We start from the raw sequence: 61,810 nt of genomic DNA, 5'->3' as shown, positions 1-61,810 counted from the left end.
GGGGGGGGACGGGGGGACCACGTGCAGCGTCTGCAGGGCAAGCGGCCACTTTTGCAAGGGGGGGAGGACACGCCCCGGCTTCGTTCCTGCACTGGCGTCACCTCCCCCGGGAATGGTGGGCCGTGCCAGCCAGAGTGCTGTGGAGCAAAAGCCAGGGATGCCGCGCTAAGACCCTCACGAGCCACCATTCCCGGGGCCTCGCCCACGTGGTCCTTCCAAGCCAGTGTCCAGCTGGGCTTTACTAACACTGCTGCCCTTTACTAACACTGCTGCCCCCACACTCTGGCGGTGCTCAATTAAACTTCTTTTTAAACTTTCTCGGGGGATGGGGGGAGATGGGACCATCCACCTTTCAAAGTCCAGCACAGACAGAATATCCACCTTCCTTTCTGTGCCCTAATCCCATCTACCCAACTCCTCCCTTGTGGCCTTCTGCGCTCATCGGAAATACAGCCAAGCACATATATAGACCGAGGGCATACCCGTCTGCTTGATTTAGGGGGGGAGCTCTTCTTGGAAAGGTAGGTAGTACCTTGTTTTTGTCCAGGAAGGACCCGTGGCTAAAAGCTGGGTATCCATGGCAAGACATATGGAGCAGAGATCCACGAGTGGCTCTTAGCCACAAGGTAGAGATGGAACACTCTGTCTGGGGCAGTGATGCTCTGTCTTCTTGGTGCTTGGGGGGCCACAGTGGGAGGGCTTCTGGCAATGTGTTTTGGCCACTGTGTGACACAGAGTGCTGGACTGGGTGGGCCACTGGCCTGATCCAACATGGCTTCTCTTATGTCCTTATATGGAGCAGAGCTCCATGAGTGGCTCTTAGCCACAAGGTAGAGATGGAACACTCTGGGGCAGTGATGCTCTGTCTTCTTGGTGCTTGGGGGGCCACAGTGGGAGGGCTTCTGGAGTTCTGGCCCCGCTGCTGGACCTCCTGACGGCCCCTGGGCTTTGGCCACTGTGTGACACAGAGTGTGGGACTGGATGGGCCAGTGGCCTGATCCAACATGACTTCTGATCTTATGCTGAAGCCCCCCCCCCCAGACCTCCATCCATGGTCAACTAGGTGACCAAGCAGATGAGTGGCAAAGACCAGAGTGCTGGAGCCTGTGGGGGAACACAGTACTCAACGCTGAAAGCAGGCTCTCACTTCTGGAAAAATCTTATATCCCAGTTTTTATAAAGGGGGGGGGGGAAAGGAAGACAAACACAGCTACCCATCTGGATCTATCTCCATGGAAGACAAATCCAGGTGCGTCTGAGTCCTTAGGAACTTCTTGGGAGAACTCACAGCTGACCAAACCCTGGACTGTGATTAGGCAGGCTGACCTCATCTTTCTTGTTTTGGTGACCTTCCTGTTCAAAATGAAGCTGGAGTCCAGTGGCCCCTTGCAGACAAACAACACTTATTTCTAGGTGCCGGATTCAAGTCCAGCCGTGCCTTAGAGACCAGCTAGATTTTCTGTGTGTAAGTTTATACCCCGAATATTTTGTTGGACTCCCAAGCTGCTCCTGGACTCAAGCCTCACTGTGCTTCTGCAGACCGGCACGGCTATCCTCCGAAACGATTTCTAAATGAGCTCCCGCGCCTGACGTTCACTTTTGATCTCCGCAGACCTGAAGAAATGAGCGTGACTCACGGAAGCTCATAAACACTGTTAGTTGTTTGGGCAACCCCTTGACTCCGGCTCTGTTTCGCTGCAACAGACTAACACTTCTACTCTTTTGCAACCTTCCTGTTCAGACTTTCAAGACCGTGAGCAAGGGACTCAGCCGAATCAGAATTCTTCCATTGGCGACACCCCAGGCCGGGAGGAGCCTCAGAGGAAAGTGACCGGCAGAGATTCTCTTTTCGGAAAGAGAAACTGATCTTTTGTGCTGCCTTGGAGTAGGAGCCCAACTCGATCACACTGCTGCTACCCTTAAAACTTGGCAGTGTGTGTGTGTGTGGGGGGGGGTCACTCTTGGCACTTGAATGTGTGTCTCTTCCCTGCCCGTTCCACCGCTTTTACACACGGCTGGGGCTTTTCTACACGCCTTTGGGAATGGGTCCCGATTTCCGCATCTCGAGAAACCTCAGTCAAAAAAGCATAAAGCCAATTTCAAGTCCTTTTATTTTACAGGACTCTCAGTAGTGCCATTTTATTGGCCCCTCAGTGGCTAGTGACCTTGGTAAGTGAAGGGGGGGGGGCATCATCGACAGAGGCAGCAAACCTCTGAAGCCCAGTCTGCCAGGAGGCAGCACCAGGGGAAGGCCTTGACCTCTACGGCCTGCGTGTTTGGCCCTCCAGGGCAGCTAGTCAGCTGCTGTGTGAACCAGATGGATGCGACACTGCAGCAACCAGCACCGCCTCTTTCTCCCTCCCCAATACCAGCAGAATAACCGGAGAGCAGCAGAACATCAGAAGAGCCCTGCTGGATCAGACCAGTGAGGGGCCATCCAGTCCAGCATCCTGTCTCACACCGAGGCCAGCCAGTTCCACTGGAGGGCCAACTACAGGGCAGGGAGGCCGAGGCCTCCCCCTGAGAAGAACCTCAGAAGAGCCCTGCTGGATCAGACCAGTGAGGGGCCATCCAGTCCAGCATCCTGTCTCACACCGAGGCCAGCCAGTTCCACTGGAGGGCCAACTACAGGGCAGGGAGGCCGAGGCCTCCCCCTGAGAAGAACCTCAGAAGAGCCCTGCTGGATCAGACCAGTGAGGGGCCATCCAGTCCAGCATCCTGTCTCACACCGAGGCCAGCCAGTTCCACTGGAGGGCCAACTACAGGGCAGGGAGGCCGAGGCCTCCCCCTGAGAAGAACCTCAGAAGAGCCCTGCTGGATCAGACCAGTGAGGGGCCATCCAGTCCAGCATCCTGTCTCACACCGAGGCCAGCCAGTTCCACTGGAGGGCCAACTACAGGGCAGGGAGGCCGAGGCCTTCCCCTGATGTTGCCTCCTGGCTCTGGGATTCAGAGGATTAGTGCCTCTGAATGTGGAGGTTCCCCTCAGTCACCAGGGCTAGCGGCCACTGATAGACCTATCCTCCATGAATCTATCTAATCCCCCCTTTAAAGTATTCCTGATGCCATCACTACATCCTCTGACAGCAACTTCCACATCTTAAACACTCTCTGTGTAAAGTGGCATTTCCTTTTTTCCGTCCTGATCCTACAGCCCATTAGCTTCATTCCCGGAGCCTGTCCTCTGCCTCGGCTTTGTGTGGGGCAGGAGACTGGGACATGCCTGTTCCTGCTTCAGCACCCCGATCCCAAAAGGCTGGTTGGAAGCGAAACCGATTGTGGTAGGCCTGGGACAGCAGTCGCCGTCTGGGCGTCCTTGTCCCCCAGTTGATCCCTCCTGACAGAAATGATGGGGGTCGTTCAGCATCCTCCCAGCCAGGGGATCTGGCAGTCAGCCATTTAGGGAGGGGCCAGGGGACCCTTCCCCTAAAAAAATCATTCTCTTGTTGGCAGGGTAAAACTGGTTTCTAGCCAAGGCCTCAGGGGCCTGTATGCTTCCTGCTTCAGAAAAAGCCGCTCCGTGGGCACATGCTTTACACCCCACGGCACAAAAAGACGCTTCTTCTACTCGGCGTCTTCTCTCTTTTGGGACTGAAAAGGCCCCTGTTGTACAAATCACACTATGCCCCTCCAGGTGCAGTGCCCATCTGAACACTTAAGAGGAGGGCAGGGGGCTGTTCCTGTTGGCAGTGGAGGAGACGACTCGCAAGAATGGGTTGAAATTAAGGGCGGGGAGGTGCCGGCTGGATATCAGGGAAAACGTTTTGTACAGTCGGAGTTGTGCCACAGTGGAGTTGGCTGCCTGGGGAGGTGGTGAGCTCCCCCTCCCTGACAGTCTTGAAGCAGCGGCTGGACCGACACTGGTCAGGGCTGCTCTAGGCTGATCCTGCACTGAGCAGGGGGTCAGACTAGATGGCCTCTGTGGCTCCTTCCAACGCTGTGATTCTAGGATTCGGACACCTAAGGGGCTAAGATCTTTGTGAGCAACAGTAGAATCCAGTATCTTACATGAACCTGACTTCTACTGACTCAGACCCTTGGTCCATCACGGTCAGTATTGTCTACTCTGACTGGCAGCAACTCTCCAAGGTCTCCGGCGGAGGTCTTTCTCACCACCTACTGCCTGCTCCTTTTTAACTGGACATATGGGGGATTGAACCTGGGGCCTTCTGCATGCCAGGCAGATGCTCTACCACTGAGCCACAGTCCCTCTTTACAGCTCTCCAGGGTCTCAGGCAGAGGTCTTTCCCATCACCTCCTGCCTGCTCCTTTTAACTGGAGATGCTGGGGATTGAACCTGGGGCCTTCTGCATGCCAGGCAGAGGCTCTTCCACTGAGCCACAGTCCCTCTTTACAGCTCTCCAGGGTCTCGGGCGGAGGTCTTTCCCTTCACCTCCTGCCTGGTCCTTTTAACTGGAGATGCCGGGGATTGAACCTGGGGCCTTCTGCATGCCAGGCAGAGGCTCTTCCACTGAGCCACAGGCCCTCTTTACAGCTCTCCAGGGTCTCGGGCTGAGGTCTTTCCCATCACCTCCTGCCTGGTCCTTTTAACTGGAGGTGCCAGGGATTGAACCTTGGACCTTCTGCATGCCAAGCAGAGGCTCTTCCACTGAGCCACAGTCCCTCTTTACAGCTCTCCAGGGTCTCAGGCAGAGGTCTTTCCTATCACATCCTGCCTGCTCCTTTTAAATTGAGATGCTGGGGATTGAACCTGGGGCCTTCTGCATGCCAAGCAGAGGCTCTTCCACTGAGCCACAGGCCCTCTTTACAGCTCTCCAGGGTCTCAGGCAAAGGTCTTTCCTATCACATCCTGCTTGCTCTTTTCAACTGGAGATGCCGGGGATTGAACCTGGGGCCTTCCACATGGCAGGCAGATGCTCTTCCACTGAGCCACAGCCCCTTCCCACCTTAAAGACCAACCAGGTTTCCAGGATATCAGCTACTGAGAGTCAAAGCTCCCTTTGCTTACACACCGGCCATCTAACCAGTCTTGGGAGTACTACTGGACATCCATCTTGCTCTTGTAGAGCAGGCCGACACAGCCACGGCCACCCACCTGATGCTACCTCCTGGCAAGTCCCACTTCGGCATCACTGGCTGAGGTACCCTGGAAGGAACAAGAGAGCTTCCTGGAGGGTGGGGCCTACTGACAGCAGCAGCTAAACGGAACCTCCCAGAGCAGAGGCACGGTACCTCTGAGTACCTGGTTACTGGAGATAAACGGGAAGGCCCTCAGTCTCCCGGAGACATCTGGATGCCCGTGGCCATGGACATGAGGCAAAGCCTTGACCTGCTGACTTGGGAGAACAATTCTCAGGAGAGCAGGCAAAGCGTTGCGGCTTCCGGGAGCTCCCAGCTCAGATCTCACCTTGGCCGTGGCCTCTCCAAGGGGCCTGGGGCAAGCTCATCTCTCTCGGGCCCGTTTGCGACGGGAGGGTAAGGACACTGGCCGACCTCACGGGGCTCTCGCAAACACTGGGGCCGCAACCAAGTTGCCCGCAGGCGTGAAAGGGGCCTTGGCTCCCCGCAAATACCAAGACGCGGCTCTCCTCGTGGCGCCCTCGTGCCGAGCTCCCCACTAGCAGGAAACTTACGGGGGTCCCTGTCTGGCGGGATGCGGATCTTACCGCCATCGACTCTGATCGCAAAAGCTGGTTTTTCTCTCCCCCCCCTCCCGCCACGCCAGCTCCAGAAAGCCTAGCTAGGCCGGCTGCGAGAAAACTCTGCACCGAATCGCGTGCGCGCTCCCCCGGTCTTGGCCTCGGCGTGACGATGATAAATATTGTCCGGTGGCTATGCGAGTCCTGCGTGTCCCAGCTCTATGATCCAGCAAAGTCCAACTGGTCGGGCACCCCCCACCCAAAAACAAAACACCCCCAAATCAAAACGAAACGAGAAACCCCGCCGGGAGTTGCAGGTTACCCTGCGAGCTTGCTGGTTACGAGCGAGGATTTGCGCTGCGGGAGGTCTTGCGGCGTCGGGATGTGGTCGCCGGTCACCAGGTTATTCTCCGCTCCTGGCGTTGGCAGCTGCTTGTTCTTGATCTTGGCTTTGGCCATGTTGTAGTCTCCGGAGTCAAAGTACTTTTGCTGGGAGGGGGAGAAGAAGATTTTTAGACCGAGTGAAAAAGCAGGCAACCGGCAGATGCTGGCCGTGTATATGTTTTTTGGCCATCAAGTTGCAGCCAACTTAGAGCAACCTAATAGGGTTTGGTGTCGTGGTTAAGTGCGCGGACTCTAATCTGGGAGAACCAGCTTTGATTCCCCACTCCTCCACTTGCACCTGGCCGGATGACCTTGGGCAAGCCATAGTTCTGATAAGAGCTGTTCTTGAAAAAGAGCAGTTTCTGTCAGAGCTCTCTCAGCCCCACCTGCCTCACAGGGTGTCTGTTGTCTAATCTGGGAGAACCGGGTTTGATTCCCCACTCCTCCACTTGCACCTGGCCGGATGACCTTGGGCAAGCTGTAGTTCTGATAAGAGCTGTTCTTGAAAAAGAGCAGTTTCTGTCAGAGCTCTCTCAGCCCCACCTGCCTCACAGGGTGTCTGTTGTGGGGAGGGGAAGGGAAAGGAGATCGTAAGCCACTCTGAGACTCCTTTGGGTAGTGAAGGGCGGGGTGTAAATCCAATCTCTTCTTCTTCTTTTTCTTTCAAGGAAACAGATGTTCAGAGGTGGGTTTGCCACTGCCTGCCTCTGTGTAGAAGAAGAAGAAGAGATTGGATTTATACCCCGCCCTTCACTACCCAAAGGAGTCTCAGAGCGGCTTACAAACTCCTTTCCCTTCCCCTCCCCACAACAGACACCCTGTGAGGTGGGTGGGGCTGAGAGAACGCTGACACAAACTGCTCTTTTTCAAGGACAGCTGTGCCAGAGCTTGTGACTGACCCAAGGTCACATCAGCAGGTGCAGGTGGAGGAGTGGGGAATCAAACCCGGTTCTCCCAGATTAGAGTCCGCCCACTTAACCATTACACCAAACTGGTGTAGCGACCCTGGAAATCCTTGGTGATCATCCATCCAAGTACTAACCGGGTCTGGGGAAACAACCACCAAGGAACAAACGGGGGGGGGGGGGAGGAGTAGAAGAGGAGGAGGAGGAGATAAGAAGAAAAAGAAGAAGGAGGAGGAAGAGGAGATTGGATTTATACCCCGCCCTTCACTCAGAGCGGCTTACAAACTCCTTCCCCTCCCCACAACAGATACCTGTGAGGTAGGTGGGGCTGAGAGCGCTCTTGACAGAAACTGCTCTTTTTCAAGGACAGCTCTGACAGAACTATGGCTTGCCCAAGGTCATCCAGAAGCTGCAAGTGGAAGAGTGGGGAATCAAACCCAGTTCTCCCAGATGTTCAGATGTCCACTACACCAAAAGATGTTCAGAGGTGGTTGTGCCATTGCCTGTCTGTGCGTAGCAAGCCTGGGCCTCTTTGGTGGTCTCCCACCCAAGTCCTAACCAGGGCCGACTCCGCTCATCATTAACGGGCTTCCTTGGGGGCCACACATCGGAGTGCCGGCCGGGGCTGTCCCTGCTGAGCTTCCGACGTCTAAGAGGATCGGGCCGGGCTGGGCCGCCCAGGTCAGGGCAGAGACAAACAGAGGTGGCTTTGCCCCCGTATGCCTCTGTGTAGCGACCCGGGACCTCCTGGGTGGTCTCCCATCCAAAGGCAGACCAGAGCCCACCTTGCTTATTTATTTATTTATTATTTAGATTCTTATCCCGCCCTCCCCGTAGGCTCAGGGCGGCTTACACGGCATATCGCCGGTATAATACAACAATAAAAACATTAAAAATATTAAATAACATCAAATATTAAAACAACATACATTCAAAGCAGTATCTGGTGTTCACCTCCTAAGAACAAGATGGCGATCTCCTAAAAGTCTCAGTCTCTTTCCGAAGTGCCCACATCTTGGTGACCCTGTCCACAAGGCTTGGGGCGTAGATGGTACCAGATGGCGGCTCCTATTCGAACGCCTGGTGGAAGAGCTCCGTCTTGCAGGCTCTGCGGAACTGTGCTAGGTCCCGCAGAGCCCTGATCTCCTCTGGGAGCTCGTTCCACCAGATAGGAGCCGCCACCGAGAACGCCCTGTTCCTGGTCGTAGTGAGTTTGATAACCCAGGCTCCCGAGACCCGATGAGATCAGGCTCGCCTGGGCTATTCAGATCAGGGTGCTGGCCAAATGCAGCCAAAGGAAAAGCCATCCGTTGGCACACCAAACAAACTAAGAGACCCCCCCCCCCCAATCCTTCCTGCTTATCCTGGATTGTTATAGTCAGTAGAAAGGAGAAGGGAATATTGAGGCAATCGGCAACTATGCAAAAGCGTTTGGAGACCTTCCAGCAGTTGCCTAGCAACTATCCATAGGATATCCCCATTCCCCCCCCCCCTCAACATATGCTTTAGGAACAAGCCTCTTTATCAGCACAGTCAGGTGTGACTTGACTGACGGCTGTCACCATCACCAGGGGCTGCTGCGGAAGCCTCTAGCGCAGGGATGGCCAAACTTGCTTAACGTAAGAGCCACACAGAATAAACGTCAGATGATTGAGAGCCACAAGACGTAAACAAATATTACAGATTTTTAATTGAAAAATATGCAAATTTGCTTTTTATTAGCATTAAATGAGACTGTCAAAAATAACAACAAAAGGGGTAAAAACAGATATCGATAATGATATTTATTTGTCCAATGCTATTTGTTTGCTAATGGTATTTATTTTTAAGAGAGAAAGAAAAGGAGAGGTGGAAAGAAAGAGAGAGAAAAACAAAGGAAGAAAATGGGGGAAGAAAGAGTGAAAGGAAGGAAGGGAGAGAGAGAGAGAGAGAAAGGTGGAAAGAAAGCAAACAGATGGGGGAGGGAGGGAGAAGAGGAGAAAAGAAGGAGAGGTGGAAAGAAAAAATGAAAGCGGTGGAAAGAAAGAGAGAGAAAAACAGAAAGAAAATACAGGGGGAAGAAAGAGTGAAAGGAAGGAAGGGGGAGAGAGAGAAAAAAAAAGAGAAAGAAAGGTGGAAAGAAAACAAATAGATGGGGAGGAGAGAAGGAAAGAGAAGGAGAGGTGGAAAGAAAAAATGAAAGAGGTGGAAAGAAAGAGAGAGAAAAACAAAAAGAAAATACGGGGGAAGAAAGTGAAAGGAAGGAAGGGAGGGAGAAAGAAAGAAAGGTGGAAAGAAAGCAAATAGATGGCGAAGGAAAGAGAAGGAGAGGTGGGAAGAAGGAATGAAAGAGGTGGAAAGAAAGAGAGAAAAACAAAGAAAATACAGAGGGAAGAAAGTGTGAAAGGAAGGAAGGGAGAGAGAGAGAGAGAAAGAAAGGTGGAAAGAAAGCAAATAGATGGGGAGGAGAGGAGGAAAGTGAAGGAGAGGTGGAAAGAAAGAATGAAAGAAGTAGAAAGAAAGAAAAAGAAAGAAAATTGAGGGGGAAGAAAGAGTGAAAGAAAGGAAGGGAGAGATAGAGAGAGAAAGAACAGTGGAAAGAAAGCAAATAGATGGGGGGAGGAGAGGAGGAAAAAGAAGGAGAGGTGGAAAGAAAAAGAGAAAAACAAAGAGAAAGAGAAAGAAAGGTGGAAAGAAAGCAAATAGATGGGGGAGGGAGGGAGAAGTGGAAAGAAAGTAACTTCAGCTAGCTTGGCTGAGAGAAGGAATTTAAAGAGACAAATGTCTTCTCCAAGCTGGCCAGCCCAGGGTGTGTGTGTGTGCTCTGAGAATGCACTTAAAGTTTTTTTCTTTCTCTGCTCTCCCCCCCTCCACACACACACCTCAAAAGCCTACCCAGGGAGGGGAACACTGGCTAGAGAAGGGAAGACCAATTGGGGAGGCACGCCTCCCCTTCCTTCCTCAGCTGCCCTGCCAAGAGCCGCACAATATGTGTGGAAGAGCCGCATGTGGCTCCTGAGCCACACTTTGGCCACCCCTGCTCTAGAGAAAGGGTGACACAGTTCTGGCTTCTCATGGAGAACAGGGGTTTTTCATACCCCACTTGTTTCTTCCTTTTAAGAGCCTCAAAGTGTCAGCTAGCTGCCATTTCTCTGGGACACGTCCCGTCCTTATTCCTGCCCGTCCTCCCTTCCCTCCTCTTGTTATTCTCTTCTGGTATGCTTCTGTAACTGCCAAGTTTCTCCTGCAGGTGGATGTCGGAGTGTTATGTCTTGTTGCCTGGGCTTAATTAGATTTCCCGTGTGAACTCAACTTGTGTTTATGAAATTGGCTGTTGTGATTCTCAGGCTGCTTCGCGCCTTTTCTAATCAGCTCCCTTACGAGGGAAATGTACCCATTGGGTTAACCAAGTTTGAAGTTCCTATATTACTTTGCCCCTGTGTATTGTCGTCATTCTGAACAATCTCTGTATGTTCATGACTAACCATGCTTTGGAAATAAATCTTACTTCTTTGGAACGTGGGTTTGTTCTCCTGACTTGGGATCTGACACAAAGCGGCTTACAATGGCATGCCCTTCCCCTTCCCACGACAGGCACCTTGTGCGGTAGGTGGGGCTGAGAGAGTTCTGAGAGAACTGTGACCGGCCCAAGGTCACCCAGCAGGTTTAATGCAGAGGAGGAGGGGGGCCTCAGACATATATCGCCGGGGGGGAGGGGGGCAGAACTGGACACGTACCCCTTTCTGGAGCCTCTTCATTAAGAAGTCTGACCCTCCGGGCTTCTGAAGTCCTAGGCTGGGGTACTTGGCCTTCAGCTTTGCCTCTTCAGCTCGCTCGGGGATGACCGCTTCCTTCTCTTGCGTATCCTGAAAGGAAGAGGAAATTTAAGGACGGAAGTCACAATACAAGAACTTGCGGGCACTCCATGAAATTGCTGAGCAGTCTGGTTGGAACGGATAAAAGGAAGTCCTTCTTCACCCAAAGAGTGATTAACACATGGAATTCACTGCCACAGGATGTGGCGGCGGCTCAAGAGAGAATTAGATAAGCATATGGAGCAGAAGTCCATCAGTGGCTCTTAGCCACAAGGTATAGATAGGAACTCTCGGTCTGGGGCAAGTGATGCTCTGTATTCTTGGTGCTTGGGGGGGCAACAGTGGGAGGGCTTCTAGTCTCCTGGCCCCACTGCCGGACCTCCTGATGGCACCTGGTATTTTTGGCCACTGGGTGACACAGAGTGTTGGACTGGATGGGCCTTTGGCCTCATCCGACATTGGCGTCTCTTATGTTCTTATGACTGAGCCCTGTAACAATCCCACTGCTGACACCACGTGACAGACTTCGACCCCTAAACAGAGACAAGCGGAATGAGGACAAGCGGAAAACGTGCCTTTCCACGGCAGAGGAACTCAACAAAGTGCTCTGAAATGAATACATTTTACAAACACTTTTTTTTTTTGCATTTGTGCGAGCGTGTGTGTGTGTGTGCGTGCGTGCCCATGCTTGGAAGCAGGGGTCATTTCCTGCAGGAGCACACAGGAGCAGAGCTCCGGCAGTAAAGAGCCCAGGGGGCGGGAACATGCAACAAGCCCCACCCCCTGCTCCGAGCAGCCCTCAGTCAGAGCAAGAAGCAGCCAGGTAAGTTGCAGAGCACCCCCCCGGTCCCCCGGTCCAAAACAGTCCAGTGGCACCTTTAAGACCAAGTTTTATTCAGGTACAAGCTCTCCCTCCTCTGCGAGGACAGAGCTGCACGTCCCCCCCCCCCAATAGCTAGCAATCCAAAACAGTCCAGTGGCACCTTTAAGACCAAGTTTTATTCAAGTACAAGGCCTCCCTCCTCTGCAAGGACAGATCTGCGCCTGTGCCCCCCCCCCCCCGCAATAGCTAGCAATCCAAAACAGTCCAGTGGAGCCTGAGCGGTGGGCGTTGCCTTCTGACACACTTCCAGTGATGTCAGGGTGTGTGGCATATGCAAATAAGTTATGCTAATGAGCTCCTGTACCTCTTTTCCTACAAAATGACCCCTGCTTGGAAGTCATGGCGACCTCTGGCGACTCCTACTGGGGCCTGGAGGACGTTAAGAGATGTGGCTTGATAGCCTGCCCTCTCGGTCCTGGCATTCTTTGGAATACCAAAGAACTCCCCCCCCCCAGGCGGTCGTTTCTACGTATGCCCGCTTAGGAGAAATCTGCTCTGTCCCATTCGGCCAAGGGGGTACCAAGCAGTCCCAGTGCACTCAGGGGAAAGCAGATTCGGCTCTTAGTGGCCACTGCATGTTTTCCATTAACTGACGAGCCATTACAGACTTGTGAGCCGGAAAAGGCCTTTGTTCAAGCAGAAGGGCCGTTGCCAACGTCCCAGCCTATTTTTGGATGGGCAGACGGCATCGCCACGGAGCTCTCCTCCGCTGACGAGCCCAGAGTGTTCTACGGCCTTCGCTGCCAGCCGGCTGGAATTGTAGCTGGAGGGGGAAGAGGCTGCCCTTTAAAAATCTATTTGCATCAGCCTGGGGACTCTGGGACGGAACAAGCTAAAATCCCAAGCAGTGTTCCCTCTAAGCTGAGTTAGTGTGAGCTAGCTCACAGTTTTTAGCCTCCGACTCACACATTTTTGTCTTTGTTCAGGAAGGATGGAGCTCCAGAGCAAACTCATTTATGCAGTAGCCAAATCGATTGCTCACAGCTTCAATGCCAGTTGCTCACAAAGTAGAATCTTTGCTCACAAGACTCCACAGCTTAGAGGGAACATTGAATTCCCAAGGAGATCCAGCCACTGGGCAGGCAGAGCTGAACAGAGAAATCACACCCACAGCAGCTCTGGGAACAACTCGGTAGCCGTGTTGACTCAAGGAGGTGACAGGCAAACACGGTATTATAAACGGGGACAGGGGGTGTCACAGGGATTCGTGTTATTTGTAGATGGATGAGAAGTCCTTCTGTTTGGGATCAAGCGATCCAGTTCTACAGAAGGACCGTTTGCAGAACGTAGCTGTGTTGGTGTGCAGGAGAAGAACCAGACGAGTCCAGGAGCACCTTAGGGACCAAAAAGATCATTGGGGGTCTGAGCTTCTGAGAGCCGAAGCTCTCTCCGTCAGATACGAGAGCACTGTTTCCAAAAGGAGAGCAGAGTGATTTCTGATGCCAAATGACACTAGCGGGCAAATGACCATAGAAGGTGTGATTTAATTAGGTGTGATATGCAGAGAGGCAGTAGGCATGGAGAAATCAACATTGGGAACGAGACAGGAAACCTAGGTCTCGATTCAGTCCAGGGGGATGCATTGTCTTGAGCTTCGTCATCAGTTGCAATGCAGCACTCTCTCTTTATTTATTTATTTATTTCACTTTTACCCCGCCCTCCCCACCAGGCAGGCTCAGGGCGGCTTCCAAAACTGACAAGCAGTATACATACACAATAAAATATAAACACAAGGCATCAGTAAAAACACAACCAATCAATATAAAACATTCATTAGATGGCGATAAAACTAAAGTGCAGTTTAAGGACACATTCAGCGGTACCCCGTTAGGTCGTATTGGATCAGAGAGACATCTCTCCTATCGGAACACCTGCCTAAAAAGTTCTAGAAAGTTCTGTATTCACGGCCTTGCGGAACTTTCTGACGAAGCGAGCTGTGACTCAAGAAAGCTCATCCCCTGCCACAAATTTTGTTTGTCTTTACGGTGCTCCTGGACTCTTACTCTTCTCTACTGCTACAGACAGACTAACACAGCTGCCCATATTGATCTATCTCCAAAAGGAGGACATTGTGGTATGGACTGCAGGCCAGGGAGAGATTTGGAGAGGCAAGAAGGAGCTGGGCTCCCTTGAATAAGGGTAGAGACCTGGCTCTGGAAGGAAGCCAAAAGATATTGAGTCCAGCTACACCAGGGAGAAAGATCTATGCAGCTGTTTATTCCCATCGATTTGTTAGAAGAATGGGGGGGGGGTTTGCTTTGGAATCCCCACTTTCAGATGGTGCTGCATGCTCAGAGAGCCATGTACTGAACCAAAGTGACCAGAGTCCAGTCCAGCAACATCCCTGGGAAGGGGATCCCTCCCTTCACACTTGGCACCACACACATTTCCCCATGATAGAAAGCAACGGAACCCAGCCCTGGGACGCTGCTCTGAGCCCCAGGAGAGAAACGGACTCTAAAGACAGCGGCTCCACGAAGGGGCCACCAACTATAGTCTGCAGAAGCCTCACACCACTCACCCGCCCACCATGCCCCTTCCTGCCATCATGGAGAGCTGGACCTGCATCCAGAACCAGCAGAACCGAGTTCAAATCCCACCCTCTGCCCGAAGGGTGCTGCGACCCAGCTCACTCTGTAGTTTCAAAGCAGGGACCACGAGGGCCCTTGTGGTCAAACAGTGACCCACAGTGCCAACAGTCAGCTGGAGTTTATCGAATCATAGTTGGAAGGGACCTCCAGGGTCATCTAGTCCAACCCCCTGTACAATGCAGGAAATTCACAAATATCTCCCCCCAACGCCCCCAGTGACCCCTGCTCTCATGCCCAGAAGGCCAAACCTCCCCCCCCCCCAAAAAAAAAACAACAAACCACCCCAACCTCCAGGATCCCTGAGAGCCAGTTTGGTGTAGTGGTTAAGTGTGCGGACTCTAATCTGGGAAAACCGGGTTTGATTCCCCCCACTCCTCCACATGCAGCTGCTGGTGTGACCTTGGGTCAGTCACAAGTTCTCTCAGAGCTGTTCTCTCACGAGCAGTTCTCAAAAGAGCTTTCAGCCCCACCGACCACACAGGGTGTCTGTTGTGGGGAGGGGAAGGGAGATTGTAAGCCACTCCCAAGACTCATTCGGGTAGTGGAGGGCGGGGTATAAATCCAATTTCTTCTTTTTCTTCAACTAGGTGAAGTTCAACCCGCATGTACCTCCTCCACCTTCTTGGTCTACACAAAGATACCCCTGCCCACTGGCTCCTTTCCTCTCACACGAAGCTGCCTCCTACTGAATCAGACCCTCGGTCCCTTAAGGTCAGGATTGTCTACTCAGACTGGCAGCTGCTCTCCAGGGTCTCAGGCAGAGGCCTTTCCCACCACCTACTGCCTGGTCCTTTAACTGGAGATGCCAGGGATTGAACCTGGGACCTTCTGCATGCAAAGCAGAGGCTCTACCGCTGAGCCACAGCCCCTCTTTATAGCTCTCCAGGGTCTCAGGCGGAGGCCTTTCCCACCACCTACTGCCTGGTCCTTTAACTGGAGATGCCAGGGATTGAACCTGGGACCTTCTGCATGCAAAGCAGAGGCTCTACCGCTGAGCCACAGCCCCTCTTTATAGCTCTCCAGGGTCTCAGGCGGAGGCCTTTCCCACCACCTACTGCCTGGTCCTTTAACTGGAGATGCCAGGGATTGAACCTGGGACCTTCTGCATGCAAAGCAGAGGCTCTACCGCTGAGCCACAGCCCCTCTTTATAGCTCTCCAGGGTCTCAGGCGGAGGCCTTTCCCACCACCTACTGCCTGGTCCTTTAACTGGAGATGCCAGGGATTGAACCTGGGACCTTCTGCATGCAAAGCAGAGGCTCTACCGCTGAGCCACAGCCCCTCTTTATAGCTCTCCAGGGTCTCAGGCGGAGGCCTTTCCCACCACCTACTGCCTGGTCCTTTAACTGGAGATGCCAGGGATTGAACCTGGGACCTTCTGCATGCAAAGCAGAGGCTCTTCCACTGAGCCACGGCCCCTCTTCCTGGCATCTATTTCAGTCCGGCCTTTTCTCCCAGTTTTTCAGAATCTTTGATACCAGCCCAAGTCCTCTGACTCATTCAGCCCTCCTTCCCTTGCATATGGCTTCTAAGCCCCAGCGTCTGCCAGGTCTCTGCTTTTCCATGACCCTTCAGCCCCCCCCCGTCATCTTCCCACCCTTCTGCAGCCCTTTCCTCCTCCCGTCAAAACCCCTCTCCCTTTCCCCACAGAGCTAGAGTGGTTGCCAGCATTCTATTGCTGATGCATTCCCTCGGCAGCCCCCCCCCCAACATCACAGCAGCGCCGCCGGTGACGTGGGGCTCTGGAGTTGTATTTTTAGCCTCTTGATATTATATCACCAAAGAAAGCTGGTGGTTTATGAACATTCTGCCGCTTGCGCCCGTGAATCAGATCTCTGCCTTTGCACTCACAATCTTTCGTCTGGCCTCTTCTGAGAGCTGCTGAAAGGCCAGGAGCCGGAGACACATTGCATCTCTGAAGGAGAAAATCTGCTCAAGGCGTCTGATCGCCAAGCCCCACGATGCAAGCGGGCATCATTGGGGGGGTAGGGAGAAGTAGATGACTCAGAGAAAAACTATAAGACAATCGGCTGGGGGATGAAACCTTTGGTGCAGCGGTGACGGGGGATGACGGAGAGGCTTTTCCATGCAGCGGTCCTGTCTACACAAGCCTCCGTCTGGGAGGGTGCTGGGGGAGGAGGCCTCAAGGCGACTGTTGGTTTGGAGCCTTCAGGCTTGCAGATAACTCTTTTTAAAAAAAAGAAAACAGTGAAGGGAAAGGGCCCGCAGCCCAGCTTCGATAGCCAGTGGGGGGAAGAAGGGAGATGGCAGAGATGTTCTCTAGGGCTGCATTTGAGCCCACTGGCACTTCAGAGACCAAGACTATCTTCGGGGCATGAGCTTCCAAGAGTCGAAGCTTCCTTCAACAGATGCTACTTCTTTTGGCCATCGAGTCACAAATGACTTATGGCAACCTTGTAGGGTTTCCCACCGCCTGCCTCTGCATGGAGACCCTGGCTTTCCTTCCAGGGTAGCTTCCGAGATCTGATGAGATCGGGCTAGCCTGGGCCATCCAGGTCAAGGCAAAAGACATACAGAGGTGGTTTGGGGGGAGGAGGAGATTGGATTTATGCCCCACCCTTCACTTGGAGTTTCAGAGCGGCTCACAAACTCCTTTCCCTTCCCCTCCCCGCAACAGACACCCTGTGAGGTCGGTGGGGCTGAGAGAGTTCTGACAGAAACTGATCTTTTTCAAGGACAGCTCTTATCAGAACTACGGCTTGCCCAAGGTCATCCAGCAGGTGCAAGTGGAGGAGTGGGGAATCAAACCCGCTTCTCCCAGATTAGAGTCCGCGCACTTAACCACTACTGAATCCGATCCTTGGTCCACAGAAGAAGAGATTGGATTTATACCCTGCCGTTCACTACCCAAAGGTGTCTCAGAGCGGCTTACAAACTCTTTTCCCTTCCCTTCCCCTCCCCACAACAGACACCCTGTGAAGAAGAAGAAGAAGAAGAAGAGGAGATTGGATTTATACCCTGCTATTCACTTGGAGTCTCAGAGCGGCTCACAAACTCCCTTCCCTTCCCCTCCCCACAACAGACACCTGGTGAGGTGGGTGGGGCTGAGAGAGCTCTGACAGAAACGGCTCTTTTTTCAAGAACAGCTCTTATCAGAACTACGGCTTGCCCAAGGTCATCCAGCAGGTGCAAGTGGAAGAGTGGGGAATCAAACCTGGTTCTCCCAGATTAGAGTCCGCGCACTTAACCACGACACCAAAAGTCATTATCGTCTTCTCAGACAGGCAGCAGCTCTCCAGGATCTTTCTTATCACCTACTGCTTGGTCTTTTTAACTGGAGATGCTGAGGATTGAACCTGGGACCTTCTGCATCCCAAGCAGAGGCTCTGCCCCTGAGCTACAAAGTCCCTCCACTACTGTCTATGCATCAAACACTGGCAGCCCTGTGTTCCCCTTTGGGATCTTGACTCCAAGTCTAAATATTCAGAAGGTCTAAGGAACTGTAATTTAGAATACATGAAAGCCAAGGGACCGTTGGTTGTAAGAACATGAGAACATAAGAGAAGCCAATGTTGGACCAGGCCAATGACCCATCCAGTCCAACACTCTGTCACACAGTGGCCAAAAATACCAGGTGCCATCAGGAGGTCCAGCAGTGGGACCAAGACACTAGAAGCCCTCCCACTGTTGCCCCATCCCAGGCACCAAGAATACAGAGCATCACTTGCCCCAGACTGAGAGTTTCTATCTATACCTTGTGGCTGAGAGCCACTGATGGACCTCTGCTCCATATAATTCCCTCTTGTAGCCGCCGCCACCTCCTGTGGCAGTGAATTCCACGTGTGAATCACTCTTTGGGTGAAGAAGGATTTGCTTTGATCCGTTCTAACCCGACTGCTCAGCCATTTCATGGAGTGCCCACGAGTCCTTGTCTTGTGAGAAAGGAAGGAAGGTACTTCTTTCTCTACCTGCTCTATCTGCAATCGACTGGGCCTAACACCACCACTGAAGACCCTGCCAATAGCATGGGCAGGATTGGGGAAAGAATGGCACTGGCAGGTTCCCTGCACAGAGCTGAGTATATGGTTCCCGGGCGCCAACGTCAAGTTTTAAGGAGCCCGGGAAACAAAGTACCTGGAAGTCGTCCAACCCTGGAAAGGGGGCAAGAATTGCCTCTGAAAACCAGTGACTCCCATGCCAATGCCGACTTCCCCAATGCAGCCTGAACAAAATGGCTCAGAAGAATCCTTCCTCTGATAAAATCCTGCTGCAGTCAGCTTGGTAATGCACAACCTTGACCTCGCCCTGGCAAAGTAAATGATTCACTGCCTGGCGAAGCTGAGGAACAGAGTTCAACCCATGCCCCCGCCAAATGCCCCGGTTGTGCTCACTTCCTGAAATTCAGCCAGCTTTGCCCAGCCCTTTGCCGTGCCCTTCTGAGCCTGGCAAGGGAGACCCACTTTATGCAGCTTATTTACGGCAATGGGCAACCCGAGCTTGATGAGGCCCATCAGCTGCTGCCGCGCCCTGCTCCGTCGGTCATGGGGCCCGGGATGGAGGAAACCCGGCAAGCCAGCTATGGACAGAAGCTGTACCGCTGCTGGAAAGGAGACAGGAAAGTCCGTGCTTCTGGTGTGGAAGCAGGTCTGGTGTGGAAGCAAAGGACGAACCACGTCACCACCACGGCTTCATCAGCACAGCCTTGAGCAAGTTAAGAACATCAGAAGAGCCCTGCGGGATCAGAACAATAGTCCATCTAGTCTGGCATCCTGGCCCACCCAGTCACCAACCCGTTCCTCTGGAGGGCCAAGAACAGGGCACACAGGCCGAGGCCTTCCCCTGAGGAGAACATCAGAAGAGCCCTGCGGGATCAGAACAATAGTCCATCTAGTCTGGCATCCTGGCCCACCCAGTCACCAACCCGTTCCTCTGGAGGGCCAACAACAGGGCAGAGAGGCCGAGGCCTTCATAAATACACAGAATCATAGAATGTTAGAGTTGGAAGGGACCTTGCCGGTCATCTAGTCCAACCTCCTGCACTTTGCAGGAGCATAGCTGAAAGAGAGCCCCACAAACCTACAATATACCCGAAAGATAGTCGTCCAGCCTCTGCTTGAAAACGTCCAGCGAAGGAGCATCCGCCACCTCTCGAGGCAGTCTGTTCCACTGCTCAACCACTCTTACAATTAGGAAGTTTCTCCTGATCTTTAGCCGGTAACGGCTGCCTTGTAATTTCCACCCATTAGATCTAGTCTTGCAATCCGGAGCAAGAGAGAATAGATCTGCTCCATCTTCTACATGACAGCCCTTCAGATACTTGAAGACTGCAATCCTGTCCCCTCTAAGCCTTCTCTTTCCCAGGCTAAACAGACCCAACTCTTTCAGCCTTTCCTCGTAAGACATGGATTCCAACCCTCTCACCAACCTGGTTGCCCTCTTCTGAACACGCTCGAGCTTGTCAACATCCTTCCTAAACTGCGGTGCCCAAAACTGGACACAGGACTCCGGGTGAGGCCTGACCATAGCAGAACAGAGTGGAACGACCACCTTCCTTGATCTGGACACATAAGAAGAGCCCTGCTGGATCAGACCCAGTAGTCCCTCCAGTTCAGCATCCTGTCTAACCCAGTAGCCGACCCATTCCTCTGAAAGGCCAACAACAGGGCAGAGAAGCTGAGGCCTTCCCCTGATGCTGCCTCCTGACTCTAAGATTCAGAGACTGACTGCCTCTGAATGTGGAGGTTCCCCTCTTTCATCATGGCTAGTAGCCATTGATAGATTTATCTTCCATGAAGCCCAAATTTTTGCAGAAAGGGGAAGAGGAGAAAAGACAGGCTGGTAGCTTGGGGTCCACCCTCCTCTCCCTTTCTCACAAGACAAGAACTCGTGGGAACTCCATGAAATTGCTGAACAGCAGCCAAATCGCTCACTCACAACTTGAATGCCAGTAGCTCACGAAGTAGAATTCTTGCTCACAAGACTCCACAGCTCAGAGGGAGCATTGATAGCTACCCTCTGAAATTATCCCCCCACCATTCAACACAAAAGAAGAAGAAGAGGAAGAGACTGGATTTCTACCCCGCCCTTCACTACCCAAAGGTGTTTCAGAGCGGCTTACAAACTCCTTTCCCTTCCCCTCCCCACAAGAGACACCCTGTGGGGCTGAGAGCTCTGACAGAAACTGCTCTTTTTCAAGAACAGCTTTCATCAGAACTACGGCTTGCCCAAGGTCATCCAGACAGGTGCAAGTGGAGGAGTGGGGAATCAAACCCGGTTCTCCCAGATTAGAGTCCACGCACTTAACCACGACACCAAACTGTAATATCCCCTTATTACATTCCTCCTTAGGAAACTGCTGCAGATCAGGATGTGTGTGTGTGTCGTTGTCCCCCCCCCCAATCAGTAGCCAGGTGTGGCGAGTTACCAATTCCTTCCAGGCTACCCACGTGCACATGTCTTTGTAAATCAAAATAGTAGGCTGCCAATGAGCTACAGATCACTCACTCAGGTGTCACTGCTCAACAGGGCTGGTACACTTTTCAGCGTGGGCTATTAATTTCCTTGTAGTTTGAAAGACCTGAGCAAGGGTGTTACCAATAGAATGTTTTGGAGGACATTAATTCAGAGCGTTGCCATTAATCAGAAGTGACTTGACGACACACACATACAACTCCCACATATCTCTAGGGCGGCATGGGTTAGCATTCGCATGTTCAGCAGAAAAAAATCAGGAATTGCTGGGAATGTTCCCTTGCTAAGGAGTCCGTGTGCAGTCATGCGACAACACAAGGTAATCCTGCGTCCACCGGCCTTTCTCGTCTGGGAGAGTAACTAGGATGATATCCCCGTGTTTGAGAGAACATTGCAGTGAAAAAGGAGCTCAAAGGGAGATGAATCAGGCCAGCCAGTCAAGGAATAAATCCGGGGCTCATTCATCCATTTGCATGGCCAGTGCAATGCCCTAGCTCTAAGTTCATTCGAAACTCGGATGTGACCTTCCGAGCACAGAAGCAAACATTGGGATTACGCGACCCCTGTTTGTTTAACCCCACGTTTAAAGGTGCAGGCAAACGCATCTTAGGAAGCTGCTGTCCTGTCTACCGTCGCGGCCACCCAAACACAGATGTTCGGTCACCACGCCTGTCTCGCCCTCAAAATCCTGGCAACACTGCAAAACAGAACAGAGCAGCTTGTGAATCACAGGGCCACAGAGACGGGGCTGATGCGGACTTCACAGGCTATCTCGGCCTACCCCCTGCTCAGCTGCAGGAAACTGAGAGCTGAAGGGTTCCTGGCAGACAGCCGTCCAGCCTCCGCTTGAAGACAGCGAGGGAACAGCCTCCCTCACACTCTGGGCAAGGGATTCCATCGTTAAACCGCACTTACCATAAGAAAGTTTCTCCTAATGTTCAACTGAAGCCTCCCCTCCTTCAGTAGATTTAGTCTCGCCTTCTGGAGTGCCACAGAACAAGTCCTTGCCCTGTTCTATACACCCAACGACAAGGTTCAGAAGAAGGAGAGATTGTATTTATACCCTGCCCTTCACTACCCAAAGGAGTCTCAGAGCTGCTTACAAACTCCTTTCCCTTCCCCTCCCCACAACAGACACCCTGTGAGGTAAGTGTGGCCTAGAGAGCTCTGACAGAAATGGCTCTTTTTCAAGAACAGCTCTTATCAGAACTACGACTCGCCCAAGGTCATCCAGCAGGTGCAAGTGGAGGAGTGGGGAATCAAACCCGGTTCTCCCAGATTAGAGTCTGCTCACTTAACCACTACACCAAACTGGCTGCCGAAAAAGAAGAAGAGGAAGAAGAAGAGGAAGAGATTGGATTTATACCACACCCTTCACTACCCAAAGGTGTAGAGTGGCTTACAAACTCCTTTCCCTCCCCCTCCCCACAACAGACACCCTGTGAGGTAGGTGGGGCTGAGAGAGCTCTTTCAAGGACAGCTCTTATCAGAACTACGGCTTGCCCAAGGTCATCCAGCCAGGTGCAAGTGGAGGCGTGGGGAATCAAACCCGGTTCTCCCAGATTAGAGTCCGCGCACTTCACCACTGCACCAAACTGGCTCTAAAAGATATAAGACTTTTACGAGAGGTGGACTGGCCCACTCGGCATCTGCAGCACCACTCTGGTTTCCTCCATTGGGCTCTGGCTGAGACGGACATGAATCCAGTGGGCAGAGCCAGTGTTCCCGCTAAGCTGAGTGAGTGTGAGCCAGCTCAGTTTTCTAGCCTCCGGCTCACACATTTTTGTCTTCGCTCAGAAAGGAGGGCTCCAGAACAAACTGATTTATGCAGCGGCCAAATGGCTCACTCACCACTTTCATACCAGTAGCCCACAAGGTAGAATTCTTGCTCACAAGGCTCCACAGCTTAGAGGGAGCATAGGGGAGAGCCCTCCTCGGCCAATGGCCTAAGGTTGCCAACTCCAGGCATGGAAATGCCTGGTGGAGACTGGGAGTTGGAGTGGGACCCTCACAGGGCATAATGCCATAGAGTCCACCCTCCAACGCAGCCATTCTCTCCAGGGGGGAAACCCGATCTTTTTAGGGTTCCTATCCTCCAGGTGGAGCCAGGAGTTCTCGCACACAGCGGCCAACTACTTCCTCTGGAGGGCCAACAACAGGGCAGAGAGGCTGAGGCCTTCCCCTGAGAAGAACATCAGAAGAGCCCTGCTGGGTCAGACCAGGGAGGGTCATAAGAACATAAGAGATGCCAATGTTGGATCAGGCCAAAGGGCCATCCAGTCCAACACTCTGTATCACACAGTGGCCAGAAATACCAGGGGCCATCAGGAGGTCCACCAGTGGGGCCAGGACATTAGAAGCCCTCCCACTGTTGTCCCCCCCCAAGCACCAAGAATACAGAGCATCACTCGCCCCAGAGTCCCTATCTATATCTTGTGGCTAATAGCCACTGATGGACCTCTGCTCCATATGCTTATCTCTCATTCCCTTTTGAAGCCGTCCATGCTTGTAGCCGCATGTAGCCAGACTACGGAGATCAGTTCCTCCTGGAGGAAACCGGGCGGACTATGGAATCACATTCTTGCTGAGCTCCCAAAACGCCACCCCCAAATATCCAGGAATCTCCCAAGACAGAGGTGGCAAGTCCAATGTTCCCTCTAAGCTGTGGAGTCTTGTGAGCAAAAATTCTACTTTGTGAGCTGCTGGCATTAAAGTTGTGAGCAAGCCATTTGGCTGCTGCATTAATTAGTTTGCTCTGGAGCCCTCCTTCCTGAGCTGAGGCAAAAATGTGTGAGCCGGAGGCTAAAAAACGGTGAGCCAGCTCACACTCACTCGGCTTAGAGGGAACACTGGTGGCAACCCTAAAACCTCTGTAGTCTTGAGATCTCCAGGCCTCGCCTGGAGGTTAGCAACCCTGATACTCGTCCCTGGCCAGTCCCCCAAAAGGGGGGGCTCGTGACCTAAGGAGGCATTCGGTTGCTCATCGGAAGTCCAGGCTCGCTGCGTGACTCTTAAGATTTTTTTTTTTTAAATCATCTCTATGGTTTCAACGGTCTAAACACAGGAAAGACCGCCCCGTCAGCCGGCGACTGGCCAATAGACAGCGCGCACCGCGCACGGGCGGCCAATCAGAAGGCCGTTTCGCGCGGAGTGGCGCGGAGAGAAGCCAATCAGCCCCCCCAACGGTCGGCCAGCGGGCTCTCCCTCGCATTCCCTGCCCCCCGCCTCACCTGTTTCTCTTCGCCGGTCTCGTCGGAGCGGCTCTCGCCGCTGAGCGTCTCCGACATGGCGGGAAGGAAGGAAGGAGGGAGGGCGGACGGAGAAAGGAGAGGCCTCAGGCGCTCCCGCGGCCGCGGCGCCCTCTTCCTCGGTCGCCTGTCACTTTCTCCACGGAGCCAAAATGGCCGCCGCCCCCGCCGCCCCCTTTCCGAGCTTTTGCCCCACCCTCCCTTGCCTGAGCGAAAAGGCGGGTAGCCAATCAGGACTCCGGAAGGGGAGGCGGGTCGCATCTCTGCCGGCCAATCGGGTGCGGCTCTGGGCAACGGCTGTCGCAGGCGGTTAAAAGAGGAGGCGGTCCTCGGGCCTGTGAGGGACTGGCTTTTAAAATAAAACGGTCGACGGAGAACCGGCAGCCTTCCCAGCCAATAGAAACAGGGATGGGGGGGACGGGAGCCAATAGGAGCCCGAGGGTAGGAGGGCTGTAACCCAGTTATGGTAACTGAATGACGAAAAGCAGGAGAACCCTGAGGAGGGGGGGAGTGGGCTGAGGGAGGGGACGCCAGGGCTTCTTAATTAATTAATTAATTAATTGATTGATTGATTAATTAAAAGTCTTACTATTGAAGGAATAAAATAAATATAAAGATACGTTTTTACAGCGAAACTCCATAGTATAAACAGGGTTGCCAACCTCCAGGTGGGGCCTGGAGACCCCCCCCCCAATTACAACTGGCCTCCAGACTAGGATTGGCAGCTCCCCTTGCCCAGCAGGCGAAGGGGATGGGAGGGAGCCTTCCAGGAGAGGGGAGGGCCTGGTGACAGCGCTGCTTGCCGCATTGTCAGCACGATGATGTCACACGGAAGTGATGTCATCACGCTGGGCATGGCACATGGTGGCGCTCTGGCAATTCGGTCAAAACTCTATGGTTACCAACCGACCCATGGTAACAACCATAGAGTAGGGGTGTCAAGGTTAAGGCCCGGGGGCCGGATCTGGCCCATCCAAGGCGCTTACGTGGCCCGCGAGCAACTGATGCAAGGGAGGAAGTGCTGGGGGGAGGGGGCGGAGCCACTCCTTTGTAGCTTCAGCGCAGCAGAACAACCTCCTCTGCAGCAGCCAAGCATCATGGCAGCGTCTGCACTGCTGCCACTCCAGTCCACCTATGTGGGTTTTCCTCTGCACCCCTTTCCCAGCCCATGGGGCCTTGCAGTGAAGATACACTAAGAGCTTACTACTTGTCCTTTATACAGTTTCTATCTCTGGTACCCGGCGTTACATTTTATGGCACACATGACCCGGCCCAACAAAGTGGCATTTATGTCAGATCTGGCTCTCGTGACAAGTGAGTTTGAGACCTCTGCCATAGAGTTTTGGCCAAAATGCTAGAGTGTCGCGGCCAATGTTCCCTCTAAGCCGTGGAGTCTCATGAGCAAAAATTCTACTTTGTGAGCTACTAGCATTAAAGTTGTGAGCGAGAAATTTGGCTACTGCATAAATTAGTTTGCTCTGTAGCTGTCCTTCCTGAGCTAAGATAAAAATGTCTGAGCCAGAGGCTAAAAAACTGTGAGCTAGCTCACACTAACTCAGCTTAGAGGGAACACTGGTCGCAGCACAATGTGCCCAGTGTGATGACGTCACTTCCGTGTGATCTCGGTTGTCGCCATGGGAGGGGGCTGTTTGGGGGTGGGGCGTCCCCTGCCTAGGGTTGCCAGCTCTAGGTTAGGAAATACCTGGAGATTTTTGGAGGTGGAGCCCGGGGAAGGTGGGGTTTGGGGAGGGGAGGGACCTTTCCAAGGTATAAGGCGGAGCCGCGCGCCTTAGAAAGAAGACAGCCACTTCCGGAAACGCCGGGAAAAGAACACCCGCCAGTCCAGAGACCCGACCCGAGCCGACAGTAACAGCAACAACAACTACAACCACCACCATAGGGGGTGCCGGTAGGTTGCCCCATCCCCATATACATACTGTGGCCCTATTTAGGGAAAAACGGTGATTAGCACCAAAAATCTGTAAGCCGCTCAGAGACCCCTAGACAAGGGGTTCGAGCGGGATATCAAATCGAATGTATAAATAAATAAATAAATAAATAAATAAATAATACTATAGAGTCCATTCTCTGAAGTAGCCGTTTTCTCCAGGGGAACTGATCGTGGTTGTCCGGAGATCAGCAGTGATAGCAGGAGATCTCCAGCTGCCACCTGGAGGTTGGGAGGCCTACCCCGCCGGCAAGCTAGCCAGTGCCAGATTGGAGCCCCTGAAACCGGGGGGAAACCCACCCTGGACAGGGCCTGGCAACCCTACAGAGATCGGCTCCCCTGGAGAAAATGGCTGCTTTGGAGGATGGGGTGCATGGAATTAGGTCTTGCTGATAGGCTTGCCCCCGCCCCAGAGGCCCGTTCCCCGCCGCCGGCAGATCGGGCCCCGGGGGGAACCCCACCCCGATGTTCACGTCGCCCGGAAGTGACGCGACCACGCCGGGCATGCTGGGGGCGGGGTTATGGCCATCTGAGGGGAAACTATGGTTTTCCCTCGGATGGTCGTGGCCCTGCCCCGAGCGTGCCCGGCGTGGTCGCGTCACTTCCGGGCGACGTGGATGCACGCGCACTCCAGCCTCCAGCCGGGAGTCCCCCGCTGCGGCGAAATTCAAACTTGGCAACCCTACTTGCTGATGTCCTGTCCCCCTCCCCCAAATGTGGTATCCCCGGGCTCTGCACCCCAAATCTGGTATTTCCCTACCCGGAGTTGGCAAATAAGGGTGCTTTCACACATGCCAAATAATGCCATTTCAGTCCACCTCAGCAGCTGTTTGCAAGTGGGTTTTGCCATCTCACCCTGTAAAATCCAGTTGCAAAGTGGACTGAAAGTGTGTGATTCAGTGTGTGTGAAAGCACCATTATAGAAGTGGGGGCCTGCAAAACTTGCAGGGGGGGGAATCCCTTATCTCCTCCCCATTACCAAGCCTTCGCCAGCCTAATCGTCCACCCTGAAGCCCGTCAGCAGCAGCGTCTTGTGTGCAGAGAACGCCACTTTATTTTTCAGGGGATCTAACCCACCCACTCACAGTGTATTCAGGTTTTTCTGCAGACCTGGGGAGTGCCCCAAGTTTGTGGCAAGATCTGTTTAGCCTCTGTGTGGCCCCAATCTGCGTGGCTATCCACAAATAGGGGCATTGGGTGGCTAATAGTATAGAGACAAGAAGCGGGGACCCACGATACTCGCGCGGGGGGGGGGAGCTCCATGTGGAGGAGAAGGAAGCAGCTGCAGGTGAGTTTCTCCCCTGCCCCACTAGCACCCCTTTCTCCCCCGCCCCACCAGCACCAACTGTGAGGCCCACGCGGCTCCCAGCGGCTGGGCCCACCAAGCCTTCTCCCCTGCCCCCCGGCACCAACAGCGAAGCCTGCGCGGCTCCTAGCCGCCAGGCTCGCCAAGCCTTCTCTCCCGCCACACTGGCAAAGGTGGGGAGGCATAGTTCCTAGCACGTTCGCTACATATGTGCAGGGAATGCTCTTTTACTTGGGGGATTTAAGTATCCCCCCTAGGGCTGCCAAGTGGGGGCGGGGGCGGATAAACCCCCGCTTTGGAGGCCCGATTTCCGCTGCTGCGGAATCGGGCCCCGGGGGGGACTCCGCCCCCTGAAGCGCAGCGTGGTTGCGTCACTGGAGGTGACGCAACCACATCGCTCACATTGGGGGCATGGCCCAGATCGTTGGAGGGGAAACCCCTCCGACGATTGGGGCCACGCCCCCAACGTGAGCGGCGTAGCGCGTCACTTCCTGTGATGTGCTGGCGGTGCGTGCGCGCGCACGCATAGCCAGAGAACTCCTGGAGCCCGGCGAGGCTCCCCCGCCACCAAGGTAAGTAGACTTGGCAACCCTAATCCCCCCAATAGTCTTTTCTACATTTCAGATTTTTCTGCGCACCTCGGGAGCAATGTTCCCTCTAAGCTGTGGAGTCCTGTGAGCAAACATTCTACTTTGTGAGCAACCGGCATGAAAGTTGTGAGCGAGCGATTTGGCTGCTGCATACATTAGTTTGCTCTGGAGCCATCCTTCCTGAGCCAAGGCAAAAATGTGTGAGCCAGAGGCTAAAAAACAGTGAGCTAGCTCACACTAACTCAGCTTAGAGGGAACCCTGCGAGTGCCCCAAGTGTGCAGGAAAATCTCTTTGCCCCCTCGGTGCACCAGATGTGCCGATTTAGATATCCGCACGCAGAGGGGACCTTGGCAATTAGATATATAGTTGCATCATATTGTAGATGTGAAAGCTGGGTTATTTCTCTGCGTTTTGTCGTAGGGTTGCCAGCTTCCAGGTGGTGGCTGGAGATCCCCCGCTATTACAGCTGATCTCTAGGCGACAGAGATAAGTTTGCCTGGAGGAAATGGCTGCTTTGGAAGTCAGACTCTGGCGCATCATGCCCCAAACCCCGCCGTCCTCAGACTCCACCCCCAAAAGCTCCAGTTATTTCCCAACCCAGAACTGGCAACCCTAGTTTTGTGTATAAGACACAAGACACACACAGAAGCCCTGCACAAATAAAGACATGAACACAACTTCAACAGAAAAGAAGAGAGTTTAAAAATAAATAGGGCATGGTTTCCTGTTCTGAAAAACACAAAATGCTCTACATCAGTGTGGCTCTGCGGGGGAGTCCCTACCCCCAGTCGCCGTCCCGCAATGGCGCTTGCCCCTCTTTGCAGGGGAACGGGAGACCTCAGAATGGGGCCAGCTACCTGGTTACCTCACCAAGGCAAACCTGCACCCGCAAGAGCCACTGGAGACGTCTGCCACGCCGCCTCGCTCTCCGACCGTTTGTAGTACAGATGGGACTATAAAGATTTCCCCCTTTTTTGATTATTCATATTTCTCTGGTTTTTATAGATTTATTCTTAAATAACATTTTATTAGGATGTTAGAAAGGCCTGTTATATAGAAGGCTTTCCTCTTGTAGGTCTGATATTGTTCGTAGGTAACATAATAGGTACAAAGTTCATGATTCTGTAGTTCGTAAGGGCAAAACCTTGCAATATCTGGGTCAGAGACGATTGTATTCTCGTATCAGTAATGAATACTTTTGTTTAGGGTATGAAGAATGCCCATTATAATTTAGGGTAAACACTTAGGTTTTACGTAGATTTGACGTAGATATATGTTTCTTTACATCTGGCCAATCAGAGGATTATTACTCAAATTACCATTGTCTTTTATAACCAATTATGCTTTTTGAATATTGTTTTCTTGATGATGTCAGTCCATGTATAAAATATCATGCATTTCCTGAATATGTTCAAGAAGAAGATGAAGAAGAACAAAAAAAAAGTTGTTAATTGTTGATGAGTTATTTGGTCCAATGGTTTTTCCTGTTAATTGAAGCATATCTCCTGAATATGCCGAGAAGAAAGTAGTCAATTTTGGATGGACTATTTGGTCCAACTGTTTTTTTGTTAATTGAAATAAAACAGATCTTCCTCCTCATTTAACTTCCTTTTTGACATGGAATCTAATATGTACAACACGTGGGTCAGCCCGCCTCTGTCCTCTGCTCTGCATCTCTTTCTCCCCTGTCTCCCTTTCTGTTCCCCTTTTATCCTCCCCTCCACCCTGTCCCTCTCTCTCACTGGCTGTCAGGCTGTCCTTCGTTGGTAGTCCCGCCTCCCAATAAGAGCTCCGATGCTCTGCCAGGTGTGGGGGTGTTCTGACCTAGATCACATCCCTGATGAATATACAGTAGAGGTGACGAATAGATTCAAGGGTCTAGATTTGATAGAGTGCCTGAAGAACTATGGATGGAGGTTCGTGACATTGTACAGGAGGCAGCAATCACCACCATCCCAAAGAAAAAGAAATGCAAGAAAGCAAAGTGGCTGTCTGATGAGGCTTTACAAATAGCAGAGGAAAGAAGGAAAGCGAAAGGCAAAGGCGAAAAGGAAAGATTTACCCAACTGAATGCAGATTTCCAGAGAACAGCAAGGAGAGATAAGGAGGCCTTCCTGAATGAACAGTGCAAAGTAATAGAAGAAAACAATAGAATGGGAAGGACTAGAGATCTCTTCAAGAAAATTGGAGAAATCAAGGGAGCGTTCCATGCAAAGATGGCCATGATAAAGGACAAAAACGGTAGGGACCTAACAGAAGCAGAAGAGATTAGGAAAAGATGGCAAGAATACACAGAAGAACTATACAAGAAAGACCTCAATGTCCTTGACAAACACGACGGTATAATCACTGACCTTGAGCCAGACATCCTGGAATGTGAAGTTAAATGGGCCTTAGAAAGCATTACTAACAACAAAGCTAGTGGAGGTGATGGTATTCCAGCTGAACTATTCAAAGTCTTAGAAGATGATGCTGTTAAAGTGCTGCACTCCATTTGCCAGCAAATTTGGAAAACGCAACAGTGGCCACAGGATTGGAAAAGATCAGTATACATTCCAATCCCAAAGAAGGGCAACGCCAAGGAATGTTCAAACTATCGCACAATTGCACTCATATCACACGCTAGCAAGGTCATGCTCAAGATCCTACAAGCTAGGCTTCAACAGTACGTGGATAGAGAACTACCAGAAGTACAAGCTGGGTTTCGAAGAGGTAGAGGAACTAGAGATCAAATTGCCAACATTCGCTGGATTATGGAGAAAGCAAGAGAGTACCAGAAAAACATCTACTTCTGCTTCATTGACTATGCTAAAGCCTTTGACTGTGTGGATCACAACAAACTATGGCAGGTCCTTAAAGAGATGGGAGTACCAGACCACCTCACATGTCTCTTGAGAAACCTGTATAAGGGCCAAGAAGCGACAGTTAGAACCGGATACGGAACAACTGATTGGTTCAGCATAGGAAAAGGAGTACGACAAGGATGTATACTGTCACCTTGCTTATTTAATATATATGCAGAGTACATCATGCGAAATGCTGGCCTGGATGAATCACAAGCGGGAATTAAGATTGCTGGGGAAAAGATCAACAACCTCAGATATGCAGATGATACCACTCTAATGGCTGAAAGTGAAAAGGATCTAAAGAGCCTCTTGCTCAGAGTAAAAGAGGAGAGCGCAAAAGTGGGCTTGAAGCTCAACATCAAAAAAACTAAGATCATGGCATCCGGCCCCATCACTCCTTGGCAAATAGAAGGGGAAGTCGTGGAAGTAGTGACAGACTTCACGTTCCTGGGATCCCAGATCACCGCAGACTGTGACTGCAGCCATGAAATTAAAAGACGCCTGCTCCTTGGGAGGAAAGCGATGGCGAACCTAAACAGCATGATAAAAAGTAGAGACATCACCCTGCCAACAAAAGTCCGCATGGTCAAAGCAATGGTATTCCCAGTAGTCATGTATGGCTGCGAGAGTTGGACTATAAGGAAGGCCGAGCGCCGAAGAATAGATTCTTTTGAACTATGGTGCTGGAGAAGACTCTTGAGAGTCCCTTGGACTGCAAGAAGATCAAATTAGTCAATCCTAAAAGAAATCAACCCTGACTGTTCCCTGGAAGGCCAGATAATGAAACTGAAGCGCAAATACTTTGGCCACCAAATGAGAAGAGAGCACTCACTGGAGAAGACCCTGATGCTGGGAAAGATTGAAGGTCAAAGAAGACGGGGATGGCAAAGGATGAGATGGTTAGACAGTGTCATCGATGCAAGGAACATGAAATTGAGCAAAGTTCAGAGGACGGCGGAAGACAGGAGGGCCTGGCGTGATCTGGTCCATGGGGTCCCGAAGAGTCGGACTCAACTGTGCGACTGAACAACAACAACATATCACAAAAAATGTTAGAAACAACTGTACCATTTGTACCAGAATTTTAAAAAAATATATTATTCCAGAAAGATTTAAAAAACCGGATGCTTATATGATTATAAGAACATAAGAGACGCCAATGTTGAATCAGGCCAAAGGCCCATCCAGTCAAACACTCTGTCACACAGTGGCCAAAAATACCAGGTACTATCAGGAGGTCCACCAGTGGGGCCAGGACATTAAAAGCCCTCCCACTGTTGACCCCCCCCCCAAGCACCAAGAAGACAGAATCACTTCCTATCTATACCTTATGGCTAATAGCCACTTAAGGACCTCTGGTCCATATGCTTATCTAATTCCCTTTTGAATTATACATGTGATAACTACGGCTAGGATTTTGTATGCAAAATATTGGAGGAAAGAAGAAGCTCCATCAAAAGAAGAAGAAGAAGATATTGGATTTATACCCCGCCCTTCACTACCCAAAGGTGTCTCAGAGCGGCTTACAAACTCCTTTTCCCTTCCCCTCCCCACAACAGACACCCTGTGAGGTAGGTGGGGCTGAGAGAGCTCTTGACAGAAACTGCTCTTTTTCAAGAACAGCTCTTATCAGAACTACTGGTCATCCAGCCAGGTGCAAGTGGAGGAATGGGGAATCAAACCCGGTTCTCCCAGATTAGAGTCCGTGCACTTAACCACTACACCAAACTGGCAAAAGAAGAAATCATCTACAAATTATTAAAAACGGCAGAGATAGAAAAATTAACTTTACAATTACAAGATAAAAAAGAAGAAATCTTTGAAAAAAGCATGGTCAAGATTTTATAACTGGATAGAGGTGTATCTGCAAAGATGCACAATATAGCTATATACTACATTTACCAAAATATTTTCTGGTGTGTATACTGTTAAACTTGATTAGGTGCATATAAGAAGGATATTATCTATGTAAAAAAAAATTATTTACAAACGAGTACCTGCTCTTTGTTTGGTGTTAGTCTGTCTTGTATATTGTTTCTCTCTTTCTTTGTAGAAAATTAATAAAAATCTATTTTTTTAAAAAAAGTAATGCCAGGAGATTCCTAGGCTGGTAACCCCAGCAAGAGGGGAGAAGTGGGCCGGGGGAAGATGGGATTTCCCGTCTCCTTTGTCCATCTCTGACTGTGGTGGCAAAGTTCATCAGTGGGGACTGGAACGGACTGAGCTTTGCACAGAGCTGCTGGTTCCGGAGCAGAGCTTGAGTACACCTGCACCAAGATGCTGAAAGGCTTCTCGATGACGGACTGCCGGGTGCGCAGCGTTGCCTTTGAGGCCTGCGCCAGGCCCATTAGCGAAGGGCTGAGCACTCACCAAGAGAGGCGCCCTTTGAACTCCCTGTTCATCGCAGGAGTGAAAGAAAAGAACGAGAGACACCTCTTCACGATGCAATGGACCGACCCTCGAATGCTTTCTGTCAGGGATATGGACCCTTTAGCAACCTCATTCAACCGTTTTGCACAGGCAGGGCGTCAAGGAAGAAAAGAAAAAAATCAATCAGAGTGTAATGATCCGTGCGAGACACGGCATTGGTGTCTTATTGCTGGTAGTCCGGGCAAAATGGAGACCAGAAAGAGAAGCGCGATCAACTGCCGATAATTAAAAACCACGCTTGAGGAGGGCAGACGTCGTGGATCGGATTTGGGTGCTGAACTGGATGGGATGAAGCGGGAGCCCCATGTCATAAGAACATAAGGGAAGCTAATGTTGGATCGGGCCAAAGGCCCATCCAGTCCAACACTCTGTTGCACAGTGGCCAAAAATACCAGGTGCCATCAGGAGGTCCAGCAGTGAGGCCCGGACACTAGAAGCCCTCCCACTGTTGTCCCGTCCCCCCAAGCACCAAGAAGACAGAGCATCACTTGCCCCAGACCTCCTATCTATACCTTGTGGCTAATAGCCACTGATGTAGAAGAAGAAGAAGAGATTGGATTTATACCCCACCCTTCACTACCCAAAGGTGTCTCAGAGCAGCTTACAAACTCCTTTCCCTTCCCCTCCCCACAACAGACACCCTGTGAGGTAGGTGGGGCTGAGAGAGCTCTTGACAGAAACTGCTCTTTTTCAAGTACAGCTCTTATCAGAATTATGGCTTGCCCAAGGTCATCCAGCCAGGTGCAAGTGGAGGAGTGGGGAATCAAACCCAGTTCTCCCAGATTAGAGTCCGCGCACTTAACCACGACACCAAACTGGCTCTGTACCTCTGCTCCATATGTTTATCCAGATCCCTCTTGAAGCCATCCATGCTTGTAGTTGCTGCCACATTCCTGTGGCAGTGAATTCATGTGTTAATCACTCTTTGGGTGAAGAAGTACTTCCTTTTATCCGTTCTAGCTCGACTGCTCAGCAATTTCATGGAGTGCCCACGAGTCCTTGTCTTGTGAGAAAGGGAGAAGCGTGGAAGGCGCGTGTTACAAAGAAGCAGTTATTTAAAAGCTTCTTTGCAAATTGGAATTCAGTTCCTGAAAATCAAGAACCACCCCAATGTCACTGAGGAGGTGGTGGTTCCCAAAGGCATCTTTGGGCGCCACGAGGGACTGACTGTATGTTGCACAAAATTTATTAAAGATTTCTCTGAGGCCCCGAAACCCACTCTCCATGATCCATTGCTCTGGCCTTCCCTGCTTCCATGGAAGACATCTATCCCATTCAGTCCGGAAGAATTGTCTGCCTTCCGAGATGGCTCCCTGTTGCAACTCTGCATGAGTCACTACTTGCAGTCGGCTTTCGTTCCACCAGGAGTCTGTCCTAGAACAGAGACCTACATTGGAACACAGTGCGAGTTTCTGTGAAGGCAGATAACTCTTAGGTCAAAAAGCCCGTGTCCCGTGTGTTATCTGTGGGCTGCCAACCTCCAGGTGGTATATATCAAAACGAGAGCTCACGGGAGGAAATTGTATCAATATAAAGACACTCCGTGAATGAATTACGAACAAAAGCAGAAAGATTATATTGTACAAAACAATTCAAACTATTTTAAATCTTTGTTAAAGTTCAACAAGCCCTTATATATTTTTAAACAGCTAGGATCAAAAAGTACTTGGTATAAAGGGGAAACTCTAAATGAAGTGGGGCGATTGGATTTAGAAAACTAGTTTAAGGAGAATCGTTGAATCTTCGTTTCAGTAAGTATGTATGTTCTGACAACTGGGGATGCAGTAAATATGTTATAATATAGTGGATGTAAGATAGAAGATTGGAGCTGCAGTGGCTCAAGTGGTTAAGATGCTAAACTGCAGGCTGTGGAAGGTCAGTAGTTCAGCAGTTCGAGACCCGAGTGTGCCGCGTGACGGAGTGAGCTCCCGTCTCTAGTTCCAGCTCCTGCCAACCTAGCAGTTCGAAAGCAAGAAATTGCAAGTAGATAAATAGGGACCACTTCGGTGGGAAGGGAACAGCGTTCCGTGCGCCTTGGTGTTTAGTCATGCCGGCTCTTCGGCTTTGAAACGGAGATGAGCACCGCAACCCTAGAGTCGGACTCGACTGGCTTTCGAGCAAGGGAACCTTTACCTTTAAGATAGAAGTATATTTTCAGTTTCACAGCTAAAGGGTACCAGCTATCTGAAGAAGCGAGAAGCGAACACGGCCTTGAAGCCAGCCGTGCATAGCTGCTACTCCTGCAGACGCAGAACCTTTGTCCTCCTGAAGCTGTTTATACAAAGGATCTGTGGACTTCAGTTAGAGTTTCCCCTTTGCATCAAGTACTTTTTGAACCTAGGTCTTTAAGACTATATAAGGGTTTGTTGAACTTTAACAAAGATTTAAAACTGTTTGAATTGTTTTGTACAATATAATCTTTCTGCTTTTGTTCGTAATTCATTCACGGAGTGTCTTTATATGGATACAACCCCAAGGGGTGGCTGGGGATCTCCTGGGGTTACAGAAATCAGTTCACATGGAGAAAATTGCTGCTTTGAAAGGTGGACTCTATGGCATTTTACCCTATCAAAGTCCCTCTCTTTTGATAGGCATTTTACCCTATCAAGGTAAAAGGTAAAGGTTTCCCTTGCTCGAAAGCTGGTCGAGTCCGACTCTAGGGTTGCGGTGCTCATCTCCGTTTCCAAGCCGAAGAGCCAGCGCTGTCCGAAGACGTTCCCGTGGTCATGTGGCCGGCATGACTAAACACCAAGGCGCACAGAACGCTGTTACCTTCCCACCGAAGTGGTACCTATTTATCTACTTGCAATGTCTTGCTTTCGAACTGCTAGGTTGGCAGGAGCTGGAACTAGAGACGGGAGCTCACTCCGTCATGCGGCACCCGGGTCTCGAACTGCTGAACTACCAACCTTCCACAGCGTTCCACAGCGTCTTATCCACTTGAGCCAGCGCAGCTCCTACCCTATCAAAGTCCCTCTCAAAGTCCCTCCCTTTTGATAGGCATTTTACCCTATCAAAGCCGCTCTGAGACACCTTTGGGTAGTGAAGGGCGGGGTATAAATCCAATCTCTTCTTCTTCCCCCACCCCATCCTCCTCAGGCTTCACCCTCCCCCCAAATCTCCAGGTATCTCCCAGCCCAGATCTGGCAACTGTACTGTACTGGTTTGATGCTGGTTTCACTCCAAATTGCACCCTTGGAATTTCCCTTTTGTGATCTTCCTGTTAAAGCCCTCTATTCATAACATAATACCGTTTCCCTGGTGCTATGACTAGGGCCAGGTTTCATTTAGTAGAAAAAGAGGTGCAGGGGCTCATTAGCATAACTCATTAGCACAACTCATTTGCATATGCCACACCCCCTGACATCACTGGACGTGTGTCAGAAGGCAACACCCACCGCTCAGGCTCCACTGGACTGTTTTGGATTGCTAGCTATGGGGGGGGGGAACGTGCAGATCTGCCCTCACAGAGGAGGGAGAGCTTGTACCTGAATAAAACGTGGTCTTAAAGGTGCCACTGGACTGTTTTGGGCCGGGGGGCCGGGGGGTGGGCTCTGCAGCTTACCTGGCTGCTTCTTGCTCTGACTGAGGGCTGCTGGGAGCAGGGGGTGGGGCTTGTTGCATGTGCCCGCCCCCTGGGCTCTTTACTGCCAGAGCTCTGCTCCTGGGCGTTCCTGCAGGAAATGACCCCTGACTAGGGCTGTAACAATGAAATAGGATTGGAACTGGTTTCAGTACTTCCATGGACAAACACATGGCTTTTTCTTCCCTTAGCTTTCTCTTGAAAGACAACAGGCATGCGATAGAAACTAAAAATGAGCACTATTTGCCATTGACTGAAGAAGAGTTCTGTGTGACCTGAAGGCTTGCCCTCGAAGGCAGTTATTAATTGTTTGAACCTCCTGGTTCAAATAGATCCAAATGCCCAGGGTAATGCTGATCACCACTCTGGGAACAGGAAGGAATTTTCCTCCAGGCTGGATTGGCCCAGGGATCTTGGTGGTTTTTTACCCTCCCCTGGGGATAGAGCAGGGGTCGCTGGGAGGGTGTGGAGGTATCTGTGAATTTCCCATGTTGCACAGGGGACTGGACTCGATCCCTTCCAGCTCTTAGAAGAAGAAGAAGGGATTGGATTTCTACCCCGCCCTTCACTACCCAAAGGAGTCTCAGAGCATCTTAGAAACTCCTTCCCCTTCCCCTCCCCACCACAGACACCCTGTGAGGTAGGTGGGGCTGAGAGAGCTCTTGACAGAAGCTGCTCTTTTTTCAAGAACAGCTCTGAGAGAACTACGGCTTGCCCAAGGTCATACAGCCAGGTGCGAGTGGAGGAGTGGGGAATCAAACCTGGTTCTCCCAGAGTAGAGTCCGTGCACTTAACCACTACACCAGTCTCCTTCCCCTTCCCCTCCCCACAACAGACACACCCTGTGAGGTAGGTGGGGCTGAGAGAGCTCTTGACAGAAACGGCTCTTTTTCAAGGACAGCTCTTATCAGAACTACGGCTTGCCCAAGGTCATCCAGCCAGGTGAAAGTGGAGGAGTGGGGGAATTAAACCCGGTTCTCCCAGATTAGAGTCCGCGCACTTCACCACTACACCAAACTGGCAAAAGAAGAAATAATCTACAAATTATTAGAAAGGGCAGAGATGGAAGGGTGTGTGTGGGGGAGGTATCTGTGAATTTCCCATGTTGCACAGGGGACTGGACTCGATGACCCGTGAGGTCCCTTCCAGCTCTTAGAAGAAGAGACTGGATTTATACCCCGCCCTTCACTACCCAAAGGCGTCTCAGAGCGGCTTACAGTCTCCTTTCCCTCCCCCTCCCCACAACAGGCACCCTTTGAGCAGTGTTCCCTCTAAGCTGACTTAGTGTGAGCTAGCTCACAGTTTTTTAGCCTTCAGCTCACAGATTTTTGTCTTAACTCAGGAAGGATGGGGCTCCAGAGCAAACTAATTTACACAGTGGCCAAATCGCTCGCTCGCAATCTTAATGCCAGTAGTTCACAAAGTAGACTCCACAGCTTAGAGGGAGCATTGCCTGTGAGGTCGTTGCGGCTGAGAGAGCTCTTTTGAGGACTGCTCTTGAGAGAACAGCTCTGAGAGAACTTGTGGCTGACCCAAGGTCATGCCAGCAGCTGCTTGTGGAGGAGGAGTGGGGAATCAAACCCAGTTCTCCCAGATTAGAGTCCGCACTCTTAACCATTACACTTCTCTATGCCTCCCTTTTGCAATCCGAAAGTACCCATTTTTTAAATTTCTTCAAGCGACTTGCCTTTGGTGCAACTTGACAGCTGTTTTGCTCTTATTGCCTTCTAATCTAGTTAAGCCCATGAAACCTCCTGTATTGCTAATGAAGTGTTTTACAAACTGTAGATCTGGGGATTCTCCAGCATAACACACCCCCCCCCCCCCCTCCCAACTCTCTCTTTTATTTGTATTGAATATTCAGCCCTGACCCATATGGCCCAGCCCAGCCCAATCTTGTCAGATCTTGGAAGCTTAAACAGTGTCAGCCACGGTTAGTACTTGGGTGGGAGATGCCCAAGGAAGACAAAAACCGAGAAAAAAAAGGGTGGGTGGGAGAACCCAATCCAAGATATGGCTGTGATATATGAAGGTCAATCTAACCAAATAAGTTATTATAAAAATACAAATATTTATGATGGTGTACACATTAAAGGTCAAGGTTTCCCTTGCTCGAAAGCCAGTCGGATCCGACTCTAGGGATGCGGTGCTCATCTCCGTTTCCAAGCCGAAGAGCCAGCGCTGTCCGAAGACGTTTGGTGGCCCCTCCCACCAAAGCCCCCCTACCCAGCGCGGCCCATTCCTGCAACCTACCAGCCCGTGGGAGGCTCTGCCGGGAGGGGCCGGGAAAGGCACTGGGCGGCTGGGCGAGGCAGCGGCTGGGGAAAGTGGGTCAGTTGGTGTGGAAATCTTCTGGCCGGTGGCGGTGGCAGCACCCGAAGGAGGGCAGTAGCCCTAACCAGCAGGGGCAGGACGAGCTGGCCTTGGCGGGTGGCGAGGGGAAAGAAAGAGTTGCCCAACAGCAGCCAAGGTCACAAACACCACCCCCTCCTCTCTCTCTCAGAGTCTGGGAAGAAACGTTTGGGCCCTGCGCGACGCCCTGCCAGAGGATCCCCGTCCCCGCCCGGGGGGGGGGGAGGGGGGGTTGGACTCTCCCCCCAGGTGTTTCCGCCCGCTGAAAAGCCCCTCCTTTGCCTCATGTCTCTCGTCATCGTAACCAGAGGAGATCGGTGCGGAGGGCTGCTGAGCACTGCCTAAAGCGCCCTGGTTACACGCTCTACCACTAAGAACATAAGAACATAAGAGATGCCAATGTTGGATCAGGCCAAAGGCCCATCCAGTCCAACACTCTGTATCCCACAGTGGCCAGAAATACCAGGTGCCATCAGGAGGTCCACCAGTGGGGCCAGGATATTAGAAGCCCTCCCACTGTTGACCCCCCCCCAAGCACCAAGATGACAGAGCATCACTTGCCCCAGAGTCCCTATCTATACCTTGTGGCTAATAGCCAATGATGGACTTCTGCTCCATATGCCTATCTAATTCCCTTTTGAAGCCGTCCAGCTTATGAGCTACTAGCATAGCAGGGGGGCGGTGGCGCACGGGGGTAGGGGGCGGCGCACGGGCGGTGGTGCCGCCAGAAGGGATCCTCGCCTAGGGTGCAAAATAAGCTGGGGCCGGCCCTGTAACAGTGCTGGCCACCGTATCTCCGAAAGGACATTGCAGAGATGGAAAAAGTACAGAGGAGAGCAACCCAGATGATGAGAGGGTTGGAGCATCTTCTGTTGGGATTCTTCTAAAGTTAGTCAGCAGGGTATGAAGAGACTGAGTCCATGGTGTGTATTAAAATATAAAAGTTTACTATAAACCTAACATGGGAAAAAGGTACACAGGATATAAAATAACAAAGAGCTAATATGTCTACATCCTTACATCTAAAGGGTAAAACGGGAAGAGCCGAAAAATGGCGTCTCCTTCTCTAGTCAGAACAAAGAGCACACAGACGGGAAGAGAAACCATAAAATGCGAATACTTGACACCTTGGTTTCCAATCAGAGTAGCAAACTAGCTCCAAAGTTCCCGGGCATCCTATTGTCTAAGCAGATTGGTTACAAACAAACATGTGACTTAACAAGCATCATTAACCCTGTAAATACTGAAGTGTTTTTAACTTGTAACACCCAACACCTTCCGTATGAGGAAAAGCTGAAGAGTTTGGGACTTTTCAATTTAGAAAAGAGACAACGAAGGGGAGACATGAGAAAGGTTTATGAAATTATGCACAGGGCAGATCAAGACGGGTAGCTGTGTTTGTCTGTAGCAGCAGAAAAGAGCAAAAGTCCAGCAGCACCTTAAAGACTAGCAAAATATGTTGCAGGGAGGAGCTTTTGTGAGTCACGGCTCACTTCTATGAACAGATAATTAATACATCGGGCAGATGGATTCCCATTCTAGCTGTATCTGACGAAGTGAGCCATGACTCACGAAAGTTCCTCCCCTGCCACATATTTTGTCAGTATTTAAGGTGCTCCTGGACTCTGGCTCTTTTATACTGCATGGTGGTGCAGAAGATTGATGACAGACAAACGGAAATACTACTTTACATGGGGAGTGATTAAAATGCGGAACTTGCCGCCAGAGGATGTAGTGATGGCCACAGGAATAAACCACTTTCAAAGGGGATTCTATAGATTCACGGAGATAAGTCTATCATTGGCTACTAGCCATGGTGACTGAGAGAAACCAACATGTTCAGAGGTACTAAGTCTCTGATTCCCAGTGCCAGGAGGCAAAATAAGGGGAAGGCCTCAGCCTCTCTGCCCTGTTGTTGGCCATCCAGAGGAACTCGTTGGCCACTGTGTGAGACGGGAGGCTGGACTACCTGAACCAGCAGGTCTGATCCAGCAGGACTCATCTTAGGTTCTCATGATGGCCTTGGCCTCTATGCCCTGTTACTGGTCCTCCAGAAGGACTGGTTGGCCTTTGTGTGAGATGGGATGCTGGACTAGAGGGACCCTCCCTGGTCTGATCCAGCGGGGCTCTTTTGAAGATCTTCTCAGGGGAAGGCCTTGGCCTCTCCGCCCTGTTGTTGGCCATCCAGAGGAACTCGTTGGCCACTGTGTGAGACAGGAGGCTGGAAGAGATGCTCTATCTTCTTGGTGCTTGGGGGGGGGTCAACAGTGGGAGGGCTTCTAATATCCTGGCCCCACTGGTGGACCTCCTGATGACACTGGAATTTCTGGGCACTATGTGACACAGAGTGTTGGACTGGATGGGCCTTTGGCCGTTCCAACATTGGCGTCTCTTATGTTCTTATGACTCTCAGTGGTCTAATCCAGCGGGGCTCTTTTGAAGATCTTCTCAGGGGAAGGCCTTGGCCTCTCCGCCCTGTTGTTGGCCCTCCAGAGGAACTGGTTGGCCCCTGTGTGAGACAGGATGCTGGACTAGAGGGACCCTCCCTGGTCTGATCCAGCGGGGATCTTCCGATGTCCTTCTCAAGGGAAGGCCTCAGCCTCTCTGCCCTGTTGTTGGCCCTCCAAAAGAGTGGTTGGCCGCTGTGTGAGAGAGGATGCTGGACTAGATGCACCACTGGTCTGATCCAGCAGGGCTCTTCTGATGTCCTCATGACAGTCCTCAGGTCCGCCGCTGGAGGGAGCCATCATCCTTTCGAAGCCGGCTGGCAGGTTGTCCGAAATCAGGGATCCATCTGCTCGGAGTGAAGAGAGACACAAATTAAAAGGCCTGCTATTAGCGGGCAAGGAGGCAGGGGCAGCCAGGCAGATAGAAAGTGGAGTTAATAATTCAGGGCCACGCTGAGTCTAACTGCTAAATACAGGAGAGGCGCTCCGTCGAAGACCTAAATTTAGACTCCTTCGATAATGCAAGGCAGGTCTGTCTGGTCTCCCTTCGTTAGCTTGATCCATAAACGGCTTCGGAGGCTTTCTTGCCGGCCAGCGCTGAACCGGCACCGAAGGCCTTCCTCTCCTCTACTTTCCCCAGGCGGACCCCAGGTTCAAGGGGTTTTGTGACCTTGAGAAAGACGCACCACTGGCTGTTGCCAATTGGCCTAGGCTTGACCTTAGGGTTGCCACCTCTGGGTTGGGAAATGCCTGGAGATTTTTTTTTGGGGGGGAAGCAGGGTTTCCCACCTCCACGTGGCACCTAGAGGTCCCCCGCTATTACAATTGATCTCCAGATGACCGAGATCAGTCCCCCTGGAGAAAATGGCTGCTTTGGGCCACTTTGGTGTCGTGGTTAAATGCGCAGACTCTAATCGGGGAGAACCGGGTTCGATTCCCTACTCCTCCACTTGCAGCTGCTGGATGACCTCGGGCAAGCCACGGTTCTGCCAAGAGCTGTTCTCTCAAGGGCAGTTCTCAAGAGAGCTCTCTCAGCCCCGCCGACCTCCCAGGGTGCCTGTTGCAGGGAGGGGAAGGGAAAGGGGTTTGTAAGCCATTCTGAGACTCCTTCGGGTAGTGAAGGGCGGGGGATAAATCCAATCCTCCTCCTCCTTAACCACTATACTAGTTTGGTGTAGTGGTGAAGTGCGCGGACTCTAATCTGGGAGAACCGGGTTTGATTCCCCCACTCCTCCACTTGCAGCTGCTGGATGACCTTGGGCAAGCCACAGTTCTGACAAGAGCTGTTCCCTCAAGGGCAGTCCTCGAAAGAGCTCTCTCAGCCCCACCGACCTCACAGGGTGTCTGTTGTGGGGCGGGGAAGGGAAAGGAGTTTGTAAGCCGCTCTGAGACTCCGAGTGAAGGGCGGGGTATCAATCCAGTCTCCTCTTCTTCTTCTTTGAAGGGCGGACCTTATGGCATTATCCTGTGCCGAGGTCCCCCCCCCCAGGTTCCACTCCCCAAATCTCCTGGTGTTTCCCAACCCAGAGCTGGCAACCCTCGGGTGAAGTCTGGGGACGGACGGGACCTCCGCAGGGATGTGAGGCCGCAGAGTCCACCCCCCAAAGCAGCCATTTCCTCGGGGGGGGGGGACTGATCTCTGTCATCCGAAGATCAGTTGTGATTCCAGAAGATCTCTAGGTCCCGCTTGGAGGTGAGCAACGCCAGACGCAGCCGACGGTGACTCATCCGGATGCCAAGCCTCCAGGTGGGAGCTGGGGAGGCCCTGGAATTACGCCTCCTCTCCAGACTAAGGAGATCAGTTCCCCTAGGGGAAAATGGCTGCTTTGGGGGGGTGGACTGTACGGCATCATGCCCCACTGAGGTCCCACGACAGACACCCTGCGGGGTAGGTGAGAGCCAGTTTGGTGTCGTGGTTAAGTGTGGGGACTCTAATCTGGGAGAACCGGGTTTGATTCCCCACTCCTCCACTTGCACCTGCTGGTGTGACCTTGGGTCAGTCACAAGCTCTGGCACAGCTGTCCTTGAAAAAGAGCAGTTTGTGTCAGAGTTCTCTCAGCCCCACCCACCTCACAGGGTGTCTGTTGTGGGCAGGGGAAGGGAAAGGAGTTTGTAAGCCGCTCTGAGACACCTTTGGGTAGTGAAGGGCGGGGTATAAATCCAATCTCTTTTTTTTTCTTCTTCTTCTTCTTCTTCTTCTTCTTCTTCTTCTTCTTCTTCTTCTTCTTCTTCTTCTTCTTCTTCTTCTTCTTCTTCTTCTTCTTCTTCTTCTTTTTCTTCTTCTTCTTTTTTACCTTCCCCAGGCTCTGTCTCCAAATCTCCAGGAGTTTCCCAGCCTGCATCTGGCAACCCTTTCCCATCACTGGTGGCCAGGGAGGAACCGGTAACTAGGGTTGCCGACGTCCAGGTGAGGCCTGGAGATCTCCTGCTATTACAACGGAGGAGGAGATTGGATCTATACCCCTGTAGTGTATTCAAAGCTGCCTTGAATGCATGATATGTTGTGAAACATCTAATTGAAGTGTAATGTAAAGCTTCGTTCTGGGCTAGGATCCAAATCCATCCAATCGTGTTACTAGCCCAGGAAGCACCTAACCAATCACTTTACAGCAAGCTCCCTGAGCGGGAATATCCGTGATTGGTCCTTATGTGAACAACCTTATTGGTTGGTATTTGCACAGTGGGTGTGGCTACATTAGCCGGGAATGTTTAAAAGCCGGACAGCTGCAATGTAAAGGCTGTTCTGGCTATCAGATGTTGACCCGTGTTGGAGTTGTGTTTGAGTTGAAGAATAAAGCTGTGTTCTTGCTGAATCACTCTCCGACTGCTTTGTTAAGCGAGCGACTTAACAACCCTGCCCTTCACTCGGAGTCTCAGAACCGCTGACAAATTCCTTTCCCTTCCCCTCCCCGCAACAGGCACCCTGCGAGGTAGGCGGGGCTGAGAGAGATTATTTATACTATGGTCTTCCCCATTACTATATTTGAATGTGAAAGCTAGACAACGAAGAAAGCCAAGGGGAAGAAAATTGATTCCTTTGATTTGTGATGTTGGAAGAGAGTTTTTACAGATACCGTGGACCACCAAACAGACAAAGAAGGAGGAGGAGGAGGAGGAAGAAAAGGAGGAGGAAGAGATTGGATTTATACCCCGCCCTTCACTACCCAAAGGTGTCTCAGAGCAGCTTACAAACTCCTTTCCCTTCCCCTCCCCACAACAGATACCCTGTGAGCAATGTTCCCTCTAAGCTGTGGAATCTTGTGAGCAAAATTCTACTATGTGAACAACTGACATTAAAGTTGTGAGCGAGCGATCTGGCTACTGCATGAATTAGTTTTCTCTGGAGCCCTCCTTCCTGAGCTAAGACAAAAATGTGTGAGCCGGAGACTGAAAGACTGAGCTAGCTCACACAAACTCAGCTTAGAGGGAACACTGCCTGTGAGGTAGAAGAAGAAGAGATTGGATTTATACCCCCGCCCTTCACTACCCAAAGGAGTCTCAGAGCGGCTTACAAACGCCTTTCCCTTCCCCTCCCCACAACAGACGCCCTGTGAGGTAGGTGGGGCTGCGAGAGCTCTTGACAGCAACGGCTCTTTTTCAAGAACAGCTCTTGTCAGAACTACGGCTTGCTCAAGGTCATCCAGCCAGGTGCAAGTGGAGCGGTGGGGGAATCAAACCTGGTTCTCCCAGATTAGAGTCCACGCACTTAACCACCACACCAAACTGGCTCTAGGCAACACAGGTCAGTTCCCACAGAGAAAACTGCTGCTTCGGAGGGTGGTCTCTAAAGGCATTGTGCCCTGCTGAAGCCCCACTCCAAACCCCACCCCTCCCCAGGCTCCACCCCCCCTCCAATGTCCAGGTGTTTTGCAGCCCAACCCTACAGGCAAGGCTGTAGGATTGCCAACTTCAATGTGGGGCCTGGAGATGTCCCGGAATTAGCGCCGCTCTCCGAAAATCCGTTCCCCCTGGAGGAAACGGCCCCATCTGGCTGGACACTCCTCCCCAAACTCTGACTTGCTCCTGGACTCCAGGAGAAACCAGCTCCCATTAAATAAATCAGCAGAAGATCTCTCTCTCTCTCTCTCTTTTTCTTTTTTTGTTCCTCGGCGGTATCGATCCGGAGAGTCGTTTCCGAGCGCGCTTCCAACCGTCTCGGCTCCTTGCCTGGCCCCGAGGATCTTAAAAAGCCTCGACATATTTTATTTGTCTCTCAATCTATTTTAAAATTTGTGGCGACCCAAACAGCCCGGCACCGTCAAGCGGGGGAGAGGCTCGCCGTCCAGGAGATACGAGCCGAAGGCCTGTAGAGAGCCGTGGATGGAGCAGCATTCCGGGTTAGCGACCGCCACCCTGACTTCGCGTTTCAAAAAATACGGAAATCTCTCCCGTGTATGAAGGCAAAGCTGGGTAGGACATCACACATGGTTACAACACACACACACACACACAGAGGCATACCCCAAACGTAGCAAAGCAGCTCCTGCCAAAAAAAAAAAAAATCTCCAGGAATCTCCCTACCCAAACTTGGCAACCATAGTCACAGATTGTCTTAAAGGAGGAAGAGGAATAGAATAGGGATGCCAGCCTCCAGGTGGGGATCTCCTGGAATGTACAGCTCATCTCCAGATGACAGAGATCAGTTCCCCTGCAGAGATTGGATGCTTTGGAGGGTGGACTCTCTGGCATTGTGCCCCACTGGGGTCCCCGTCCTCCCCAGGCTCCACCCCCCAAATCTCCAGGAGGTTCCCAGGCTGGAGCTGGCAACCCTACGCCGCCGTCTTCCACCGGTGGCTGTGGGGGACCTGGGAAGCCTAAAAGAAGAAGGGTTGGGAAATAACCTAGAGATTTTGGGTGTGGAGTCTGAGGAGGGTGGGGTTGGGGGAGGAGAGGGAACACAATGAGGTATAACACCATTGTATTTTGATCACATTATGAGCAATGCTCCCTCTAAGCTGTAGAGTCCGGTGAGCAAAAATTGTACTTTGTGAGCTACGGGCATTAAAGTTGTGAGCGGGCGATTTGGCTACTGCATAAAGTAGTTTGCTCTGGAGCCAGCCTTCCTGAGCTGGGACAAAAATGTGTGAGCCGGAGGCTAAAAAACTGTGAGCTAGCTCACACTAACTAAGCTTAGAGGGAACACTGATTATGAGAAGACACTGGAAAAGACAATAATGCTAGGAAAAGCTGAAGGGAGGAGGAGGAGGAGAAGAGGAGGAGGAGGAAGAGGAGGAGGAGGCAGCGGCGATTGGATTTATACCACTGCCCTTCACTACATGAAGGAGTCTCCTTTCCCTTCCCCTACCCACAGCAGACACCCTGTGAGGTAGGTGGGGCTGAGAGAGCTCTTTCGAGGACTTCCCTTGAGAGAACAGCTCTGAGAGAACTTGGGACTAACCCAGAGTCACCCCAGCAGCTGCATGTGGAGGAGTGGGGAATCAGACCCGGGTCTCCCAGATTAGAGTCCGCGCACTTCACCACGACACCAAACTGGCGTAGGGTTGTCATGCGGGGCCCCGTTATGACTTTCGTGGGCCGGAGGTACTTTTGCCTTCATGGGCCCCTCCCACCATAACCACATCAATATAAAATTATTTTTTCATACGTCTTAGAAGAAGAGGAGGAGGAGGAGGAAATTGGATTTATACCCCACCCTTCACTACCCAAAGGGGTCTCAGAGCGGCTTACAAACTCCTTTCCGTTCCCCTCCCCACCACAGACACCCTGTGAGGTAGGTGGGGCTGAGAGAGCTCTTTCGAGAACTGCCCTTGAGAGAACAGCTCTGAGAGAACTGACCCAAAGTCACACCAGCAGCTGCATGTGGAGGAGTGGGGAATCAGACCCGGGTCTCCCAGATTAGACTCCACGCTCTTACCCACGACACCAAACTGGTTCTCAGAGCAGTTTACAATCCCCTTCCTCTCCCCACAACAGACACCCAGTGAGGTAGGTGGGGCTGGGAGAGCTCTTTCAAGGACTGCCCTTGACAGAACAGCTCTGAGAGAACTTGTGACTGACCCAAGGTCACACTAGCAGCTGCATGGGGAGGAGTGGGGAAATCAAACCCGGGTCTCCCAGATTAGACTCCACGCTCTTAACCACGACACCAAACCGGCTCTCCAACAGGAGATGGATGGACTCCACCAAGGGAGCCACGCCCCTCAGTGTGCAAGACCTGAGTGGAGCTGTTGACGGGAGGACATTTTGGAGAACATTAATTCCTAGGGTCACCACAAGACTGAAGCAACTCAACGGAACCTAACACGCACGCATTTGGGTCCCGGAAAATGTTGGAAGTCACTGAGAGATCGAGCCATCGCAGCAACGCCTCCGTGTTTTGGTGGGATTTGGGTTTGGCTTGGAGCTCTGGAACTGGTCCAGTGCTGGGACATGGGCCACTGAGGAGGCAGAAGGAAGGGCCCTGGGAGCACAGGACTTTCCTTCTTTGCTAGGAATTACAGCTCTCTGATCCGCACCTTGGAATCAGGCAAGCATAAAATCATAGAATATTAGACGAAGAAAAAGAGATTGGATTTCTACCCCCGCCCTTCACTACCCAAAGGCGTCTCAGAGCGGCTTACAAACTCCTTTCCCTTCCCCTCCCCACAACAAACACCCTGTGAGGTAGGCGGGGCTGAGAGAGCTCTGACAGAAACTTCTCTTTTTTCAAGAACAGCTCTTGTCAGAACTACGGCTTGCCCAAGGTCATCCAGCAGGTGCGAGTGGAGGAGTGGGGAATCAAACCCGGTTCTCCCAGATTAGAGTCCACGCACTTAACCACGACACCAAACTGGCAGCGGAGGAGGAGATTAGATTTATACCCCACACTTCACTGGGAATATCAGAGCGGTTTACAAACTCCTTCCCTTTCCCCTCCCCACAACAGATGCCCTGGGAGGCAGGTGGGGCTGAGAGAGCTCTGACAGAAATGGCTCTTTTTCAAGAACAGCTCTTATCAGAACTACAACTTGCCCAAGGTCATCCAGCCGGTGCAAGTGGAGGAGTGGGGGAATCAAACTCGGTTCTCCCAGATTAGAGTCCGCGTACTTAACCACGACACCAAACTGGCTCTGAGTTATTAGAGTTGGAAGGGACCCTGCAGGTCATCTAGTCCGACCCCCTGCACACTGCCGAAATGTAGCCGAAAGACAGCCCTACAACATACCCGAAAGATGGTTGTCCAGCCTCTACATGACTTTGACTGGGAACTGGGTAGATCCCTGGCCCGCCTTAAGGGCCGGCACTTCGTCTCCTGTGACAAATGGAGCGCCACAGAACTGCTCCCCAAAACAAAACATGTCCATCCTTTCCCCTACACCAGTGGTGGCGAACCTATGGCACGGGTGCCAGAGGTGGCACTCAGAGCCCTCTCTGTGGGCACGCGTGCCATCGCCCCAGCCAGGCCCCGACCACCATTAAAGTGTCGAACTCTCTGCCAAATAATTTTAAGTCAATGAAAGCCTTTGGGATCGCTTTCCTTACTTTGTTTGGGTCGTCTTAAGTTAATGTATGAGTTGTTTGTTCTAAAGTAAAACCTCAGTATTCAGGTTAAATGGCCGTGTGGGCACTTTGCGATGAATAAGTGGGTTTTGGGTCGCCGTTTGGGCACTCGGTCTCTAAAAGGTTCGCCATCACTGCCCTACACTCTCCTTTCCCGCCCCCCCCCAAAAAACCAACAGCAATACCTGTCCATCCTGGGTTTGTGCATTTATAATCCTGGAAATGCAGAAGTGCCCTAGCCAACGGGAGTAAATTCTGCTAAAAAGGGGGTTAGAATAAACACCTGACTTGTGTAAGGAATCTCTCTCTCTCTCTCTCTCTCTCTCTCTCTCTCTCTCTCTCTCTCTCTTCTCTCTCTCTCTCTCCTGTGCCCCCCCCCCCACTGAATTTTTTTATCGAGCGGTCCCTTGCAGCCAAGAAGTTCGGAGCCATGCAGTAAACCGTCCTAATTCTTCTCTTCCCGGTTGCCATAGCTGCAGCGCAATTCCGGGTGTATTGATGTCCCCCATTGATCTGTGCGATGGTGCGGTGTCTGGACATGAGGCACGGCCATTGTGCCGGGGAGCCTGACGGGCAACAATCAATACCACCCTAGATCTCCCCCCTCCCTTCCCTTCCCTTCCCTGCCCACCCCCCACCAACGCTCCCTCTAAGCTGTGGAGTCTTGTGAGCAAAAATCCTACTTTGTGAGCTACGGGCATTAAAGTTGGGAGTGAGCAGTTTGGCGGCTGCATCAATCAGTTCGCTCTGGAGCCCTCCTTCCTGAGCTAAGACAAAAATGTGTGAGCCGGAGGCTGAAGAACCGTGAGTAAGCTCACACTAATTCAGCTTAGAGGGAACACTGCCCTCCACCCCACCCCTCTGCCTCGGTACAGTCCGGGAGGCTAAATTCCACACCTGGCTTTGGCCTGGAAATGGGGGCTTTTTCTTTCCACAATCGGGGAGCTTTCCTCCCACAGTGCCTTATCCTTCGTCTCCCCGAAAAGCTGATGAACAGGTTTGCCAACTTTCAGGTGGAGATCGCCTGCGATTACAACCAGTGTTCCCTCTAAGCTGAGTTGCTGTGAGCTGGCTTACCGTTTTTTAGCTTCCAGCTCATACATTTTTTGTCTTCGCTCAGGAAGGAGGGCTCCAGAGCAGTGTTCCCTCTCAGCTGCGTTAGTGTGAGCTGGCTCACAGTTTTTCAGCCTCCGGCTCACACATTTCTGTCTCGGCTCAGGAAGGAGGGCTCCAGAGCAGTGTTCCCTCTAAAATGAGTTAGCGTGAGCTGGCTCGCCGTTTTTCAGCCTCCGGCTCATACATTTTTTCTTTAACTCAGGAAGGAGGGCTCCAGAGCTGTGTTCCCTTTAAGCTTAGTGTGAGCTAGCTCAACAGTTTTTTAGCCTCCGGCCCACCGATTTCTGTCTTAGCCCAGGAAGGAGGGCTCCAGAGCAGTGTTCCCCCTAAGCTGAGTTAGTGTGAGCTAGCTCACTGTTTTTCAGCCTCCGGCTCACACATTTTTTCTTTAACTCAGGAAGGAGGGCTCCAGAGCAGTGTTCCCTCTAAGCTGAGTCAGTGTGAGCTAGCTCAACAGTTTTTTAGCCTCCAGCTCACCCATTTCTGTCTTAGCTCAGGAAGGAGGGCTCCAGAGCAGTGTTCCCTCTAAGCTGAGTTAGTGTGAGCTAGCTCACAGTTCTTTAGCCTCCGGCTCATACATGTTTGTCTCAGCTCAAGAAGGAAGGCTCCAGAGCAAACTAATTTATGCAGGAGCCAAATTACTCAATCACAACTTTAATGCCAGTCGCTCACCAAGTAGAATTTTTGCTCACAAGACACCTCCAGAGCAAACTAGTTTATGCAGCAGCCAAATCGCTCGCTCACAACTCTAATGCCAGGAGCTCACAAAGTGGAATGTTTGCTCACAGGACTCCACAACTTGGAGGGAGCATTGGCCAGGAGTCTTATCTACTTCCCAGTTGAAGGCATGCTTGCCTCATTCCAAGATGCGGAACAGAGAGCTCCGATTCCTAGCAAAGAAGGAGAGTCCTATGCTCCCAGGGCACTTCCTTCTGCCTCCACAGCTTAGAGGGAGTGTTGATTACAACTGTTCTCCAAGCAACAGAGAAGAAGAAGAAGAGAAGAAGAAAAAGAAGAAGTTGGATTTGTACCCCGCCCTTCATTACCCAAAGGAGTCCCGGAGTGGCTGATAATCTCCTTTCCCCTTCTCCTCCCCACAACAGACACCCTATGAGGTCGGTGGGGCTGAGAGAGCACTTTCGAGGACTGCCCTTGAGAGAACAGCTCTGAGAGAACTCGTGACTGACCCAAGGTCACACCAGCAGTTGCACGTGGAGGAGTGGGGAATCAAACCCGGTTCTCCCAGATTAGTGCCCCTAACCACTGCACCAAATTGGCTCTCCAGGTGAGTTCACCTGGAAAAAATGGCTGCTTTGGGAAGGGGACTCTATGACAGTAAACCCCACTGAAATCCCTCCCCAACCTCATGGTCCACCCCCAAATCTCCAGGTATTTCCCAACCCGGACCTGGCAACCACAGGGTCTCACCCCACCACCCTGTTCTCAATGCTCCAAGCACAGCTTGGGAGTTCACGAGGTTCTTCCTAGTGAGTTCCCGGCCTCCAGTCTCTTTGTCCCTCTTCAGTGAGACCCAGAATAAGCAAAGAGGACAGGGCCATGCAGACGAAGGGGCAGGGCCATGCAGACAGCAGGAAGAGGCCCTTCTCAGCGGTGGCCAATGAGGTCTGTGGAACCAAGGAAATGAATTGTAATCCATTTTCAAAACCTGTGTTTCCCACCCCAGAGACTGGGATTAAAGGTAAAGGTAAAGGTTCCCTTGCTCGAAAGCCAGTCGAATCTGACTCTAGGGTTGCGGTGCTCATCTCCGTTTCAAAGCCGAAGAGCCAGCGCTGTCCGAAGATGTTTCCGTGGTCATGTGGCCGGCATGACTAAACACCAAGGCGCACGGCACGCTGTTACCTTCCCACCAAAGTGGTCCCTATTTATCTACTTGCAATTTCTTGCTTTCGAACTGCTAGGTTGGCAGGAGCTGGAACTAGAGACGGGAGCTCACTCCATCATGCGACACCCTGGGTCTCGAACTGCTGAACTACTGACCCTCCACAGCCTGCAGTTCAGCGTCTTAACCACTTGAGCCACCTTGCTGGAGATCTAATCTGGTGTAGAAGTCAGAGTGTGTGCGTGTGCTATGTGACGTCAAGTCACTTCAGGTTTATGGCGACCCTACAAATTAAGGACCTCTCCGAAACATCCTCTCATTAACAGCCTTGTTCCTGTCTTGCAAACTGAGGGCCATGGCTTCTGTGATGGAGCCCGGTATCTGGTCGGGTCTTTCTCTTTTCATAGAATCATAGAATGTGAGAGTTGGAAGGGACCGTGCAGGTCATCTAGTCCAACCCCCTGCACTCTGCAGGAGCATAGCTGAAAGAGAGCCCAACATACCCGAAAGATGGTCATCCAGCTTCCGCTTGAAAATGTCCCGTGAAGGAGCATCCACCACCTCCCGAGGCAGTCTGTCCCATTGCTCAACCACTCTTACAGTTAGGGAGTTTCTCCTGATATTTAGCCGGTATAGAATCATAGAATCATAGAATGTTAGAGTTGGAAGGGACCTTGCAGGTCATCTAGTCCAACCCCCTGCACTCTGCAGGAGCATAGCCAAAAGACAGCCCTACAACATACCCGAAAGATGGTCGTCCAGCCTCCGCTTGAAAACGTCCCGCGTAGGAGCATCCACCACCTCCCGAGGCAGACTGTTCCACTGCTCAACCACTCTTACAGTTAGGAAGTTTATCCTGATATTGAGCTGGTATAGAATCATAGAATCATAGAATGTTAGAGTTGGAAGGGACCGTGTAGGTCATCTAGTCCAACCCCCTGCACTCTGCAGGAGCATAGCCAAAAGACAGCCCTACAACATACCCGAAAGATGGTCGTCCAGCCTCCGCTTGAAAACGTCCCGCGTAGGAGCATCCACCACCTCCCGAGGCAGACTGTTCCACTGCTCAACCACTCTTACAGTTAGGACGTTTCTGCTGATATTTAGCTGGTAAATATTTAGCCTGCTGCCTTGCATTTTTCCTAGCATTATTGACTTTTCCGGTGATTCCTGTCTTCTCATAATGTGACCAAAGTATGATAGGCTCAGTTTAGTCATTTTTAGGGATAGGCACGAAACCAGACCACAAACTAAAGTTCGTCACGGATTTTGGCCGGTTTCTGGTACATGACGCGGTTTTCACAAACTGAAGAACTGCTACGAACTTCCACGAATTTTGAGGCAGTTTGTGAAGAGCAGAAAGCAGCGGTTTAAATGGCTTGGAACCATTTAAACTCCTTTCTGCTTTTCATGAAAAACAGTTGAGCAGTGGGGAGCACGAGCCAGTTAAGATTGGATTCATCCCCCGCCCTTCACTACCCAAAGGTGTCTCAGAGTGGCTTACAAACTCCTTTCCCTCCCCACAACAGACACCCTGTGAGGTAGGTGGGGCTGAGAGAGCTCTTGACAGAAACGGCTCTTTTTTCAAGAACAGCTCTTATCAGAACTACGGCTTGCCCAAGGTCATCCGGCCAGGTGCATGTGGAGGAGTGGGGAACCAAACCCGGTTCTCCCAGTCTAGAGTCCGTGCACTTAACCACTACACCAAACCTGCTGCTTTTCATGGGGAGCAGAAAGCAGGGGTATAAATGGCTCACAAACCAATATGAACCTGTTCGGTTTGCGAAGCGGTGTATAAGTTTGTGGTTCGCTTTGTGGTTCAGCCACGAACTGAACTGGTAAGAATGCCATTCGTGCCCGTCCTTATTCGTTTTCGCTTCAGGCTCGATTTAGAGTGGAGGATCTGTCAAAAATATGAGTTCACATCCTTGCTCCGCTTGAAGCTCGCTGGGAGACTCGGGACTGGTCAATCTCTCACCTTCTGGCCTTCTGCACAGGATTGTCATGAGCAGGGGTCGTTTCGTAGAAAAAGAGCTGGGGGAACTCATTAGCATAACGCATTAGCATATGCCACACCCCCTGACATCACCGGAAGTGTGTCATGGGGAGAGGCGGGGAGGAAGCAACTTACCCTCCCTCTTCTCCTGCCTCCTCCTGGCTGAATGAGGGCCGGAAGCGGGGCGGCGGGAAGCAGGGGGCGGGGCTTTGTCATGTGCCCCGCCCCCTGTACCTCACCCGGGGGAACTGCGATCGCCCGCGTCCCCCCCGAAATGACCTCTGGTCATGAGCATAAAACGGGGACGGGAGAGCCACAGATCCCACCTTGAGTGCCTTGGAGAAAGAGGGGGGATCGAAATCTCCAAGACAGACCCACTGGGGTAGCCTCAGCCCTAGGACTGCTAGGGTGGCCGGCTCTAGGTTAGAAAATACCTGGAGATTTTGGGGGCGGAGCCTCGGGGTACAAATGCCGTAGAGTACACCTTCTGAAGTGGCCATCTTCTCAAGGTCAACTGATCTCTGTTGCATCAGCCACAACTTCCCACTGAAAAGCTCCAGGATTCCTGTCCTCTAACCCAGGGCCTGACCTGGCTGGCTTGGGCTAGGCCAGTCTGATCAGATCTCGGAAGCTGAGCAGGGTTGGTCGTGGTTAGGACTTGGACGGGAGGCCGCCGAGGAAGTCTGGGGTCACTCTGCAGAGGCAGGCAACAGCAAAAACTGCCTCTGAACATCTCTTTCCTTGACCTGGGTTGCTCAAGCTAGGCCAGTCTGATCAGATCTCGGAAGCTGAGCAGGGTTGGTCGTGGTTAGGACTTGGATGGGAGGCCACCAAGGAAGCCCAGGGTTGCTGCGCAGAGGCAGGCAATTGGCAAACGGCCCGTGTGTGTTTCTTGCCCAGGCTAGCCTCATCTCAACAGAACTTGGAAGCGAAGCAGGGTCAGCCCTGGTTAGCACTTGGATGGGAGACCACCGAGGAAGCCCAGGGTTGCTACGCAGAGGCAGGCAACGGGAAACCACCTCTGAACATCTCTTTCCTTGATCTGGGTGGCTCAAGCTAGCTCAGTCAGATCAGATCTCGGAAGCTGAGCAGGGTTGGTCGTGGTTAGGACTTGGATGGGAGGCCACCAAGGAAGCCCAGGGTTGCTGCGCAGAGGCAGGCAATTGGCAAACGGCCCGTGTGTGTTTCTTGCCCAGGCTAGCCTCATCTCAACAGAACTTGGAAGCGAAGCAGGGTCAGCCCTGGTTAGCACTTGGATGGGAGACCACCGAGGAAGCCCAGGGTTGCTACGCAGAGGCAGGCAACGGGAAACCACCTCTGAACATCTCTTTCCTTGATCTGGGTGGCTCAAGCTAGCTCAGTCAGATCAGATCTCGGAAGCTGAGCAGGGTTGGTCGTGGTTAGGACTTGGATGGGAGGCCACCAAGGAAGCCCAGGGTTGCTGCGCAGAGGCAGGCAATTGGCAAACGGCCCGTGTGTGTTTCTTGCCCAGGCTAGCCTCATCTCAACAGAACTTGGAAGCGAAGCAGGGTCAGCCCTGGTTAGCACTTGGATGGGAGACCACCGAGGAAGCCCAGGGTTGCTACGCAGAGGCAGGCAACGGGAAACCACCTCTGAACATCTCTTTCCTTGATCTGGGTGGCTCAAGCTAGCTCAGTCAGATCAGATCTCGGAAGCTGAGCAGGGTTGGTCGTGGTTAGGACTTGGATGGGAGGCCACCAAGGAAGCCCAGGGTTGCTGCGCAGAGGCAGGCAATTGGCAAACGGCCCGTGTGTGTTTCTTGCCCAGGCTAGCCTCATCTCAACAGAACTTGGAAGCGAAGCAGGGTCAGCCCTGGTTAGCACTTGGATGGGAGACCACCGAGGAAGCCCAGGGTTGCTACGCAGAGGCAGGCAACGGGAAACCACCTCTGAACATCTCTTTCCTTGATCTGGGTGGCTCAAGCTAGCTCAGTCAGATCAGATCTCGGAAGCTGAGCAGGGTTGGTCGTGGTTAGGACTTGGATGGGAGGCCACCAAGGAAGCCCAGGGTTGCTGCGCAGAGGCAGGCAATTGGCAAACGGCCCGTGTGTGTTTCTTGCCCAGGCTAGCCTCATCTCAACAGAACTTGGAAGCGAAGCAGGGTCAGCCCTGGTTAGCACTTGGATGGGAGACCACCGAGGAAGCCCAGGGTTGCTACGCAGAGGCAGGCAACGGGAAACCACCTCTGAACATCTCTTTCCTTGATCTGGGTGGCTCAAGCTAGCTCAGTCAGATCAGATCTCGGAAGCTGAGCAGGGTTGGTCGTGGTTAGGACTTGGATGGGAGGCCACCAAGGAAGCCCAGGGTTGCTGCGCAGAGGCAGGCAATTGGCAAACGGCCCGTGTGTGTTTCTTGCCCAGGCTAGCCTCATCTCAACAGAACTTGGAAGCGAAGCAGGGTCAGCCCTGGTTAGCACTTGGATGGGAGACCACCGAGGAAGCCCAGGGTTGCTACGCAGAGGCAGGCAACGGGAAACCACCTCTGAACATCTCTTTCCTTGATCTGGGTGGCTCAAGCTAGCTCAGTCAGATCAGATCTCGGAAGCTGAGCAGGGTTGGTCGTGGTTAGGACTTGGATGGGAGGCCACCAAGGAAGCCCAGGGTTGCTGCGCAGAGGCAGGCAATTGGCAAACGGCCCGTGTGTGTTTCTTGCCCAGGCTAGCCTCATCTCAACAGAACTTGGAAGCGAAGCAGGGTCAGCCCTGGTTAGCACTTGGATGGGAGACCACCGAGGAAGCCCAGGGTTGCTACGCAGAGGCAGGCAACGGGAAACCACCTCTGAACATCTCTTTCCTTGATCTGGGTGGCTCAAGCTAGCTCAGTCAGATCAGATCTCGGAAGCTGAGCAGGGTTGGTCGTGGTTAGGACTTGGATGGGAGGCCACCAAGGAAGCCCAGGGTTGCTGCGCAGAGGCAGGCAATTGGCAAACGGCCCGTGTGTGTTTCTTGCCCAGGCTAGCCTCATCTCAACAGAACTTGGAAGCGAAGCAGGGTCAGCCCTGGTTAGCACTTGGATGGGAGACCACCGAGGAAGCCCAGGGTTGCTACGCAGAGGCAGGCAACGGGAAACCACCTCTGAACATCTCTTTCCTTGATCTGGGTGGCTCAAGCTAGCTCAGTCAGATCAGATCTCGGAAGCTGAGCAGGGTTGGTCGTGGTTAGGACTTGGATGGGAGGCCACCAAGGAAGCCCAGGGTTGCTGCGCAGAGGCAGGCAATTGGCAAACGGCCCGTGTGTGTTTCTTGCCCAGGCTAGCCTCATCTCAACAGAACTTGGAAGCGAAGCAGGGTCAGCCCTGGTTAGCACTTGGATGGGAGACCACCGAGGAAGCCCAGGGTTGCTACGCAGAGGCAGGCAACGGGAAACCACCTCTGAACATCTCTTTCCTTGATCTGGGTGGCTCAAGCTAGCTCAGTCAGATCAGATCTCGGAAGCTGAGCAGGGTTGGTCGTGGTTAGGACTTGGATGGGAGGCCACCAAGGAAGCCCAGGGTTGCTGCGCAGAGGCAGGCAATTGGCAAACGGCCCGTGTGTGTTTCTTGCCCAGGCTAGCCTCATCTCAACAGAACTTGGAAGCGAAGCAGGGTCAGCCCTGGTTAGCACTTGGATGGGAGACCACCGAGGAAGCCCAGGGTTGCTACGCAGAGGCAGGCAATTGGCAAACGGCCCGTGTGTGTTTCTTGCCCAGGCTAGCCTCATCTCAACAGAACTTGGAAGCGAAGCAGGGTCAGCCCTGGTTAGCACTTGGATGGGAGACCACCGAGGAAGCCCAGGGTTGCTACGCAGAGGCAGGCAATTGGCAAACGGCCCGTGTGTGTTTCTTGCCCAGGCTAGCCTCATCTCAACAGAACTTGGAAGCGAAGCAGGGTCAGCCCTGGTTAGCACTTGGATGGGAGACCACCGAGGAAGCCCAGGGTTGCTACGCAGAGGCAGGCGACGGCAAACCAACTCTGATCGCCTCTTGCCCCGAAAACCCCACGGGGTCGCCATAAATCAAGCCGTGACTTGACGACACCTTCCGCCACCAATCCTAGACAAGATGGGCACAAGGGCCCTTTGCACATGCTCCGGGGGGGGGGAGATCCTTTTCACAGTCACCGCATACCAAGTCCACGGGGCATCCTCGCGTCCTTTCGCTTGGAAAGCGCCGTCTTCCCAGCGTCTCCCTTTTTGTAATGGGAGGCCTTGGCAGGCCCCGGGGCTTGATTTACTCCCTCGCAGCGCCTCCTGGCAGGAGAGAGGTTCCCACAATCTTCCCCCGCCCCACGGCCAGATGACGACGCAGCAGCTAATGATGTTGCTAAGAATAAGAAGCTGTACATTAAAAGCCCATCTTGGTCCCCCCCCCGCCCCCGCCTTTGGTCTTTGAGTGGCTAGATTCAGAGAGCTCTTCATTGCAAATGGCGTGCGTGTCTGTGTAGGGCAAAACATTGACTGAGGAACTGGCCACTTATTCTTCCAAAACGGCCCGCAGAGAAGAACTAAAGCACAACAGGGACACTGTAGGCCATGTCAGCCGCAGCTGATGCGGCCCCCGCACAGAATCACCAGATACCCACTCTGTCTCTTCGACACCCTCTGGAAAATAGAATTTGGGGGGGCCCTAAGCTGCGGTGGCTCAAGTGGATAAGATGCTGAGCTGCAGGCTGTGGAAGGTCGGTAGTTCAGCAGTTCGAGACCCGAGTGTGCCGCATGACGGAGTGAGCTCCCGTCTCTAGTTCCAGCTCCTGCCAACCTAGCAGTTCGAAAGCACGAAATTGCAAGTAGATAAATAGGTACCACTTCGGTGGGAAGGTAACGGCGTTCCGTGCGCCTTGGTGTTTAGTCATGCCGGCCACATGACCACGGAAACTTCTTCGGACAGTGCTGGCTCTTCGGCTTTGAAACGGAGATGTCGGATTCGACTGGCTTTCGAGCAAGGGAACCTTTACCTTTTCCTTAAGCAAGGATATCGTTTGAGGGACAGAAAAGACAAAAAAAAATGAGGTGCTAATTTTTTTTAAAAGTTTTATTTAATGATTTATTTTTTAAAAATCTTTTTTATTGATTTTCAAAATTAACAGAACAAATTCATCACATAATTTTAACACATCCATGATAGTTAACTTACAATAATACTGAATTAATCATCTAATTTATTAATTTCTCATGTATTTCCTATATCTCCACATAGCTCCCCAGAAAGAAAAGAAAAAAACCCGCTTTATTAAGTTATTAAGTTATCCAGTATCTTCCTACGAAGCTATATTTAAAATACAGAGTACCCAGATATTTTTAAGCCATTTCATTGAAGATAAATTAATACCTTAAAGCCAATCTAGATCTAGCTATTCTCACCTGATCTATACCACCTATAACGTTACCAACAATATTTCAGTTATTATCAAATCTATTCCTATTCCACAATTCCAACAAGAGACATAGAGGACCTTCATTTACTCCCTCTTATATACCTCCCTTTTTAATCATTTTAATTATTTCCATCTCCCTCTTAACAGAAAAAAAATAAAAATAAAAATAGAAAATAAAACCAACAAGATCAGCAGGTAAATTCCTATCTAACAACAGAGGAAAATTATATCCTTATTTATCCCATTTTGATTTCCCTTGTCTTGTTTTTAGAAATGCTTTCAGAATATTTTTAAAAGCCAATACTTCTAAGACCAACTTAAGAAGGGGGTGGGAAATACCCTCTTTTTATTTATTTGTTACCCAACATAAAACCCAATATTTCTTTCAATCACACCTTTCAACTTCATACAGTTTTATTTAATGATTTAATGATAATGGAGCTGCTGTGCTCAAGTGGTGAAGACGCTGAACTGCGGGCTGTGGAAGGTCAGTAGTTCAGCAGTTCGAGACCCGGGTGCCGCATGACGGAGTGAGCTCCCGTCTCTAGTTCCAGCTCCTGCCAACCTAGCAGTTCGAAAGCAAGAAATTGCAAGTAGATAAATAGGGACCACTTTGGTGGGAAGGTAACAGCGTTCCGTGTGCCTTGGTCTTTAGTCATGCTGGCCACGTGAGCACAGAAACGTCTTCGGACAGCGCTGGCTCTTCGGCTTGGAAATGGGGATGAGCACCGCAACCCTAGAGTCGGACTCGACTGGCTTTCGAGCAAGGGAACCTTTACCTTTACCTTAATGATTTTCCATATTACATATCAACTTCGATATTATATAGATTGCTTATATATATACGGCCGAGTCTATATTTTCCATGTCTTTTTTATCCATTCATATACACGTGCCCACCTTGCTGTAAAAACCTTACCATCTTTCGATTGAAGGGTCAAACTTAACCTATCCATTTCTGTTATTTCTAACTTACAAATTATTTCTTCTCTTATGGGGAGACTCTCTTGTTTTCAACGTTTGGCTATCAGGATTCCAGTGGTTGTCAATATATAGATTAACATATATCTGTCATTTTGCTGATAAGCTTCCGGTACCATATTTAATAAAGCTATTTAGGGGGGTGCTAATTTTTTTCTGAAGTCTGTTTTTATTTGTTAATAATATATAAGAGCTCTTTTGCATTGTTCTTTAAGAAGTCAGAAGTCCTGGATTTGAAACATTATAAGTGGATTTAATGATCACATTTAGTGTAACCAATATCTTTTTACTTTTACTATAAGCTTTGTATTGTAACCATTATAGGACCACCACCTCTTGGGGGTTTAGTGGTCTTTGCTTTACTTTCTCCTGTAGTTTATAGTTCCCTGTCCCTATTTTCTTGCTGTGTTTTAAAAAATAATTTTTTAAAAAAAGAAAAAAAGAAAGAATTTTGGGGGGGGGGCATGTTTTCCAAGATGCAAGAAACCTTCCTGGGAAAGGCTTTCCGGAGCGCTGGCAGTTAGAATCATAGAGTTGGAAGGGACCTCCAGGGTCATCTAGTCCAACCCCCTGCACAAGGCAGGAAATCCACAAGTACCTCCCCCCACACACCCCAGTGACCCCTGTTCCACACCCAGAAGATGACAAAAAAATCCTCCAGAATCTCCATCCAAACTGGCCTGGAGAAAAACGGCTTCCTGACCCCCAAAGTGGCGATCGGCATGTCCCTGGGCGTGTCAGAAAGGGCCACGGGAACTAAGCGCTGAGGCAACCCTTCCTGCCTTCCGTTCTCATAATCTGTCAGCTCTGGGTTGGGAAATACCTGGAGATTTTTTTGGGGGGGTGGAGTCTGGGGAGAGTGTGGCTTGAGAGGGAATGAGAAGAAGAGGAAGAAGAGGAAGAGATTGGATCTATACCCCGCCCTTCACTCAGAGTCTCAGAGCGGCTTACAATCTCCTTCCCTTCCCCTCCCTACAACAGACACCCTGTGAGGCAGGTGGGGCTGAGAGAGCTCTCTTGAGGACTGCTCTTGCGAGAACAGCTCTGAGAGAGAACTGTGACTGACCCAAGGTCACACCAGCTGGCTGCATGTGGAGGAGGGGGGGAAATCAAACCCGGTTCTCCCAGATCAGAGTCGGTTTTATACCCCGCTCTTCATGACCCAAAGGGGTCTCAGAGCAGCTTACAATCGCCTTCCCTTCCTTTCGCCACAACAGACGCCCTGTGAGAGAGCACCAAGGAAGTCCAGCGTGGTGTGGTGGGTGGGGCTGAGAGAGCTCTGAGAGAACTGTGACTGGCCCAAGGTCACCCAGACGGCTTTAGGTGGAGGAGGAGTGGGGAATCGAACCCAGTTCTCCGGATCAGACTAGCTCTCTCTCTGAGCCATGGCCCCTGCAAAATTTGCAGAGTTGCATTTCTGGCTTCAGCAGGGGTGAGATTTCAGTACACTGGGCCATATTCTCCACAAAGTTCAGCGGCTCTTGTCTTCAAGGTGGAATCATGGCAGAAAGCACTGAGCCGAGCATTCGTTCTGTGCGGAGGCGACCAGCCAAGCTACGATGTGTCAGCTCGAGGCTTCCGTTTTGAGCCCCAGATCCAGGTTCAATCCCTGGCCTCTCCAGAGAAGAAGAAGAAGAAGAAGAAGAAGAAGAAGAAGAAGAAGAAGAAGAAG

The 61,810-nt window shown here is 51.6% G+C and overlaps 1 protein-coding gene and 5 non-coding genes across 6 annotated transcripts; all 6 read right to left on the bottom strand.

The window, feature by feature from the left end:
• Positions 1 to 4,856: 4,856 nt before the first annotated feature.
• Positions 4,857 to 23,990, bottom strand: ENSA (endosulfine alpha). Its single transcript, XM_015423273.1, has 3 exons — positions 23,817 to 23,990; positions 10,605 to 10,733; positions 4,857 to 6,088 (listed from the first exon to the last, which is right to left on the bottom strand). Exons 1-3 carry the CDS (start codon positions 23,871 to 23,873, stop codon positions 5,918 to 5,920), a joined length of 357 nt encoding a protein of 118 aa, XP_015278759.1. The 5' UTR covers positions 23,874 to 23,990; the 3' UTR covers positions 4,857 to 5,917.
• TRNAA-UGC lies at positions 14,954 to 15,025 on the bottom strand. Its single transcript has one exon. It is a non-coding gene; the product is annotated as a tRNA-Ala (tRNA).
• TRNAA-UGC lies at positions 15,091 to 15,162 on the bottom strand. Its single transcript has one exon. It is a non-coding gene; the product is annotated as a tRNA-Ala (tRNA).
• Positions 15,228 to 15,299, bottom strand: TRNAA-UGC. The gene has a single exon. It is a non-coding gene; the product is annotated as a tRNA-Ala (tRNA).
• Positions 15,365 to 15,436, bottom strand: TRNAA-UGC. Its single transcript has one exon. It is a non-coding gene; the product is annotated as a tRNA-Ala (tRNA).
• On the bottom strand, positions 15,502 to 15,573 carry TRNAA-UGC. The gene has a single exon. It is a non-coding gene; the product is annotated as a tRNA-Ala (tRNA).
• Positions 23,991 to 61,810: the final 37,820 nt, after the last annotated feature.

This window comes from Gekko japonicus, unplaced genomic scaffold (genome assembly GCF_001447785.1).
Source record: "Gekko japonicus isolate JY-2015 unplaced genomic scaffold, Gekko_japonicus_V1.1 scaffold992, whole genome shotgun sequence".
In the NCBI taxonomy this organism is placed as follows: Eukaryota; Metazoa; Chordata; class Lepidosauria; order Squamata; family Gekkonidae; genus Gekko; species Gekko japonicus.
The sequence above is the reverse complement of the archived record's forward strand: the minus strand, read 5'-3'. Positions and strand labels throughout refer to the sequence as shown.

Coding starts and splice junctions, on each gene's coding strand:
- ENSA (XM_015423273.1), bottom strand. CDS start 23,873: ATGTCGGAGACGCTCAGCGGCGAGAGCCGCTCCGACGAGACCGGCGAA. Junction 10,734..23,816: donor AGACCGGCGAAGAGAAACAG/GTGAGGCGGGGG, acceptor TCTTCCTTTCAG/GATACGCAAGAGAAGGAAGC. Junction 6,089..10,604: donor TGAAGAGGCTCCAGAAAGGG/GTACGTGTCCAG, acceptor TCCCCCTCCCAG/CAAAAGTACTTTGACTCCGG.